General features: G+C 54.4%; 7 protein-coding genes across 21 annotated transcripts; 3 read left to right on the top strand and 4 right to left on the bottom strand.

Moving 5' to 3' along the window:
- The first annotated feature begins 4761 nt into the window (after nt 1-4761).
- Nucleotides 4762-11584, top strand: LOC131740939 (uncharacterized). Of its 5 annotated transcripts, none has more exons than XM_059037365.2 (6): nt 4762-4977; nt 5225-5260; nt 6072-6215; nt 6468-6623; nt 10819-11210; nt 11500-11582. In XM_059037365.2, the coding sequence occupies exons 2-5, from the start codon at nt 5255-5257 to the stop codon at nt 10930-10932; spliced, it is 420 nt and encodes a 139-aa protein (XP_058893348.1). In that variant the 5' UTR covers nt 4762-4977; nt 5225-5254; the 3' UTR covers nt 10933-11210; nt 11500-11582. The 5 variants fall into 5 exon arrangements, with proteins under 5 accessions (XP_058893348.1, XP_066868167.1, XP_058893350.1 ...); XM_067012066.1 differs by having other exon boundaries at nt 4856-4977; nt 10819-11176; XM_059037367.2 differs by having other exon boundaries at nt 4880-4977; nt 10819-11180.
- A 41-nt stretch (nt 11585-11625) lies between these two features.
- Nucleotides 11626-17017, top strand: ALDOA (aldolase, fructose-bisphosphate A). Of its 2 annotated transcripts, none has more exons than XM_059037363.2 (9): nt 11626-11873; nt 14330-14456; nt 14542-14753; nt 15217-15271; nt 15398-15558; nt 15903-15986; nt 16087-16261; nt 16426-16625; nt 16714-17017. In XM_059037363.2, exons 2-9 carry the CDS (start codon nt 14345-14347, stop codon nt 16807-16809), a joined length of 1095 nt encoding a protein of 364 aa, XP_058893346.1. In that variant the 5' UTR covers nt 11626-11873; nt 14330-14344; the 3' UTR covers nt 16810-17017. The 2 variants fall into 2 exon arrangements, with proteins under 2 accessions (XP_058893346.1, XP_058893345.1); XM_059037362.2 differs by having other exon boundaries at nt 11825-12992.
- Nucleotides 17018-19270: 2253 nt separating this feature from the next.
- PPP4C (protein phosphatase 4 catalytic subunit) lies at nt 19271-26826 on the top strand. 4 transcript variants are annotated; one of them, XM_067012061.1, is made up of 10 exons: nt 19390-19506; nt 19738-19899; nt 22623-22832; nt 23395-23446; nt 23973-24023; nt 24246-24347; nt 24944-25117; nt 25210-25336; nt 26128-26317; nt 26400-26826. In XM_067012061.1, the coding sequence occupies exons 3-10, from the start codon at nt 22816-22818 to the stop codon at nt 26527-26529; spliced, it is 843 nt and encodes a 280-aa protein (XP_066868162.1). In that variant the 5' UTR covers nt 19390-19506; nt 19738-19899; nt 22623-22815; the 3' UTR covers nt 26530-26826. The 4 variants fall into 4 exon arrangements, with proteins under 4 accessions (XP_058893168.1, XP_066868162.1, XP_066868163.1 ...); XM_067012062.1 differs by having other exon boundaries at nt 23395-23651; XM_059037185.2 differs by lacking the exon at nt 22623-22832 and having other exon boundaries at nt 19271-19506.
- On the bottom strand, nt 26765-31514 carry TBX6 (T-box transcription factor 6). 3 transcript variants are annotated; one of them, XM_059037178.2, is made up of 8 exons: nt 31319-31514; nt 31002-31236; nt 29839-30106; nt 29611-29757; nt 29464-29534; nt 28223-28296; nt 27957-28140; nt 26765-27874 (listed from the first exon to the last, which is right to left on the bottom strand). In XM_059037178.2, exons 1-8 carry the CDS (start codon nt 31434-31436, stop codon nt 27661-27663), a joined length of 1311 nt encoding a protein of 436 aa, XP_058893161.1. In that variant the 5' UTR covers nt 31437-31514; the 3' UTR covers nt 26765-27660. The 3 variants fall into 3 exon arrangements, with proteins under 3 accessions (XP_058893161.1, XP_066868154.1, XP_058893160.1); XM_067012053.1 differs by having other exon boundaries at nt 29611-29733; XM_059037177.2 differs by having other exon boundaries at nt 29611-30106.
- Nucleotides 31515-32587: 1073 nt separating this feature from the next.
- Nucleotides 32588-36307, bottom strand: YPEL3 (yippee like 3). The gene is made up of 5 exons (XM_059037180.2): nt 36127-36307; nt 35292-35474; nt 35143-35186; nt 34823-34931; nt 32588-33084 (listed from the first exon to the last, which is right to left on the bottom strand). Exons 2-5 carry the CDS (start codon nt 35406-35408, stop codon nt 32995-32997), a joined length of 360 nt encoding a protein of 119 aa, XP_058893163.1. The 5' UTR covers nt 35409-35474; nt 36127-36307; the 3' UTR covers nt 32588-32994.
- A 1250-nt stretch (nt 36308-37557) lies between these two features.
- GDPD3 (glycerophosphodiester phosphodiesterase domain containing 3) lies at nt 37558-44026 on the bottom strand. Of its 4 annotated transcripts, none has more exons than XR_010836280.1 (10): nt 43207-44026; nt 42915-42957; nt 42544-42679; nt 42406-42451; nt 42124-42242; nt 41955-42044; nt 41520-41653; nt 39616-39680; nt 39469-39520; nt 37558-37752 (listed from the first exon to the last, which is right to left on the bottom strand). XR_010836280.1 is itself a non-coding variant. In XM_059037935.2 (10 exons), the coding sequence occupies exons 1-10, from the start codon at nt 43343-43345 to the stop codon at nt 37615-37617; spliced, it is 957 nt and encodes a 318-aa protein (XP_058893918.1). In that variant the 5' UTR covers nt 43346-44026; the 3' UTR covers nt 37558-37614. The 4 variants fall into 4 exon arrangements, 3 of the variants coding, with proteins under 3 accessions (XP_058893918.1, XP_066867868.1, XP_066867867.1); XM_059037935.2 differs by having other exon boundaries at nt 39621-39680; XM_067011767.1 differs by lacking the exon at nt 43207-44026 and having other exon boundaries at nt 39621-39680; nt 42885-42959.
- MAPK3 (mitogen-activated protein kinase 3) lies at nt 44022-50658 on the bottom strand. Of its 2 annotated transcripts, XM_059038642.2 has the most exons (9): nt 50458-50658; nt 49218-49400; nt 47197-47386; nt 46889-47005; nt 46475-46589; nt 45957-46088; nt 45687-45796; nt 45436-45590; nt 44022-44615 (listed from the first exon to the last, which is right to left on the bottom strand). In XM_059038642.2, exons 1-8 carry the CDS (start codon nt 50631-50633, stop codon nt 45468-45470), a joined length of 1146 nt encoding a protein of 381 aa, XP_058894625.2. In that variant the 5' UTR covers nt 50634-50658; the 3' UTR covers nt 44022-44615; nt 45436-45467. The 2 variants fall into 2 exon arrangements, with proteins under 2 accessions (XP_058894625.2, XP_066867866.1); XM_067011765.1 differs by having other exon boundaries at nt 45436-45796.
- Between the last annotated feature and the right edge of the window lie 3387 nt (nt 50659-54045).

Below are 54045 nucleotides of genomic sequence, written 5' to 3'. Positions count from 1 at the left end.
AGCAGACCTGGTGCCCTGTCCACCCTCCTGCATAATGTATGCACCCGTGGCAGGAACAGAATACCACCCGTGGTGAGTCTGGCCACTGCAGGCCCTGGACGTGTCCAGAGGTCTTGCCAAGGCTGATGTCTCTCTGTTGGCAGGAGCTGAAGAGAGGGAGGGGCCATGTGTCATTTGAAGCCTTTCCTGGGGCTGAGGTGGGAACTGGTTTCATCTTGGGTCTCAGGATTCTGTGAAGATAGGGGCAGACAACAGGACAGCCCTAAGCAGGCAGTCTGACCCAGACTTAGACTCCACAGAGGTGTCACTGGGGACAGCTAGACTCCTGTTTTCTGGGCTTGAAGCCCCCTCTGAGAGGGCTGGGGTGGCAGAGAAAGTGGCTGGGACCCTCTCAGTGTGGCTGAAGGGGAGAGGAGAGATCTGGGAACCAGGAACAGAGACCGTGGCAATTTCTGTGGCTGCCTCATGGTGCAGAAAATCCCTGGGGCAGCAGCTGTGGCGAGGTACATCGGGGTGGAGAATGTGGACAGAAGCAGGTGTACAGTGCTGCTTTCAGGGGAACATGCCAGAATGCAGAAATCATGGATGAAGTCTGAGGCCTCTGTGGGGGAGGTGTGCTTACCTGAGTGTGCGTGTGCGCAGTCGTGTGTACAAGCGTGGGTGTGGAGAACCAAACAGGCCAGGAATGAAAGTGGGAGGTCGGAGTGCCTTAAGAGCCAAGGGAACCAGGGCATCTGGTAACATTACTTCATTGGTTGGATTCTATTCATTCATAGAATCGGTAAGTACTCAGTGAGGGCCCCCTCAAGGCCAGGCTAACTGCTAGGGCTTGGGATATGGAGACGATTTAGACCCAGGCACTTGTGGTCTAACTGAGGAGCCAGGCAATGAAATGGAGAATTTAACTACCTTGTGAGAAGTGCTAGAACAGCTGTATGTATATGGTGCCCAAAGCAGTCACCTCTGCCTAAGGCAGGCAGGAATACCACCCTGAGGCAAAACTGAGCAGTGGCTCAAACGATGAAGAAGGTGTTAGTTGGGGTGGAGGCGGTGGGGAGAGATAGGGGAAGGGTGTTCTACTCAGAGGAAACAGCAGCTGTGAAACCCTATGCACTGGTTCAGGAACTTTGAACAGATCCTACGGTGGAAACTTGAATGAGCTGATGGGGCACAAAACGATCTTATCTGTATACATATTTTCTGATCCTCTTCCCCCAGTGGAATATAAGCAACATGAGGGCAGGAAATTTGTCTGCCTTAGTCTCTGCTAGAGTCCCAGAGCTTAGAGCAGTGCTTGACACTCTGTGGGATACATTGTGAATGAATAAACCGAAGATAGGCCCAGGGTGGATGGTGTGGACAGTCAACTAAAGCATTTGGGCTTTATCCTGGAGTCAGTGGGGAGCCCTTTGGGCGGGGGGGTGAAAAATTGAAAGGGCACAAAATCTGGGCTTCTCTGGTGGCGCACTAGTTAAGAATCCGCCTGCCCAACCTTCTCAAACTCCTCCAAAAAATTGCAGAGGAAGGAACACTCCCAAACTCATTCTATGAGGCCACCATCACCCTGATACCAAAACCAGACAAAGATACTGCCAAAAAAGAAAATTACAGACCAATATCACTGATGAATATAGATGCAAAAATCCTCAACAAAATACTAGCAAACAGAATCCAACAACACATTAAAAGGATCATACACCATGATCAAGTGGGATTTATCCCAGGGATGCAAGGATTCTTCAATATACGCAGATCAATCAATGTGATACACATTATTAACAAACTGAAGAATAAAAACCATATGATCATCTCAATAGATGCAGAAAAAACTTTTGACAAAATTCAACACCCATTTATGATAAAAACTCTCCAGAAAGTGGGCATAGAGGGAACCTACCTCAACATAATAAGGGCCATATACGACAAACCCACAGCAAACATTCTCAATGGTGAAAAACTGAAAGCATTTCCTCTAAGATCGGGAACAAGACAAGGATGTCCACTCTCACCACTGTTATTCAACATAGTTTTGGAAGTCCTAGCCAAGGCAGTCAGAGAAGAAAAGAAATAAAAGGAATACAAATTGGAAAAGAAGAAGTAAAACTGTCACTGTTTGCAGATGACATGATACTATACATAGAGAATCCTAAAAATGCCACCAGAAAACGACTAGAGCTAATCAATGTATTTGGTAAAGTTGCAGGATACAAAATTAATGCACAGAAATCTCTTGCATTCCTATACACTAACAACAAAAGATCGGAAAGAGAAATAAAGGAAACACTCCCTTTACCATTGCAACAAAAAGAATAAAATACCTGGGAATAAACCTACCTAGGGAGACAAAAGAACTGTATGCAGAAAACTGTAAGACACTGATGAAAGAAATTAAAGATGATACCAACAGATGGAGAGATATACCATGTTCTTGGATTGGAAGAATTAATATTGTGAAAATGACTATACTCCCCAAAGCAATCTACAGGTTCAATGCAATCCCTGTCAAATTACCAATGGCATTCTTTTATGGAACTAGAACAAAAAATCTTAAAATTTGTATGGAGACACAAAAGACCCCGAATAGCCAAAGCAGTCTTGAGGGGAAAAAAATAGAGCTGGAGGAATCAGACTCCCTGACTTCAGACTATGCTACAAAGCTACAGTAATCAAGACAATATGGTACTGGCACAAAAACAGAAACATAGATCAATGGGACAAGATAGAAAGCGCAGAGATAAACCCACACACCTATGGTCAACTAATCTATGACAAAGGAGGCAAGGATATACAATGGAGAAAAGACAGTCTCTTCAATAAGTGGTGCTGGGAAAACTGGACAGCTACATGTAAAAGAATGAAATTAGAACACTCCCTAACACCATACACAAAAATAAACTCAAAATGGATTCAAGACCTAAATGTAAGACTGGACACTATAAAACTTTTAGAGGAAAACATAGGAAGAACACTCTTTGACATAAATCACAGCAAGATCTTTTTGATCCACCTCCTAGAGTAATGGAAATAAAAACAAAAATAAACAAATGGGACCTAATGAAACTTAAAAGCTTTTGCACAGCAAAGGAAACCATAAACAAGATGAAAAGACAACCCTCAGAATGGGAGAAAATATTTGCAAATGAATCAATGGACAAAGGATTAGTCTCCAAAATATATAAACAGCTCATGCAGCTCGATAGTAAAGAAAGAAACAACCCAATCCAAAAATGGGCAGAAGACCTAAATAGACATTTCTCCAAAGAAGACATACAGATGGGCAAGAAGCACATGAAAAGCTGCTCAACATCACTAATTATTAGAGAAATGCAAATCAAAACTACAAGGAGGTATCACCTCACACCAGTTAGAATGGGCATCATCAGAAAATCTACAAACAACAAATTCTGGAGAGGGTGTGGAGAAAAGGGAATCCTCTTGTACTGTTGGTGGGAATGTAAATTGATACAGCCACTATGGAGAAAAGTATGGAGGTTCCTTAAAAAACTAAAAATAGAATTACCATATGATCCAGCAATGCCACTACTTGGCATATAACCAGAGAAAACCATAATTCAAAAAGACACAGGCACCCCAATGTTCATTGCAGCACTATTTACAATAGCCAGGTCATGGAAGCAACCTAAGTGCCCATCGACAGACGAATGGATAAAGAAGATGTGGTACATGTATACAATGGAATATTACTCAGCCATAAAAAGGAACGAAATTGAGTCATTTGTTGAGACGTGGATGGATCTAGAGAATGTCATACAGAGTGAAGTAAGTCAGAAAGAGAAAAACAAATATCGTATATTAACGCATGTGTGTGGAACCTTGAAAAATGGTACAGATGAACCGGTTTGCAGGGCAGAAGTTGAGACACAGATGTAGAGAACAAACGTATGGACACCAAGGGGGGAAAGCCGCGGGGGTGGGGTGGGGATGGTGGTATGCTGAATTGGGAGATTGGGATTGACATGTATACACTGATGTGTATAAAATTGATGACTGATAAGGACCTGCTGTATAAAAAATAAATAAAATAAAATTCAAAAAAAAAAAAAAAAAGAATGCACCTGCCAATGCAGGGGACACGGGTTCAAGTCCTGGTGCGGGAAGAACCCACATGCCGCGGAGCAACTAAGCCCGTGCACCACAACTACTGAAGCCTGCATGCCTAGAGCCCGTGCTCCGCAACAAGAGAAGCGACCGCAATGAGAAGCCCGCGCACCGCAACGAAGAGTAACCCCCGCTCACTGCAACCAGAGGAAACCCACGCGCAGCAACGAAGACCCAATGCAGCCAAAAATAAATAAATAAAATAAATAAATTTATTTTTTTAAAAAAGAAAAGAAAAGGCACAAGATCTGACGTGGGTGGGAGGAAATCACTTTGATAATGATGTGAAGGTTGAAGAGACCAGATGATGGTTCTTAAATTTCGGCACTGTCAATAAAAATGAGTGGGGGGTCAGGTTGAAAAATTACTGAGGATAATTCTATGCAATTAAGAAGTGGCTCTGAGTTTTACAATATCCCTGGGAGGCAGGCGTTTCCCCGTTTCACAGAGGGGAAAATGGACTCAGTGAGGCGCAGTGACTTGGCGGAAGTCACACAGCCATTTGGCGGTGTAGCCCGGAGGTTCAGTCTTGCTTTTGCAGCGCCGCAGGACCCAGCACACGATGAGGATCCGAACCAGGCGGGTACCGGCAGGAACTCTTGCCATTTCTATTTGGTTACTGCCGGAAGGCCCAGCGGACAGCGACTAAAAAGAAGAGCGGGCGTCCACAGACTGGAAAAGGGAAGCGAGGCGCGTAGAAGGAGTTTTGGGTCTGAGCGGCCGCCGTAGTAGCGGCGCTCTGATCCCCATGACAACAGCGAGAAGCAGCGGGAGGCTTGTGGGCGGTGCAGTAGCTGTGGCCGATTGGAGCAAACAAGGCGCGGAATCCGTGAACTGCCCGCGGCCCCGAGGGCGCAGGTGATGGGGATAGGTCGATGGAGGGAACCCGGGGTTTGGGGACAACGGTAGGGTGTGGCCAGGGTCGGGCTGGGGCCTTCGAAGGAGGCGCTGCCCCGAATCCCCAAACCCCCATCCTCGCTGTCCGGACCAGGGACCGTCGTTGGGCCTCAGTTTCCCCAAACGGGAAATGGGAGGAGGAGAATGGGCATCCCAGCCCAATGGCCCCTCTCAGTGTCTGAGGCCGAGGACTTTCTCTCCTCTGCAGCTCCTGGACTGACCGGCGCTGTCCTGCCCAATGGACGTGAGTCCTGCCCCTCTCTGGAGCGGCCCCCTCAGCGCCCTCCACTCACCCTAACTTTGCCTGCCTTGGATCCTGGACTGGAGAGGGGCTCTTTACCCAACATAGACCTTTCCAGCTCAGGACAAGAGCTGTGAGACAGAGAGTTGCAGGGACGGCCTTCCCATGGAAGGGCACATCCCACTCTGGCAAGATGAGTAGCTAGCCAAGCAACAGAGAAGAAAAGGCATCCCAGGCAGAAGGAACAGCATGGTCAGAGACGTGGGTGTGAGAGAGAGGCCAGGGCATTTGGGGAACTGCTAGGACTTCAGTATGGCTGGAGTGTAATGGGGGAGAGGGAGAGGTAGGCAGGGCTAGATTGAGGCCTTTGTCACTGAGATAAGAAGTTTGGGCTGAGTCAGTGGGAGCCATTGATGGACCGCAAGGGAGGGAGGGATACGCAGGACAGCTGGTGTGGAAAGGGGCACAACTGCAGGTTGCAAGACAGTGGCCAGTACTGTGGGCTGAGGGATGGTAAAGTAGTGCAGTGGAAGCAGAGACAGTAGATCTGTTTGGAGATGCATTCTGCAAGGAAAAGCAATAAATCTTGGAAAAGTCTAGAATGCCCAACAGGTCCTCGATGGTGCTGAAATGGGGATGACAAGAGAAAAGGCAGGTTTGGGGACAAGACAGTGTAGTCCTATTTACTCTCTCCCGACCACGTGGTGGCTGTTCCTCCCCTTTTCCCAGCCACCTCCCGTGTCCCTCCTGGTATTTCTGTGTCCCTGCAGCCCCTCCGCATCTCCTCATCACCCTTTCCTCCTGTGCTGTCCAGGCGTCCTCTAGTCCGTGGAATCCACCCCTGGCTCCCGTCAGCAGCCCCTCCCTGCTGCTCCCCATCCCTGCCATTGTCGTCCTCGCTGTGGGCATCTATTTGTTGCTGCTGGGCCTAGTGCTGCTGACTAGGCACTGCCTGCTGGTGAGGGGCCTGGTGGGGGCTGAAGGGTGGGCCTGGGGGAGGAGGAACCTGGTCACTTTTTCCCCTCATTCGTAGGACCTTACCCTGAGACACCTTTGCCATTTAGTCCCCACATCTGTCCCTTCGTGGGACCAGGAGATCCCCTTCTCGTCCTCAGCTGAACTTTCTCCTGCCTCTCTCCCCAAAACTGAGTCTTGGCTGTCCCTCCCTACCTGCCGCCTGGCCCAGATCTTGAGCCCTGCCTTCTTGTAGGCCCAGGGCTGCTGCACAGACTGCAGCTCCCCCTGCAGGAAGCAAGGCGCCTCCAGGCCCCAAGACTGTTGCTGGACCTGCGCAGAAGCTTGTGACTTCCCTCTGCCCAGCCCAGCCCACTACCTGGATGCCTGCTGCCCCCAGCCCACCGAATCTGTGAGTTCTCGTCCTGGCCCCTGGCCCCTGAGTCCTGATCTTGGTACTCTCTGTGCATTCATTTTTTGGTTCCACAAAATTTATTACTGAGTACCTATTCTAGGCCAGGCACAGTTCCGGGTACTGGGTCAGGTGGAGACAGCCAAAAACAACATATCACATATTTTCTGGTAATGAAAGCTACTTGGAGAAAGGAAAATAGGGCAGCAGCTGGAGAAATGTAATGTGTGTAACATGTAGGGCACATTTCTACTTCTGAAAATGGTAGTTAAAAGAAAAGACAGCCCCTCACAGAGCTCCTTCTGTTTGCAGAGTTAATATGATGTTCTAGGTACTGTGCTACTTTATTAACAACCCCGAGAGCTGGATATTTTTAAAAAACCTATCTATATGTATTTTTTTAATTACAAAGTGTGCATGTAGAAATACATAGAAAGTACAAGTCACTTTATAAACTAGCTCTCTAACCAAGGCTGCTACATTTGGTGTATGTCCCTCATATACTAATACACATACAGTACTATCACTGTTGTATTTTACTATTGGTAAAAATGTAGTCATATCACATATACCACACAGACTATTTCCTCACATCTGCCACTTGCGCTTTTTAACATGACATCACACCTTGGCTACCTATCCATGTTTTTATCCCCCTTTTGAAGGGGAATCAATTGGCTCAGGGAAATTTAGTCACTTTTCCAGCATTCCACAGTAGAGTCTTGCATAGCAAATTGCTCCATCATGTGTTGAAACAGAGCCCTCAGGGAGAAGCCTGGCTCACAGAGGACAGGCCATTTTTGCATTTGTGGCTTTAAAGATGTTAAGTGTAATTGACCACCTTCCTAGGCTCTGATTATTTTGGGCTCAGAGATGTAGACAGCAAAGCTCCTGCCCTTGAAGTGGGGACCTTCCCTAGGGAGGGAAGAGTGAGGGGAAAAGACCGGGCAGACTGCAGTTGCAAATCCCTGCAAGATGTTTTGAGTTTCAAAATAAATTATGGGGCAAAGAGTTCTCCTCTTAGCCCGGAGACGGGACCCAGGGCTGGGGCTAGGGGGACAAAGGGGAAAAAGGAGAAGACCCTGGGTCCTCAAACCTCCTATTCTATAAGAAATGCTCAATTGCACAACGATTTCTGGCACCCTGTCCTGGGGACACCGCTCCCTCCGCCTTCTGTCCATGGGGTGGGAAGGGTCAGAGGCCTCTCTTCCTCCTTGAAAGTGAGGTGCGCTGTCAGGAGGGACTGGCTCCTCCCACTGCCCCCTCCAGGGCTGCAGGGCGTCCAAGCTGGAGACCTCAGGTCCTGATCCTACCCGGCTTCTGCCAGAGCCAGGAAGGATTCTAGAATGAGGAATGGTCATTCTGTCCATGAGCTATCTTTCCACAAAGCACAGTAAGGCCTCTGTGTTCTTCGGTTTCCTTATAATAACAGTAGCCACCACAAATATTCCAAAGCTCTTGGCTCCTTCACAGCTGTAGAAACTGAGGCTTACAGAGGCCTAAAGCCTGGGTGGAGACACAAAGCCAGGTTTCTCTTTCTCTCAGGGAGAAAGCTGCCTATGTTACTTCTTTCACAGGTATGTCATGAGGACCTAATTCATTCATTCATTTATTTATTCACTTACGGAAGATTTATGGAGTCACTGTTGAGGCACTGTGCTGAGCCCTGGGGGTGCAGTGGAAACAAGGTAGACACGGCCATGGGGCTTACATTCCCGCGAAGGACAGAGAGAAATAAGTAGGCAATGTGAGATTCGGAATCGAGGGTGAGAAATGATGCAATCAAGGGCAGTGGTTGGTTCTCAACCCCTTGTGTGATCAGAAGCTGGAAGGAGGCTTAAATGGAAAGCCAGGCATCCAGGCCCCATGCCCAGTAGATCTGGAATGGGATTGGAATTTGCGAATCTTTAACAAGTTCTTACACGACTGACACGTACCACCAGGGTTAACAGCTATTGCTGAGGGAAAAGCGCTGTGACAGAAGAGCTCCCTTTTGCCGAGAGCTCCCTCCCTACCAGGCACTGTGCTTCGTACCTTCCACTGATTCCCCACAGTGACCCTGTGAAGTAGGTGTTGCATTTAAAATATATTTCAGAGATGAGGAAACTGAGGCACAAGTCATGAATTAGCCACACCTGGGCCTGAACTAGATTCAAACCCTGAGCTCCAAAGAGTAACGATGGCTGGCCTTCTCAGCCTCAAAGTGAAAGAAATCAGAGTGAAAAACTACAGGCCTAGAGAAACACGGGGGTTAACAGTCATGTGGAGCCCTTGTTTAATGTACTTAAAAAGCAGATTCCTTCCGGAAGCCACAAGCCTGCCTTTGAGAGTCAAGATATCCATTAGCTAGTTATTAACGACTAGAGCCAAACCCTTCCACGGGGCAGAGCCAAGAAATGCTTTTAATACCCTCTTCTCTGAAGCGAGAGCAGTGGGACCTCTCTCAGCCCCCAATTCTGCGCACAGAATGACGGTGCAGTCCTCCAAAAACCCACAGAGTTGACTTCAGCCCAGGCTGGGACTCCCCAGAGACACCCCAAACCATACCCCCATCAAACACAAGGAAGCCACCTCGCTCTCTCCCCTCCACCATGATATACTTCTACCTCTTTCTAGAGAGACAATTCTTTTAGCAGGAGCAGATGCCCTCCCCTCACCGGAGCCCCTGGTGATATCTGATCTCACCAGTCATCGGACACCGCACCCCGAAACCTCAGCTCTTGTAAAGGTCATTCCCCTATTCCTGGCTTGGCCCCGTGTCTGATTGAGCTGTGCAACTGTGACTGTCACTAACTCTGCCTCAGGCCTCAAGGAGCTAACCTTGTCACACATCCTGGGTGGGTCCTATTCCAGCCACTTGGCCTGACTCCAGTCCCTGCCTGCAGCGGTGACAGATCATCCGTGTCCCAGGGCAGAAGAGGAGTGGGTCGGAGTGGACCGGTTCTCCCTTCCTAAGGACTTGCTGTTCCTATTCCCCAAGAGGCAGACCTTCTGTCTCCCCTGGGAGCTGAGAAGCCCTCTTCTTTCTTCTCTGCCTAAAGAGGGAAAAATGATATGCTTTGACTGATTCATTCATTCAACATTTATCTGTATCTCAGACACCTGCTGAGCCTGAGTCCCCTGGTAGCTCAGTGGAGACAGGAGATGAACTGTCCCTGCCTTAGCAGACCCTGAAAGAAGCTGCTATTCATGCCCCTGGGAAGCAGCTGGTCAAGGGGGATCTCAGGACTGGAAGCAGGCAGGCCCAGCCCCAGCCCAGCCCCATTCCTTCGTTGTATTCCTTTGCACGATCACTCCCCTCTCTGAACCTCCGTTTCCTCTTTTGTAAAGAGGCCCTCTATTCAAGGTTCTGATAAATAAAAGAGATGTAACGGGCTTCCCTGGTGGCGCAGTGGTTGAGCGTCCCCCTGCCGATGCAGGGGATACGGGTTCGTGCCCCGGTCCGGGAAGATCCCACATGCCGTGGAGCGGCTGGGCCTGTAAGCCATGGCCGCTGAGCCTGCGCGTCCGGAGCCTGTGCTCCGCAATGGGAGAGGCCACAACAGTGAGAGGCCCACGTACCGCAAAAAAAAAAAAAAAAAAAAAGATGTAACTCCTTTTAAACATTAAAAAATTAAATCTGCAAATTACCATTTTAAAGGAATACTAGATTTTAAAAATCATTCATGAACATAGTCTGTGCCTGGCACAGAGTAGGTGCTCAGAAATAGAGGATGAATGAGATCCAGCTTGGTCTCAGGCCAAGAAAGAAATCCACAAAACCAACAAGTTGTTTTCGTCATAGACAGTGTGTGTGTGCTTTCCCAGTCTAACGACTTTCAATTGCGTGATATAGGAGAACCATCTCTGAGCTGAACATGGTGACCTAAGTGTGGGTCCAGGGCCAGTTGACCTCTGGTCCTCAGTCTCCTCATCCATAACATGGGAAGAAAGAAGGGACCCCACCCCCACCCCACCGAATGATTTCTTCCAGCTCCTGAACCCAGTTGTGAGGAACATCACCTCCTTGCTGATTTCTCAACAGCACAAAGAATAGATTTGTTCCCAAGAATGGTGGATGGTACCCTCTGATCCACTGGGCAAATGGGACTTTCCAGGCCACTCTGTTCCCTTCTCCCCTGAGAAGGAAACAGCTTCAGGCTCTGGTCCCCCTTCCTCCTGCCCAACTCCCTCACCCCGTTCTCCTCTCCCTCAGGATTGGGCCCCTCACCGCCCTCGCTGCTGCCCGCTCTGTGACTGTGCCTGTGCGTGCCAGCTTCCTGACTGCCAGAGCCTCAACTGTCTCTGCTTTGAGATCAAGCTCCGATGACAAGACCCAGGGTCCCTGCCCTTTGGGGAGCGGCCATCTCCCAGGGCCCACATGCCCTGTTCCCTGAGGGGCCTCAGGACACCTTTCTCCAGGCTATTGGAACCACAAATGGCCTACCCACCTCACCAGCCTGGGAACCAGCAGTGGAGAGCCTGGCTCCCTGCAGAGTGGGACTCAAGGAGCCCTCCGCCAGCTGGATGGCAGCCCCTTTGGAGGGCCAGAAGAGAGAGTGGCTGGTGCTCTGGCAGGTGCCCCTGCCCTCCTGTCCCCCTCCCCAAGTAAATGATCATATTTGAAGGTGAGGGTGGGGGACACTGCTCACCACAGTGAGCATTATGGGACACACTTGGGCCTTGAGTGTCAGGGTGTAGGGGTACCCCAGGCACACCCTGTCCACGGACTCTTAGTTATTCTGAGGTGAGTGTAGTGCCTGCATCTGCCCTCCCTCTGAAGAAACGGGCTCCAGAGAATCACAGCAGCCATCGAGAGGCCCGGAGTCAGGGGAGCAGAGGAGGAGGCAGGGAAGGCCACAGATCTGAGTTCCCTACCCTCCTTCCCTCCCCACAGATCCCTGTCCAAAGATTTCTCCTGACAACCTTTTGAGGGCCTCAGTCTGGATTTCCAAGGAAGAAACCTCCTCTGAAGTACTGGTGAGTGGGCAGGGGACCCTCCCTCCACCCCCCAAAGAGGCAGGCCCACAGCTTCCTCCCCATCCTTCACTTTAGGCCCACAGCTGGCATGAATGTCAGGAGCTTCAGGTTTCCCTAAATATAGATCCCCTGCCAGGGGATCTGTGGCGAGGAAAGGGCAAGGGTCACCGGAGAAGGTCGGGGACATTGGTTGGGGGTAGGGCAGGAGCTGCCTTATAACCTGCCCGGGCGTGGCCTGACTCAGTCGCTGTTGACCAGGCTCTGCCCGCTCCTTCAGCCTCCTCCTTGCAGGTGGGCGCCAGCAGGACTGAGCGGGGGTGGGGCTGGGCTGAAGGCGTCGGAATTAAGAGGGGAGTCCTGGCGGGTAGGATGGGGAAGCTAGAAAAATATCTGGGAGGCTGACAGCTGGGGGACGGATTTTATTTTGGAGAAGGAAGTCAGTGCCAGGGAGAAGTTTCACAGGGACTCTGGCCCCGCATCCCCAGACTTGCTTGGGCAGAGCGGTAGCCGGCGGGTTTCCGCTGGGTCTGGCTTTCGAGAGGTGGCCCGGGCGGCGGGCGCATACGCTCTCCCGGTCCCGGGAGCCAGACCCGCCGGAATGGGGCGCAGATGCGGCGGAGGCACTCTCCCCGCGGGACACCCGGAACCGCTGCCGCCTCGCCTCCGCCCCTTGCCAGCCCCTGCCGTCTCCTCGCGGCCCTCGCCGCCCTCTCTTCCACCGGGGCTCGCAGTCGTTTGACCTCTGGATTCGGTTACAACGCGACGCACGCTGCCTCAGCGCAGCCGGAAGCTGGGGCTGCCCCGGGCCGCTGGACTGGGCCCGTGGCGGGGGAAGCTGAGCCTCAGTCTTCTCGGGCTCTGCCACCCGCTTTTCCCCCGAACCGACCCCACCCCATCCCCATCTCTGCCGGTGCCCCAAATCGGCTGAGTCACAGCGCCCCAAAGCACGCCAAGCGGGGGGGGTGGGGGGAGGAGAAGGCAGAGGGAGGGGAGGGCCCCCGCGACCCGCGGGATGTGGCCCGAGTCACGTCCGAGGGGGATGGGGTGGGGGAAGGGATCGTGTTCTCGCCGCACTGTCCTCGCGCAAGCGCCGCCTCCGGGCTTCGCCTTTCAGGGGGCGGACTCTCGCACAGTCCCTCGCCTGCAATTGGACGCCGGGGCGCCTCCGGCCCCCTGCAAAGGGAAAAACCCCGCGGAGGGTGGCGCGGTGCCTTTATAAGGCGCGGCACCACGTCCTGCCCGCCCACCCCCGCGCACCCCCCTCGGGAGTTGAGTAGGCTGCGTTCCCCTTGGAACGCGCCGTAGAACCAGAGTCCCGGTGCCGACTGCCGCGTTCGCTCCCTCATTCCACTCGCCGGACCACGGCCCTCCACCACTGCACCCCGCCAATCCGCCCCTCTCCTGTGCCAGGTGAGCGCCCCTCGCCACGTGCGAAGGTCAGGGAGAGGGTCGTGGAGAAGGATCCGGGGTGTAATGGCGGGTCGGGCGTCCGCGCGGAGCCCCCCACCCGGGCCCAGCATCTCCCCTCTCCACCATCACCCACAACTGTGCTCCTAGCCCAGACTCCCCAACTCTTCCATCTTGAGCTCCCGCGGTTTGTTGCGCAGTCCAAGGGCCGCTCCGTGCTGAGTCACAGCAGGGAGGAAGGAAGCAGGGCGAGATAAAGTACCATTTCCCCCTCCCCTTTTCTTGTTAGGACTCTTGGTGCAAGTATTACGGCCACTTTGCCTCTGCAGGGATCCTAGGAGGCCTCGAGGGGTGGGGGCCAGCTCATATACTGCCTCAGGGTTCCCGAAAGCATGTGGTTGGTCCCTGTCGGGAGACGGGTGCCCCCGCCGAGGAGGGGAAACCCCCTCGGCAGCTTCTGATGCCGCGTGAACACTCCCTATTTTTCCTTATCGGTGACCTTGATTCTGAGCCTGGAACAGCTGCAGCCGCAGAGCAGACATGAGCATTTTTCAGGGGGGGGTGGGTGGGCACTTGCCTCTCCTCCACGTTCTCGCACCCTGTATGAGCAGTGAGAACGACAAACCTCACCCCTTTCCTCCACCTTGGGCTAGGCTTCCTCTGCGGCCCTTTTCTGGGCTTCTGATGACCCTCCTGCCTTTTTCCTAACACCCTTTTTCTAACAACCTCCCCCGACCGTGGGGGGAGAAGCCTGACCTTGGGGGTGTCCTTGAGGCCATGGAGCCTGAGCCAGCCCTGGGATCTCGAGTGGACTGCGAGGAACACTCCTGTAACAGAAGATCTGGGTTCTACTCTCACATCTGGCTCTAGGGTTGCTGTGTGGCTTGAAACACAGACCTCTTCCCTTCTCTGTCTGCTTTCAGATGAGGAGGTTGGGCCTTCTGCACAATCTCTAATTCTAAAATACCGTGGTTCGGTTTTGCTTCCAGGCAAGGTGACCCCATGGCAGAGCGCAAGCCAGGAGGGTCCGGCTTCCACGTGACTTGCCTGTCCGTGCCTCTGGCCTTTTCCCTTTACCCCAGATGCCAGTATACAGCCCCACCCTCAGCTGGGCAACACCCAGCAACAAACAGAGTTAGGAAAGGTACAGGAGGCAGGCCTAGTATAGGGAAGTCGGGTGTAGGGGAGAGCTGGGGACAGGAAGTGCCCCGAGACCTGCCAGTTGTGGGGCAGGAGAGGTAGGGAACCTTTGCCCTGACCTCCAGGCAAGGGGCCTTGCTCATTGGGAGACCACGGGAAGTCCCTGCTAACTAGCCCTCCCTGGTCTGTCTCCTACCCAGGAACTGACAGGCACCATGCCCCACCAATACCCAGCGCTGACCCCGGAGCAGAAGAAGGAGCTCTCTGACATTGCTCACCGGATCGTGGCTCCGGGCAAGGGCATCCTGGCTGCAGATGAGTCCACCGGTGCGGGCAGGACACAGTGGGAGGAGGGCCCCAGGTTGGGGGTGATAGGCTGATCCCCTGATTCCCATGTGATGCTCCCCTCCAGGGAGCATTGCCAAGCGACTGCAGTCCATTGGCACTGAGAACACCGAGGAGAATCGGCGCTTCTACCGCCAACTGCTGCTGACTGCCGACGACCGCGTGAATCCCTGCATTGGGGGCGTCATCCTCTTTCATGAGACGCTCTACCAGAAGGCAGATGATGGGCGTCCCTTCCCCCAAGTTATCAAAGCCAAGGGTGGTGTTGTGGGCATCAAGGTGAGGGGGCTAGGCCTCAGGGTGTGAGATGTACGATGGATCTGGGGGAAAGAAATCCAGAGTAGCAGGCTGGGGGATGAACTTCGGGTCGGGATCCTGGAGACTTGGGTGGAGTCTGCCCCAGATCACCTCCCAATCGTGTGTAAAAAAGCTAGAAACATATAGGACCTGCTTGGCATTTTTAATCCTTGCAATTGTGAGAGGCAGGTGTTATGCTTATTATACAATTGAAAAACCAGACGCTCAAGGCCATGAAGTGTTTTACTTATAGGGTTAGTAAGTGGTAGGAGCCCCAGCTCTGGGTGTGTGTCCTGCTCTATAGGATCAGATAACGTGACTACGTGAAATATTTGCAAACCAGGAAAGATACTTGAGAGATGAAGTAAAGCCGGGACAGGGTGGGGCTACAGAGGAGACAAGGGCACGAGAGCTCACTTCCCTGTCCTGTGTTGTTGCGCAACAGGTAGACAAGGGTGTGGTACCCCTGGCAGGAACAAACGGCGAGACAACCACCCAAGGTGAGAACCGTTTAGCTCCCGGCCCTACCCACCAGCCCACCCAGCTCGGTACCCCTCTGGGTGCCCAGGGTGTGTGGGAGCCACGTGCCCCCTCCTCTGCCATGCTTTGATTCCTCCCCTCTACAGGGCTGGATGGGCTGTCGGAGCGCTGTGCCCAGTACAAGAAGGACGGAGCTGACTTTGCCAAGTGGCGTTGTGTGCTGAAGATAGGGGAACACACCCCGTCCACTCTTGCCATCAAGGAAAACGCCAACGTTCTGGCCCGTTATGCCAGCATCTGCCAGCAGGTGGGCCTGTAGGTCCCCAAGAGGCCACCTCCCACCTCCTTTCATTCCAGCATGTCAGCTAGCCTGCCACCCATCTGCCAGGCTACCTACCTTCCCCAAGGCAGCTGCTCCAGATCCTCACCAAGCACCAGGCTTGGGCCCGTGGAGGGCTCTGCAAGCAGAAGAGCAGAATAGGGGTTGTGCAGGTGGATCTGGGGAGATGGCTGATCTGCAATCTGCCAAAGGCTGTGAAGCCAGGGGTCTCTGTCGTCATGGAGATAAGATCTTGGTCAGTGGCTGTGGAGAGCCATAGGTGGGGCTCTGGGTTAGGAGGCCTCACGGCTGCCCTGTCCCTCACCCCACAGAATGGCATTGTGCCCATCGTGGAGCCTGAGATCCTCCCTGATGGGGACCACGACTTGAAACGCTGTCAATATGTAACCGAGAAGGTAGGTTGCCTGCCTAGAGAGCTGGGCTGGGGGCCATGGGGCTGACCCCCGTCCCCCTCTCTGCTCCACCCCACCCCACTTTGGTCCCGCCCTGCTGTAGGTGCTGGCTGCTGTCTACAAGGCTCTGAGTGACCACCACGTCTACCTGGAAGGCACCTTGCTGAAGCCCAATATGGTAACCCCAGGCCACGCCTGCACCCATAAATATTCTCACGAGGAGATTGCCATGGCAACGGTCACAGCGCTGCGTCGCACAGTGCCCCCCGCTGTCCCTGGTGAGACCCACACCCTCATCTTGACCTCTGGGAGGTAGACGAACTGTACCCATAAACCTTGTGCCCATGTGCTCTAATTTCCAGGTCAGCTTCTAGGGCCTCCTACCAGTCCCCCGGGTCCCTGACTACAAGCCCTCCTCCCATTTCACCCCCTTCTTTTACAGGGATCACCTTCCTATCTGGAGGCCAGAGTGAGGAGGAGGCATCTATCAACCTTAGCGCCATCAACAAATGCCACCTGCTGAAGCCGTGGGCCCTGACCTTCTCTTATGGCCGAGCCCTGCAGGCCTCTGCCCTGAAGGCCTGGGGTGGAAAGAAGGAGAACCTGAAGGCTGCCCAGGAAGAATACATCAAGCGAGCCCTGGTAAGGATGGGGCAGGAGGTGGGCAGGGTGCTGGGGCGGAAGGGATCTGAGAAGGAACCTTCTCACTCTGGCTCCTCTCCCCTTTTAGGCCAACAGCCTTGCCTGCCAAGGAAAGTACACCCCAAGTAGTAAGGCGGGGGCTGCAGCCAGTGAGTCCCTCTTCATCTCTAACCATGCCTACTAAGCGGAGGTGTTCTAAGGCTGCCCCCTCAACACTCCAGGCCCTGCCCCCTCCCACCCTCACTCTTGAAGAGAGGGGGCCTCAACCGGGCCTCCAGGCTGCTCTTTCCCGTCATTCTTGCCTCCCTCGTGACATTGATGCCTGGTGTTGTCTGTGTACGCTAACTCCGCCATTTCCAGCCTACTGCCAATAAACAACTATTTAAGGGGGAGTCTGTTGTCCATGTGTGTGGTGTCTAGGGCAGGGGAGGGCTGGGGGAGGTGGCAGAGCCCAGAGAAGAAAGGGCCCTTGCATTATGTTCTTCCTTCTTGAGCAGAAAAATAGGTGAAGGAGATGGACTAGTTTAATACTTTGTTTAATACTTGCCCAGGGCTTCAAGAGAAGAGCTTGTGAATTTTTTTCCAACCACCAAATGCTCTGTTCCTTCTACCAGCAGCATCTGATAAGGCTTACAGTGGGGGAGCGCATGTGTAACTGCTGGTCTTAGGAGGCTGCAGCCTCAGCCTCAGTTTTAGGCCCAGAACTCACAGGTGTAGAAGGCCCCTGTCAGAACAGCCACTGACAGAAACTAGGATTTCCTGAATCTATAAACCGTACAACATGATAAGTATTCTACAGGAGTAGGTACTATTATTCCCAATTTGTCCTTAAGGCGATCTTGCCTCACTGTTTCTTGGTTGAAACAAGATTATTAATGCATGTCTTCTTAATCTGCACTGTTGAGCTTGTTTGTTTTCCCATCTTAAAAGGAGATGGGGTTAGAACTGACTTCTTAGACTCTGGGCTGTGGAACCCCTTGAAGAACCTGGAATCCTCTCTGACATCCACTTCAACAACACAGACACACACACACAGAACTGTGGAGCTCAGGTTCTGGGTTAAGAACTGAGCCTCTGTGGCTTCTGCATTCCATGAAGCCAGAATGAGGGCCCTGCACTTCCCCTATACCGTGCTTTGAACCCTTCTCCGTTCACCCAGGCTGGGGTGTAATAGTAACTATATCAGATCTTTTTGGGTATTAAAGATCTTAGTCATAACCAATGACATAGTCCTGCCACTTCCCAAACTTCATGATGTGGACCATTTCCTGTCTGAGTTCTCCTCTAGAGGGGGAAAAAAAAAAATCTTCACCTTTCTGATCTCTGGACCTACTGAATCCCTGTAGTTACCTGCATAGAAACTTAGTACCTTCTAGGAATTTAAGAACTTAGTCCTTTATCATTCTCTGCACATTTGCATCTGTTGCCTACATCCAAAACAGAACTGGTGTCTAGTGCCCCTTCAAACTGTGGCCTCACTTCTGTGCCTAGCCTCACTCAGCTCCCTCTGAAACAAAGTCTGAAGTAAAGCAGCTAGAAATTGAGGGTCCATAGAAGATAGCAAAAAGGACATTCCAAAAGGGCTCTGACACCAAGAAGTTTGTTTAAAGACCAATCACTTCCTCTGTGTGCAGCAAGAGACTAGGGAAGCAGAGAACTTCAAATGTCAGTTTGGGATGTTTTATAAAGTTTCTAATGACAAAGCGCCAGAAAGAGTAAGTGACATTAGACGAAACTAGAACTGAGGACACAGCTTTCCTGTGTTCAGATTTCAGCTTTGGGGACTTCCCTGGTGGTGCAGTGGTTAAGAATCCGCCTGCCAATGCAGGGGACACGGGTTTGAGCCCTGGTCCGGGAAGATCTCACATGCCACGGAGCAACTAAGTCCGTGCACCACAACTCCTGAGGCTGCGTGCACCCTACAGCCCGTGAGCCACAACTACTGAAGCCGGCGTGCTGTGCTCCACAAGAGAAGCCAGTGCAATGAGAAGCCCGCGCACTGCAATGAAGAGTAGCCCCTGCTCGCTGCAACTAGAGAAAGCCTGCGGGCAGCAACGAAGACCCAACGCAGCCAAACAAACAAAAACTTCAACTTCGATTCAAACCCAAAGTTCTTAGCTATGCAACCATGAACAAGTTACTTAACCTTTTAAAGCCAGTTTCCTCCTCTAAAAAAAGAGTAAAACTGCAGACAACAAGTAGCTGAGGGGTTTCAAAGGGACCATTCTGGAATCGGGGAGGTCATGTTAACTGAGGTATAGACTTGGTGTGGGGAAGGTGGACTCTTTTCCACTTCTAATTTCGGAGGTCCTCCACAAGCAGAGATTTCTCTGGGGCCCTGGAAAGAGATCCGGACTGGAATTCCTTCACAATTGAACGAATACTTCTGTATGCCAACTGTTCCAGGCCTTGTTCAAAGTAAGCACTGGGGCTGCAAGTGTAAACAGGGCAAAGTTCCATCCCTCAGGGATTGTAACGGGGGAGGCCTGCTAAAACAGGTAAACAAAAACGTGTAACTTAAAGTTACAGGGTGGAGCCCCGGCTCAGCGTCAGTTTCCCCTCACTGAGATAGGGGGACTGGACTGAGGTGCCCAACATCCCTCATAGCGCCAATCGGCTTAGCCCACAATCACTTCCGTCCGCTTGTTGCCGACATCCGGTTCCTTGGGTTCATTTCCACTCTCAGGCTTGAAGGGATGGGGTAAAGGCGCGGCGTGGGAGGGGGAGTGTGTGTATGACGCCACGTCCGGCGCGCGGCGGAACTAGTCTTCCTCTGCTTCCGCGGCGGGGCCGGAAGTAGAAGTGGTGGTGGCGGCGGCCCAAAGCGGAGGGCAGGAGGAAGACAGGGACCCCGGGACCCGGAACCGGAGTCGCAGCGGCGGTAATAGTCTGAGACCCCTCTAGGCCACCGTCCCCAGCGCGGGCCCGCTGGGCTCAACGGGAGTTAGCGGGGGTGCTGCTCGGCCTGTGGGACGCTGGGGGCCCGGGAGCCGGTGTGAGGGGAGGCGGGAGTGGGGAGGCCGGGCCACCTCCAGAATCGAGTTGCCCACGACCCCGACCCGGCGTCCCCTAGGGGCACTCTGATCCGCGGGCTTGTCTTCGCCTTTCCCAGGAGACCCCTGTGCGGTGCGGAGGGGGCGGCGGCCCCGGCTCTGACCCGCGCCGGGGGGTGGGCCATGGCGGAGATCAGCGACCTGGACCGGCAGATCGAGCAGCTGCGGCGCTGCGAGCTCATCAAGGAGAGCGAAGTCAAGGCCCTGTGCGCTAAGGCTAGGTGAGCCGAGCTCTGTGGCTCCGGGGAAGAGAGGCTTGGGGTTCCGGCTTGGGGCAAACCCAGCTGAGAACTTTGGGCCTGGCTCATCCTGGAAGCTTTCCTGGAGAGGAGCGGAATAGGGCCTCTTCCCTCGAGGAGCAGCCAGCCTGTTGGGGGAAGACAGACCTGGATGAAGACACTTGAAGTGTTAGATGATGTGTTTTCAGTGGAATTAGTTACAGAAAGTACTTAGGAAGCTCAGGGAAACAACCCTATCTGTCTGGGGGGAACAGAGAACGTTTCTTGGAGGAACTTCGGGGTACACCTCGAAGAATAAGATGATAAAAGGGAGTGTCAGCAAGAACAGGAGTTCAAGGCAGAAGAGCTAAAGACTCTGTGGTTTACAGTGTTCTTTTAATTCCCATAACAACCCTAAAAGGTGGATGGAATTGATCCCATCTTACAGGTGAGGACTCTCATATTCAACAATTAAGGGATGGATCGTGAATCCAGTTCTCCATGTCCTGTCCCTTTTCAGGCCATAATGCAAGAAAGTGGAGTTGGATCACTTTCATATTCATTGTGGGAGCCTAGGAAATAGTAGCCAGTAAGCCAGAGTAGAATTAAGCAAGGTGTGGAGGGAGGCCCAACTCAGTTCTGTGCGAAGTAGGATGATGTAGTGATTAAGAACCAGGTTTTGGAATACGATGGCACTAGGTTGGAATCAGCTCTGCCAACTTCCTCGCTGTGTTGGTGAGGTCCCTGAGGTCCCTGAGACTCCGTTTCTTCATGTGGGGATAATAGTACGTAATAAGATGGTTGGTGCTGGGGATGTGCTTAGCATAGGCTTTGGTAAAATGTAAGTGCCGGACAAACGTTGGGTGTTACTGAAATTATTTTGTAGGAAGAGGGCAGTGCTGATATGGACAGAAGTTATTAGAGAAGGATTGTAAGACAAGGTGGCCTTCAAAGATGAAAATAATTTGGATAGCTGATGGGGGCAGGCCCAGTGAGGAAGGGCATTCCTAGCAGGATGAGAATAGGAGTGGAGCCCTAAGATGTGTGGGCAGCGGTGAGGAGACCAGTTACCTGCCTCCTGAGGAACTTTCCATGGCTCCCACCATGCTGGAGAATTGTGGGGAAAATGCCAGCAGAATTACCCCACATTGATGGAACAACAGGCCCACTGTTCGCCTGGCCTTGTACTTGCAAAGAACTTGTATCCATTTCCTTCCCACAGCCATCCTGTGAGGTGGAATTATTAGCCCCATTTTACAGAACAGGAAGCTGTGACTCCTTGAAGCCTAGTGATTTGACCAAGGCCACCCAGAGAGAAAGTGACCGTCGGGCTCTTTGCTTGGCTTTGCCCCACACAAACCTGTAACAGCCAGACAGGTCCTGCATGGATTTGGTGAACAGGCAGGGCCTGCTTTTAAATGCTCATCTGTGGCTCTTCATGTATTCAGTCTTCATTGCTCTTTGCAGCCCTGTGGAATAGGCACGGCATGGGGTGAGTATTTCACAAAGAGGACACTGAGCCTCAGAGAAGATAATGTCTTGCCCCTGCTCTCACAGCTGATCGGAGGGGAGCCTGGTTTTGGATCCAGGTCTTGGACCATGCTCCATGCTCACTGACAGCCAGGCGGACAGACATTTAGACTCTGTGAGAGGCAGCAGGGGGCTACTGAGGGGTGGAAGGGTCCTGCCCAGCTCCTAAGATGGAGCTTGGAGGTACTAGGCTCAGGCGGGAGGTGGCCATTGTTATCCCAGGCCCAATCTGGAGGAGGACCAACTCTAGCACCTGGCCGTGGCCTCCTGAGGACCCACCAGGGGCCCAGGCTGAGGCTGGTCGTGTCAAGAGCTTTTGCTTGCTCAGAGGGTACCGAGGCTCAAAACCTGGGAGCTACAGAGGCCTGGGAGCTGAATTTGCTCTTGTGAAAAACATCAGCACATTAGAACGGCTGAAGGTTTTGAATCGGGTGGTCTTCAGTGTGGAGTATAGCTTTGTCACCTATAAACAGTGTGACCCTGGTCAAGTCACTCTACATCTCCAAGTCTTTGAAATCCTTACGGAGCCTGCCTGGGATTCTTCATATCCAGGGACAGGGTCTGGTGCTTTGGTCAGCAGTGTTCGTTGTGGAAGTGAAGGTGAGCAGGTGTGAGCCCTGAGAGGGCTGGTGATGTGCTGCAGGTGACGGAGCTGGGGCCTGGTTCCCATGCTGTGCTGAGGCCTTGCTGGGCACTGAGGTAGGTTGCGACCCAGAGTCTGTGGAAGGGGCTGGTATAAAGTCTCAGGAAATTGGGCCCCCCGAGTTTCCAATTCAGCCACTCTCCAGCTTTGTGACCTCGATTCTGCCCCCTTTTTTGTAAAGCGTCACTTTCTTTGTCAGATGAGGATGGAAAGAACCTCCCAAATCAGTTGGAAAGGTCAGTATACGCAGTCATGTGGCGGATGTTTGGCACAAGATGCAGTACAGGTGGGAGAGCCTGGCTGCTCTTTGGCCCCTTGGGCCACCGCCAGCGCCTCCTACCATTCCTGGAAACCGAGGCACACCTCCCTGGAGCCACCTTAGTCGTACAGAGTGCCCTAAGCCCAGGGAACTCCCGGTCTTGTGGGAGGGGACTGGCAGAGAGGGCTGAGCAAGTGCCTCCCACGTCAGACCAGCTTGGTAAGGGCCACACTCTGGAGCAGGCTGCCTTGGTTCAGTTTCTGCCTGTGTGACCGGCCGCTTTCTTCATCTCAGCCATAGGAATCAGCACAGTGCCTGCCTTCGAGGGTGGTGGTTTGATTGCCTGCGTCATCCATGCAGAGCTCTTACTACCGTCCTGGCACGTGGTGTGAACTGAAGTGTTCACGGCTGCTGTGATCATCAAGGCCAAAATCTAGAAACACGGCACTACTTACGATTGGGCGTCTGTAATGGACAAAGCAATTTCATGTCAAGCTCACTCAGGTAGAAGTAGACTGCACTGCAAGGAGAAAGGGAGGACAAAGTCCTCACTTCCTCTAAATAAGTAATAGAAAAGTGTCAACAGCATATCACTTTGAAGGTGCCTCCGACGGCCGGCCTGCCCAGGGCACCACTCCTATGACTTGGGACAGTCCGGGAGGAGGCCCCTATGGTGGGGAGAGAGGGGCTGTAAGAGCTCGGCCAAGGGCACAGTCTCTGAGCAGAGGGCTCTGTGGAGAGGAGGAGGAGGACATCTGTTTTCTGGCAGTAAGTGCTGGCTGTATGAAAGGGAGCAGCATGGAGGGTCAAGGCCGGGAAAGTCCCAGACTCCTTGCAAAGGCTGAACAAGTGCTTGGGCTTTGGCCTGTTGGCAGCAGGGAGCCACACACAGAAGGGTCTCGAGCAGTGGGGCTGTGGTCAGGCTATCCTGGGGAAATTGCACACCTCCGACCTGCCCCCTAGAGGTTCAAGGACAGCCCCATATCCTCCCCTTCCCCGCAGAAAAGGTCAGGAATAGGGTTGGGCTGGCTCGGCTTTGGTGACCCTGGTCTTCTCCTGTCTCCAGAGAGATCTTGGTGGAGGAGAGCAACGTGCAGAGGGTGGATTCGCCTGTCACAGTGAGTACCCGCTGTCCCTCCACAGCCTGGCTTGGTCTTCTAGGCACGTGGTCATTCCCCTTAATCTTGTGGGCTCCAAGGTCTACCCCTCATCCCTGAGAGCCCCATCTTCAAGGGAGCTTTGCTAGAAGAATTGGCTGTTATGGGCAGGGTCTTTGGAGTCATTGGAGGGATGCTCTTGACCAGGGCAGAAGAACTCAGTTCGGTGAGTGATGACTCCACGTGTTCCTGTGTGTTATTAGTGACTTTATTCTGGGTGCCTGGTGGGGAGTAGGGAGAGGAGGGGGCCAGGTCCTCTGCAGGTCTAGCTGGAAAGAATTGGCTCTAGCTCTTGCCCCCAGAATAGTTGGCACTCAGTGTGGGATGGGGGGATTGGGGGGTGGGGAGAGTAGATTTTTGGCCCTGAGAAGCAGAGGCTTAGCCGAGAGAGATAAGGATCTTCTCAAGCAGTGGGTGTTTTGAAGGACAGCCCCTGGTAGCAGAGGCTTTCGGACTGTTGAGTTCCGACCTGCTTTCTCACTTCCAGGTATGCGGTGACATCCATGGACAATTCTATGACCTCAAGGAGCTGTTCAGAGTGAGTGTGGGGAAACAATGGGAAAGGTGACCTGGGGGTGACTGGAAGACCCCTTTAACTGAGAGTGGAAACTTTTGAGTTTGGTGAGTGGAGTGGAGACCAGAGGCCCCTAGTCAGGTGGGCCCATTGTGAAAGAAGGGCCTCAACTTGACTGGAAATGGGCCAGCACAGTGGGTCGGGGACAGTTTAGGGCCAAGCAGAACCTTCTTCCTCCCTTCCCAGGTGGGAGGCGATGTCCCTGAGACTAACTACCTCTTCATGGGGGACTTTGTGGATCGTGGTTTCTACAGCGTTGAAACGTTCCTCCTGCTGCTGGCACTTAAGGTGGGACCGGACCCCCTGGCTTTTGGACCCCAGACCTGGGCCACCTCAGGCCTGACCTGTCTGCATCCCTTCCGCCCTCATCTCCTGCTCCATCCACCCCCAACTCTTGAGCTATGCTGCTGGTGACGGACAGATTCTGCTTGGGTTGTCAGAGAAGCTTTCCTTGACTTGGGGACATCTGATTGGGCCCCTGGAGGATGAGGTCAGAGGGACGGCATTGTAGGGGAGGAAATAGAGGCTCATCCAGTTCAGAAGGTGGCAAGGAGCTGAGTTCAGCTGGGTACATTACATTATCCATTGGGAGAGCGGCTGTAAGGGACCAGATGACAAAGTGCTCCAAGTGTCTCGCTAAGGGCTTGGTCTGTACCTGGTGGATGAAGGAGGGGCCATTAGGTTTGTAGTTGATGTGAGGGGGGCAGGAGGTGGGAGAGGATTCAGCTTTGCATCCTCTGGAGGAGGGACTGGGAGTGTGTGAGGTGGATGTAACACAGTTCAGGCAGTAGTGATGAGGATGGAGCGGGGCTGGCAGATGTGAGGACATCTAGGAGCACGAGACAGAGCCTCGACCCCAGGCCTGGCGTGGTGCCTACCTCCAGGTTCGCTATCCTGACCGCATCACCCTGATCCGGGGCAACCACGAAAGCCGGCAGATCACCCAGGTCTACGGCTTTTATGACGAGTGTCTGCGCAAGTACGGCTCCGTGACCGTGTGGCGCTACTGCACTGAGATCTTTGACTACCTCAGCCTGTCGGCCATCATCGATGGCAAGGTAGGCCCACCGCACAGCTCCCGGGCGTGGGAGAGATGGAAGAGGCGCTGGGCCTCAGTCTCCCTTCCCACCTGTCTCGCTCTCCCCTGTAGATCTTCTGTGTGCACGGGGGCCTTTCCCCCTCCATCCAGACACTGGACCAGATCCGGACAATTGACCGAAAGCAAGAGGTGCCTCATGACGGGCCCATGTGTGACCTGCTCTGGTCCGACCCCGAAGGTGAGGGCAGGAGCTCTATTCTTAGTTTAGTGAGTGACTGAGGGGGTCCTGTGGTTAAAGCAGGTGCCTTAAAGGGACAGCCCGAGCCGGTGAGTTTGGGACAGAGCAGAGTGGGGCTGGTCCTCACTGGCGTCCGTGCTTGACTGCCAACTGGCTGGCACCCTTGATGAGGAGAACATGGGGAGTTGGGTGCTTTGAGCTGGGGGATTGGTGGGGATGTATGTCACTGCTCAGGGGCTTGCTGAGGACAAGATCATCGGCTCCCTGAATGTGAAGGGGCTTCTGCAGAGCTCAGACTCCCAGAATGGTAGCCCCCTGAGGACCCCTCATTTTGTGGGCCTCCTCAGCTAGTATGGAGCAGAGCCGAGATGAAAGCCAAGCCTCCTGATCCCCGTCTAGGGCTCTTGTGCTGTAACAGCGGCCTCCACTCCCTCTCTGCCCTGTTACTACTTCCCTGCCGGCTGGGCAGCCCAGGGTCACAGGTGCTCTCCTGGCGTGGTTACTGTCAGCACCTCCTTTCGCTCTTGTGTGTACCTGTTTGGACAGTAAATACATGGTCACCCTGATGGTGAGGTGGCTCAACTATCAGGAAATTCTTTCTTCTTTGGAGCTTGTCTGCTTCAGCGTTTGCTGTCCTGCCCCCAGGCTCCCTCAGAATGCATTCGGGCCCTGTGCTCTTGCTGCACAGGCCTAACTGGGGGAGGGGCAGGGTACTCTCCTGCAAAGGGCCGAGGATAACCACTGATGCCCTGAAGACATCCCCTCGGCATCCCTACCCTCATCTGCCTCAGACACAACAGGCTGGGGCGTGAGCCCCCGTGGGGCTGGCTACCTATTTGGCAGTGACGTGGTGGCCCAGTTCAATGCAGCCAATGACATTGACATGATCTGCCGCGCCCACCAACTGGTGATGGAAGGTTACAAGTGGCACTTCAACGAGACTGTACTCACTGTGTGGTCGGCACCCAACTACTGCTACCGGTGAGCCGCCTGGGCTGGGAGGTCGAGGTGGGGATCTAGGCTGACCTGCTCCTTTAACACGCTGCTGCCCTCCGACTTCCAGCTGTGGGAATGTGGCAGCCATCTTGGAGCTGGATGAGCATCTCCAGAAAGATTTCATCATCTTTGAGGCCGCTCCCCAAGAGACACGGGGTATCCCCTCCAAAAAGCCCGTGGCTGACTACTTCCTGTGACCCCTTTGTCCCCTGCCCCCTCTGGCCCCTGGACCACTGTGACTGCCCTCTTCAGACGAAGGCTGGGGGGCTGTCCCCAGCTATGCTGTCCCCCCAAAAGAGGGCACTTCGTGGGTGAGGACTTTTCTGGAGAGGCTTGGAGCCTTGGCTCCACGCTCCTCCTCCCGTCTCCCCACTTGAACCACGAAGTTTCCAATAATTTTTTCTTTTTTTTCCTTTTTTTTGGTTTGTTTTTAGATAAAAATTTTGAGAAGAAAAAAAAAAAGAAAAAAAATCTAATAAAAGAAGAAAAATGGTCTTTGGGTTTGTGTCAGAATTGATTGGGGATGAGCAGTGGTGCCAGCGCAGCCTGGTAGACGTCAGGACATGGACTGCCCTGGAACCGCAGTCCTGCCAGCAAGGTGCGGCTCAGGCCAGTCAACTTGCCCAGAGCCTCCTGGTCCCCATCCAGTGACAATGACCGCTCCTGAGGGCTTCCTGCGTGCTAGGTAGAGGGGCGGGTTCTCAGGCAGCCCTATTTAATTCTCAGAACACTGTCAAGACACTGATTTCCCCATTTTCCTGAAGAGGAAACAAGCCCAGAGTGTTGATTTACATGCACAAGGTCAAGCAGCTGGAAATGACAAGTCTAGATTGGGGCCTGGGTCTCCTCACAGAACCTGTGCTCACACAGCCCCACTCTGGGCCGAACACCATCAGCCCAATGTTTCCAGAACACTGATGTCTTCCGAGTTTTATTAACAAAAGATACTCTAGTCCTGAGAAGAGACCGGCTGGCTTGCACTGGGGCGAGGGGGTAGAACTTGCTGGGCCCAAGGGTGAGGCTGGGAGGAGGGAGTGCCCGTCCCAGGTCCCATTTGGCCAGGCAGAGCCTCCCTCCATTCACACTGAGGTGAGAGCCGGGAAGGGGAAGCTGGCCCCAGCTGGGCTCCCAGCGGCTTAGCCAGAGCTTTGAAGCCAGAGGGGGGTGGGAGTGAAATCAAAGTGTGAAGTGGGGTGGGGGAGGCCCGAGGCAGCCATTTGGCATGGGGGATGGGACCACTGGAAGTGAGGGGGCAACAGGCCTGGGGGAGGGGAACTGGAGGTTTGTGATGGAAGACGGGGAGGGAGGCAGAGGGGCTCAGCAAAGGCTCAGTACATTGGTTTGGAGCCCACATCCAGGTAAGCCCCAGGCCCAGGGTAGGGCAGAGGGAAGGGGCCCCCTTGGAGGAAGTGCGAGGCAAAGGATGCTGCGGGTGCCGCTGCTGGGTATCCTGAGCCTGCTGGCCCGGGCTGCAGCTCTAGGAAGGCAGCTGAGTAGGGGGCTGGGCGCCCAGAGTCTGGAGCCTCGGGGAAGCTGGGGTTCCTGAAGTGCAGAGAGGTATCAGAACAGGGGAGAGGGATCCCCAGCCTGGAACAGCCCAGCCCTGTGCCCTTGTCCCACTCACCTGGTCGGAAGGTGACCAGGGGCCCCATGGAAAGCTGCAGGGTGCAGAAGGTAGGCCTCAGCACTGGGGCCACCACAGGGAGGAGCTGCGGCCGGGGCAGCTTCCCCGGGCGCTGGGGCCTGCTCTGGATCTGACTCACGAACGTCCCCACCCAGTGTGGAATCACAGGGACCACCTGGTGCATCTGGGGAGACAGAAGGGACAGTGTGGGCTAAGGAGGATCAGCATCTCAGGCCTGGCCCCATCACCACTGGGACTACACTCACCTCCACTCCCATAGGTCGCTGTGGCTACTGGCTCTGGGCCCCGCAGTTTCCTCTTCACACGGGCGTCTCGCTCCCTGGGGAATAGTGATGATGATGATGATGATGATGATGATGATGATGATGATGATGATGATAATGGTGATGGTGATGATGGTAATAAGAGCACTTACCAGGTGCCAGGCATTTGACCCAGGGACCCTATCAGGTAGGTGCCGTTATTATACCCATTTTACAGAAGAAGAAATGGAAGGCCAGAGAATGAAATGACTAGGAAATAGCAGAGCTGGGATTTATTCCCCACTTACAACTTTCCAGTGGTTTCCTATTGCATATAGAATCCATGGAAACTCCTTCCCGAGCAACAAGGCCAGGGCGTGGTCAGACCCCAGCTCACCTTGTTCACGCTGCCCATCTCCACTAGCTGCCTTTCAGCCACACTCCGGAATCCCCGTCTTCCCCTCTTCACCTGCTTTACTCCTCATTCTTGTCTCAGTTCAAGCATAACTTCCTCAAAGGAGTCCTCCCGACTTGCCACAGCACCACACGCCCTCCCTGATAAACTCTGTCAAGAGTGATACTGTTACATTTGTTACGGTGATCCTTGAATTAATATCTACCTCTTCTGCCTGACTCTAAGTGTCTTGAGGGCAAGGGCCAGCTCTGAAGGGGTTAGTTAGAAGCCAGTGTCCTAACGAATGAAACCTTTACAGCCCACCATAACCTGGCTACCCATCACCTCTCTCACTCCACACCCGCCATACCGCAGGCATGCTCCCACCTCAGGGCCCTGGCATGTTCCCAGATATCCACCTGGCTCCCTCCCATCTTCCTCCGAGTCTTTTCTCAAGTGTCGTCTTAGTGAGGCATTTCCAGGCCTCTTATCTAATAAATACCTCTCTGCAGTCCTTCTGATCCTCCTTGCTTGCTTTCTTTTCTCTTTAGAACTTATCCCTAACATATTATATAATATTTATTTCTCTTGCCTACTTGTCTACTCCACCCACTAGAGTATCATCAGTTCCATGAGGGCAGGGGCTTTGGTTTGTTCACTGTTGCATCCTCACTGCCTAGGACTGTGCCTGGCACATAAGCTGGTGCTAAATAAGTATTTGTCAAATCAGTGAGTGAATATGTGTTTTTACTTACATTGTATTCCTGGCATCCAGCACAGTGCCTTGCACACAGTGGACGATTAATAAACATTTGATGAATGAATGAGTGAATGAATGAATGATGCCCACCTCTTACAGTTTCTGCCATTCTCCCGGAAGCCCTTGGCAAAGGGGTTGGCTGCGATCTTCAGTTGTGTGATCTGCGGGTGCACATCCAGAGTCAAAACTCCCACAGCCTGGGCAGGGCACGCCACCCCCTCAAGCAGGGTCACTCACCCGTGGGTTCTGGTAGGCTGTCACGGAGATGAACATGGTCTCGGGGAAGCGGAAGGAGGCAACGCCCCCCCAGTGTTGGCTGCAAAGCTGGGCGGCCCGCACCAGGTGTATGCGGGGCTGATACTTATGCATGGAGTGCAAGATCAGCTGGGAGGGAAGAAACAGGAGTGACCCCCTACCCTGGTCCCACCCCCAACCCTTATCCGGGGGTCCCAGCCTGGGCCTCACGTGGCCATGGGGGTCCAGCGTGCTGTTGGTGAGCTTGACTCGATGGAAAGACACAGGCTGCCGCATCCAGTGGGCACCGGTGGCAGGGGAGTCAGGATGAATGTAAACTCGGTCAGGCAGGCGGGGCTCTGCCTTGCCGCTGGGCTCCCAGCGCCGGCCCTGCCAGCGGTAGCGAGCCCCATCCACCGGCACCACATCCAGAAGAAACAGGTAGCGGGCTTCGGGGTCCAGGCCAGTGACTGATACTCGGCAAGCAGGGAACATGCGCCTGGACAGGGGAAGGGACGGGAGAGGCCTGGAGCTACCCAGTGGCCAGGGCTGGGCACAGCACCCGCAAGGGGGCATAGCCACCGGCTCACGCAGTTGTCACAGAAAATCGAGGGATGCGGAATCAGAACTCAGAGGGCAGGATCTTAGAGCTATAAGCTTGTCTCATCCCATTTTACAGATGAGAAACAGGATCGACCTGGTCACGTGATCTGACCAGAGTCACGCAGCAGATTAGGAGCAGAGTCTGGACTCCTGACCCCGGCCCCTCAAACTCCATTTGCAGAAGCAGGAGTGACACACTTTTCCTCTGGAAATCTTGCCAGGAGCTTTCTGCTCCCCACCCTGGTGGTCTCCTCGCTTGATCTCCAGCACCAGAATCTACAGCTGCTGGACAAACTTGCTTCAGAGAAAATAAAAAGGGGACTCACCGCGCTACTGCCTGAGCTCCTGGCCTAGATAAAGACCACACACTGACCGTATCCTTGCCTCCAAGGTGACCCCTGATCCTGGTCAGACTTCCCTGATGCTGGTCAGTGGCTGGCCCTTGACCCCAGTCATAGTCTGAATGCTGATCTAGGCCACGTACTAACTTATAACGCAGCCCGACTTTCTGCCCCCGGCCCAGACTGACCTGGGACCCTTGCCATAGGTTAGTCCCTAAACCAGCCACAGACTCCACAGACTGACCCTTGACACTTGCCACAGAGTGACCCCTGGTCCAGCCATAGAAGAACCCCTGACCCAGGCCACAGTCACACTCTGAACTCAGGCAGAGCTCCAGCCCCCCTAGGAATCCCCACACCTAGCCCCATCACCAGGGACTCTGCCTTTCCCAAGAGACCCCCACCAGGAACACACTGGGTCTTCTTCGGACCCTGGCCCAGCCCCCTCACCTCCCAGCTTTGGTGATGATCATCTCTGTTCCCACGCAGTTGAACTCTTTCCACAACTCCCGGTTCTCCAGGCTCAGGCTGACTCCAGGGAGTGGATGAAGGCCCTCTGGGGCTGGAGGGGGCGGCTCAGTGCCCAGGGTTGGAGGCAGCGGGGGTAGAGGTGGGGGAGCGGCCAGAGTTCGGGGAGCAGCCTCAATCCCGGAGAGGAAGCAATCCAGTTTGGGAGTGTCCAGATCTGGAGATGGGAGGAGAATGAGCCAGCCGAGGGCCACAGCCTCCACCCCCGTTCCTACCCAGGAGCTGCTCCCACTGCTCACCGGGGTAGCGGTAGCCCTCTGCCAGGGCAGGCGGGAAGCTGGAATCTGCTCCGGGCTGGGGGGCCCCTAGGCGGTAGCCGGTCCCCAGGGAGGGGTACAACTCTCGTGGATGGTACATGGAGTAGTCCTGTCTGGCCTCAGGTCACGCTGCCTGGAGTGCCCCAGTGCTACGAGATGCCCCCTTTATAGCTCACAGCTCAGCCCCTTCCAGACCCAGGATCACAGCCCCTCCCCTCTTTGGGGCCCTGGAGTTAGGCTGGGGTGGAGACCCCTGGGGCCTGGAAGGGGTCCGAGAGGGGGCCGGATACCTGGGTACCCTCCCCTCCTCCCCTCCCCCCCCCCGGCTTCATTAGCCCCGACCCCCTGCCCCCTCATTACATAATTAACTCCTCGGCCTGATTGATCCCCGGGGCTCAACAGGGACGCAGTTTGGCGCTTCCGGCCAGCTGGTCCCCGTTCCCACGGAGGGAGCCCCGGCTAGGGATAAGCTACTGAGGGGCGGGGCCTGGACCCTGGGATGGAGCCTGGAGTCCTGGGGCAGACCTTGGCGCCCCAGACTTTTCTGGCAGGTGACACACACACCCCCCCCTTCACTTGGAGGATGAGACTTGGAGGGACGAAGCATGACTGGAGGGAAGGAGCAGGGCTGGAGGGACGCGACCAGAGCTTATTGTTAATGCGGGGCACCGGGAACCTCGAGGAGTCCGCAGATGAGGCCTGAACTCTGGAGTCCTTCCCGGTTCCCATTCTGAAAAACCTCCAGCCTCGGCCAAATCTCAAAAGTTTAGAGACGCCGACAGCTCGACGGTCTCTGACCGCAGACGCCCGGGTTTCCCAGAAGGTCCCGCGTTGGGGAACCCTCGGAACTACACTTCCCAGCAGGCCCAGGGCCGAGGTTTGGCGCGAAGACGACAGGCAGGTGCCGCTGGGGCCGCTGGAAGTTGTAGTTGGGACGAAGGGGGGCGGTGAAACCCGCGGCGCAGATGCCTCTCAGGAGAGCTGCCCCTAGGCGGCGTCAAAACGTTTAGGCTGAGAAGATGCAGATCAGCTGAGGTCAAGGCCTAGCGAGCTAGAGTGGGCGCGGGAATCTCCACCTGCAGTGAGATCCGCCCCCGGTGCTAGAGAAGGTAGCTGAGCCCCAGGAGCGAAGGCTACCAGCTTTGACCGCCGTGCCTACCCCACGTCTCCAGGACTCTGAAGGGAACAGGTCTATAGCGGCATGAATCTGCATGAGTCCCCCGCTTCCCGGATTTCACGTGAGCCTGGGGCTGTCTCCACTCCATGGTTTTATTATGTACAAACGCTACAGAACAAGGGGAGCAGACACGTGTGGGGTAAGAGGTGCCCGGTGGGAGGAGAATTTCACAGGGCAGATGGTGCACTGGGGCCAAGAGAGAAGCACACAGGCCATATCTATAGGGCAGGTGGGGCAGGAAGGGGTTAAAAATGAGATCCAAGCCAGCCAGATCGCAGGGAGGTGCGGGGGTGTCGTCCACCTTGTCCACCTTCTGATCTCCCCCCAAGGTCACAGTGCATGCAATAAAATATATGTACAGGAGCTGGATCCTTCCTCTGCAGAGGCCCTGATGGTCCAGAGCTCCGTTCGGGTGAAGGGAAGCCAGTGGCGCCCCCTGGCGGCCAGGCCGGGCTGGAGCCACCTGCATCAGGAGCAGGGGTCAGTCCCAGCCATTGTCTTTGATCATGTGGTTGAGTTCAATGATGTACTTCCCCTCTTTGTACTTCTGGCTGCTCTCGAAGGCCTGTTCCTGAAAGGAGGGGAGAGGCTGTCATCCCTGGAGCTAGGGCCTTACCAAAAGGAATAGGGGCTGGGGAGTGGATACGATGGGCCTCATTTTACATATGAAGAAACTGTCAACCAGAGAAACCAAGCCACCTGCCCACAGACACAGAGCTGGTAAATGGCAGGGCCAGGTTTCTCACTAATAGGGGATTGACAGAACTCTCTGAATCATAGGTACTTTTTAAGTACTAATGTTGGCTCCAACAGAGAGGATATGGAAGGTTCTAAAAGATCCAGGGATGGACTTCCCTGGTGGCACAGTGGTTAAGAATCCACCTGCCAACACAGGGGACACGGGTTCGAGCCCTGGTCTGGGAAGATCCCACATGCCGCGGAGCAACTAAGCCCGTGTGCCACAACTACTGAGCCTGTGCTCTAGAGCCCGCGAGCCTAGAGCCCTTGCTCCGCAACAAGTGAAGCCACCGCAATGAGAAGCCCACGCACTGCAACAAAGATTAGCCCCCCTCGCCGCAACTAGAGAAAAGCCCGTGTGCAGCAATGAAGACCCAATGCAGCCAAAAATTAATGAATTAATTTTAAAAATAATAATAAAAAAATAAAAGATCTAGGGATTACAAACTGGTAGCCTGAGGGCCAATTTTAGCCTATACATGTGTTTTGTTTGGCCAACAGAGAGTTTAATAAAAATAACTTTCAAACAGTTAAATACGGGGCAGGCCGTGCTCATTCCAGTTTGCCAGACTGACCCCCTCTCCAGATCTCTGTTGCCCCTTTTTGCAGATCCACAACATCTGCTTGGCCCTGCAAGCACTTGAGTTTTTGATCTCTGGATCAGGCTACTTCTTTATTTTACAGAGGTCCAGAGAGACCAAACCACCTATCCAGGGACACAAAGGAAATCTGTGGCAGGGCCAGGGCTGAACTCAGGTCAGGGTTCTGTCTCTGCCTGGGGCATCCACCTCACAGAGGCACCACAGCTCCAAGAGATGCCTGAGGATTCCTGTCACTTGCAGTTTCCCAAGAGCATCTTCTTTTGCTGCATCTAATCTGATCCCCATAACAATTTTGGGTGCCAGGTGGTGGCTTTATCCTCCACTGCCAGATAAGGAAATGATGCTCAGGGTGGTGAAATCAGACCCTGAACAACAGCAGTGGCAATGAGGGCAGTGGAAAAGGAGGCTCATGGACCCAAGCTCCATGTTGCTGTGGGGTCTTGGGCAACTTCTCTGATCCTCTGAATGGCAACAGAAGCTGGGGGTCAAGGGTTTGGAGTTAAAAAAAAAAGACAAAACGAGGATTCTGGTCCCTATTCTGTTACTTACCAGCTGTGTGACCTTGGGGAAGTTACCTAACATCTCTGGGCCTTCCTTTCTTCTTCTGTAAAGTGGAGATAATAACAGACTACCTACAGGATTGCTGTAATGAGTGAATGAGATAAGATATGCCAAGCATATAACAGTGCCTGGCACATAAGCATTCAATAAATGGTAATTTTCATTAGATATCCTCATCTCTAAAATGGGAATGTTTGTGCCTGTGAGGAGAAGGATGAGTTAAGAGAAAAATTCTAAAAGCCCTTGCAGGATGTGAGCGAAGAGAACATGGTCAGGGGATGAAAAGACAGTTTGACTTGGGTGAACTGGGCCTGTACACCCTGAAAGATTACCAGATGACTGCTGTGAGGAGGAGGTGATATGAGGTCAGGTCAAAGGCTAGCCTGGGGTCAGAGGTCACTGACTCACATATTTCCAGCCCAAAGTGGTCTTGCAGTTTTCGCAGTGGATGTCAGCAACAGCATGGAGGCCTGTCAGCAGCACCCGCTCCTCCGCTGGCCCGCAGCCCACGTTCACCCTGTGGGGACATGGGGGCAGTCCCAGGGAGGGTCCCCACCATCACAAAGCCCGCCTCTAGCTTGCATCCTACTGTGTCTGTCCTTAGCATCCAAAAGAAAGGCGATCAAAACTTCCTGCCCAAACCAGGGGATTCTGAGAGTCTCAGTATGATGCCAGGGGTCACAAGTCACAACAGAGGTCAGGGAAAGAAAGGGAGATTGAATACTCACACAGAGTTGAAGAGGTAGGCACGCCCCTGACTACCCTGGAAGGACTAAAGGGTAGGAGGGAAAAAGGAGGGGATGTCAGGGCTGTTGGTGGGGAGCTGCCAGGCAGCCCCTCTAGCCTCCCCGTCCAGCTCCAGCTGTGACCTGGTTACCTTGGAGATGAGGTCGTCGTGGTTGGCCAGGTGAGCACGGCAGTGGGCACAGCTATACCTCCGGTGACAGTCATCCAAGTAGGCCTGAAACGTCTTGGGCTTTGAAATCCGCACCATGGCGGGGGCCGGGGGCAGTGGCCCCACGCGGGGAGCGGCCCAGGGGGAGCAGAGGGAGCCCAGTGCCTGCATCGGAGGGAGTGGGCTGTCAGGACCCAGGCCACACACATGCAGGCATGCCCTGGACCACGGGGACTCTCTCTGTCACACTTGGCTGCTGTCTCCTCTCCCCAGAGGCCAGAGCTATCTGAGTTTTGACTCACTGAGGAGTCCTCAAGTTGCATCAATGGGGAAACTGAGGCTAGGAGGAGCCCAAGATGAGTCACCCACCTGCTTTCAGCCTCACTCCCGCTGACCTGGCAACTGAAGCTGGAGGAAGGGGCTCTAGAGTGGATGAGCTGTCAGTTCTCCGTTTAGGGGGAACATGGAGGGGGGTTAGGAATTCTATGGTCCTTAGGACCTCAGCTGAACTGCCGGAGGTGGGGACGACTTCACTTGAGGCACGGGGAGCTCATCTGGGGAGAGGATGCCTCACCCTCCTGGAGAAGACAGGAGGCCTCAGTGAAGGCGGAGGGTCACCTAGGAGGGGACGGGCTCTTACCTGGGGGCGCTGAGGCCTTGTCTATGCCGAGGGGATCTTACCTGCATCGCGGAGCCTTACCTGAGACCCTGGGGCTCACCTGGGGCGCGGGTACGAGGGCCGGGCGCCGGGGGAAAGGGGGCAGTGCTCGCCGCGGGGGCGCGGGGCGACGCGCAACCCTGACTTTGCGGGCCTCACCTCGCCTGGGCGCGCGGGGGTCCAGTCCGCCGGGGTGGCCTGGCCTGCGAGTGGGGGGCGCTCCTGGTGGGCGCCGTCCCCCCCCCCCACCCGCCGCCGGCCCGGGTTCGCAGCCTCCGCGACTTGTTTACACCGAGACCAGCTGCTGCCGCCGCTGCGGCGGGAGGGGGAGGGGGACAGCCTCTGGTCCCGGCGGCCGCTGTGGCCAATCGGCGTGCAGTATGCAAATGAGGGGGCGCGTCACACCGCGGCCAGAGCAGGCCTGGGCTGCCCTTCCCCCCTGCTCAGGCCGGCCCGGAAATGCGGCTGCGGCCCGAAACCCAGGCGGCCGGCCCCACGGCCGGGGCCTGGTAGCCCCCTTCTCCTCCCGCGGTCCTCGAAGGGACGAGGATCTGAGGAACCTGACGTGACGTAGGGTTAGGAAGGAGATGGTGTCTGGACGCACGCCCCCGGGAAATAATAGTCATAATTATCTGCGTTTACACACCGCCCGTGCCCCACTCCCTTAATCCCCACAGCAGTCCTAGGAGGCAGCTTCTGCTGTTGTTCCCATTTTACCGGGAAACTGAGGTACACAGAGGTCTAGCAGCTCTCCAAAGCTTATCCAGCTGATAAGAGGTAAAGCTGAGATTCTCACTTTGGCCCGATTCCACGGTTCTTGCCACAGCATCAGGGCCAGGTTCTTGGATGGGAAGAGCTAAAGGTATCCATCCGTGTTAGAACCCTGGGAGCCAGAGCCTCAGAACAAGGCGATTCCTACTGTCGTGCATCACCTCCTCTCGGCAGTCTCCTCTGATGTCCTGCCCATCCAGGCTGGGTTAGGTATCTTTCCCTCTCACCTCTGGACTGGGTTGAAAATGACAATGTCCATTTAAACATGTGCCTGCCACGCTAGGCTTGTCTTGTTCCTTGCACTGGCTCCAATACCCAGCCTGGCCTATAGTTAATAACTTCTTTGTGAAATATGTGATTCATTAAATGAATAAGGTAGTAGGGCTAACGAGGGTTGAGGAATTCGAGAAGCTTCTGGAGTGGGAGACCTGGTAATGGAAGGCTGGAATGGCTGAGGTAGCAGATGGGTCAGCCATGCCCATCCTCTGAAGCCAGGTGATGTGGCTGGCTCACAGGGGCAAGGCAAGTCTCTTGCTGTGTGCTTGGGGCTCTTAATGTCCTCAGGAGAATGGAACCATTGTGGCTCTGATGGGGCAGGGGGCCTTGCAAGGGACATTCCCGAGGAGAGTGGAGGCCAGGTTGGCACAGGGTGTGGCATTACTCTGGGTCTGGAATGTTGTAGAACCAGTGGGTCAGGGTGGTTAGGGCCTCGGACTCTGGCCCTCAGCTGGCCTCTTCTGCCACAAGCTGCCATCTTTGTAGTCTTCTAGGATATAACCCCTCACACCTTCCCCCACTCCCCAAGCACAAAGACGTGACTGAGAAGAATACGTTTATTGGGGAAGAGAAATAGAGGAGAGGGTGAGCACCTCTGGGTTAGGAGGCCAGGGCAGGTGGTCCATGGTTGTCCAGGTAGCGCCTCAGGGCTGTCGGGTAATCAGTTATGACGCCAGTGGCCCCCAGGCGGAAGGCCACTTCAAAATCTGACTCTTCGTTAAGGCACCAAAATACCACCTAGTGGGGAGGGAGGGGCTTGTAGTTTCCCAACAACTTTACCTAGCGCTTCCCCTTGTATCCAGATGCTGGGAGCTCTCCTCCTCTGTGGAGACCACCCAGCAGTGCTATGCTGGAGCTGACTGTCACATTTTCAGGAATTTTGCAAACTGGTTATTAAATACAGCCATTATTAAGTATTACATTATATAAACATACAATTCAATAAATTATATTAAAAACAAAGGTAATAAATACAACTCATCACTTCCTAATTATTTTACCACATTTTACTGTTACCCATGTTCTGGAGGTTATCTATATGTATCAAATGTATAAGATGGAAATAGTATATAATGGTGTGCACATCTCTTCCCAACTCTGTTCTGTGAATCCATGTTGGTGCCTGAAATTGGCCAAGGTGGGAGTATATACAGCAGGGAAATTACCTAATGTTCAAATCAAGGGGTTTCTTCCCCCCTGGGACAGCTGAGAGTGGAATGTTTACCAGCCTGCCTCCAGCCTGCCCACATCCTGCTGCTCTACATCTTCCCTGCCTTCTGAGTCCTCTCCTGTGGGCACTGAAGTAGGTGGAGCTGGTATTTGCACCCCGGGCTAAGTCACTGGATGGACCTCTCAGTTTCTTAATTTCACAAATGAGAGTGATGGTCTAACCTCTCAGTGTTATGGTGAAGACCGTGGAGCAGGAGGCCTGACCTGAAAGAGCTATGTCATCCCCATGCCTTGCTCACCCCAACATCCAATCAGTGGCCGAGTCTGGCCTGTCTGTGACTTAACCCTTCCATCCATCCCCGCTGCTGCCGCCTAAGCCTCAGTCCTGTCAGTGGCAGCATGAGGCGCCTAGTGAGACTCTGCTTCCACACTGGCCCCCCACGATCCCTTCTCCACGTGGTGGCCAGAGTGACCCTCACTCGACAAGCCTTAATTGAATCAGGTCTCTCCCCTGCTGAAGGCCCTCAAAAGCTTCCCTCTCCTTTGGGCTGAAGTCCAGGTTCCTTACTGAGGTTCACAGGCTGCCTGCCGCAGCCTCTCCTGCCTTCTCCAGCTCCCCTGGTGCCACTTCCTCCAGACTGCAGCCTGGTGGGACCCCTCTCAGTTCCTCTGCTAGCCTCTTGCTTCTCCTGACCTTCCCACATGCTGAGCCTCCTGCTGAGATGCTCTCCCTTTCCCCTCCCTGCCAGCCGGCTCCTCACTGCTTCTAGAAGGGGTTCTCTGACCCCACAGACCACGGCACTCTTCTTCCTTTCTGTCCACTGGCTGCCCCTGCGATGCCTGCTTTTCCTCCTCCTCTGCCCCTGATGGTAAAGCTCCCTGCTCCTTCCCCGGGACCACAGCGCCTGGAACTGTGTTCTCAACAGAGTCAGTTCCCAACAAAGGTTTGCTAATTAAATGACCTGGTCAGAGCTGATGCTCCGCAGGTTGGAGGAGGGGGTGGCCTGGGCTGGTCTTCCCCTTCTCTGGTCTCTTCCCAACCCCCCACATCAGGGATCAGGACAGTTCAATACATCATCATTATCGGAACGGCTAGCCTTTATCAAGCCCTTACTAAGTATCGGCTACATATCCAGAAGAGTTAAATATATCATTATCCCCATTTTACAGATGAAGAAACTGAGACTCAGAAGGTGATCTGCCCAAGTGACCCAGCCAGTTAATAAAAGAGCTGTGACTGGAACGCCGTGCTGGGCCCACACTGTGAACAACCCAATTGCTCACCTGCACCCCTCGCTGCTCTAGGTGTTGGATCAGACTTTTCCTCATGATGAGCCTGGTGGGGGGCGGGGTAGCAAAGGCTGTGATGAGAGGGGACTAAGGAGAAGGGCGGGTCTCTGTGGGATCCCTCCACCCAGCCTTCTCACCCGCCTCACCATTTGGAAACCACAGCCGCCAGCTGATTCAGCCCAGAGCAGGAAAATGGGAAGTAGGTCCTGAGGAGAGGTGGTGTCGTGGTCAGCCCCTTGGGTCTCTCTCTGTCACAGGGGTGGGGTGGGGGTGGTGGTGACCGCCCCCCAACCTGTATAACCCCAATCCCTCTAGAAGAACCTCTGCGGCTGCCCAGAGCAACAGGTCACCCATTGCTCAGTGACTTGCTACTCCGGTATCCTTGACTCCATGCTTTGAGGGTTTGCCCCTCCCCCCACCGTTTTACAGAAGAAGAAACTGAGTCTTGGAGAACTAAAGTGACTTGCCCGAGGTCACAAAGCAAATCCATGGTAGGGCCAGGGCCACGAGCCGGACCCAGCTTGATTCCCAAACTGGATACGCAGCTGGAGGTCCTCCTGGTTAGGCCTGACCAACTTCCTGAGACCAGACAGCATTTTAATCGGTCGGCTACTTGTCCCTAATTGTTCCACTCCAGAGTGACTTTAGTTTTTTTAAATGATGAATTTGTTGTTGTTGTTGTTATTGTCGTTTTTTGTTTTGTTTCGTTTTGTTTGGCTGAGCTGTGAGGCATGCGGCACCTTAGTTCCCCGACCAGGGACTGAACCCGTGCCCCCTGAGGTGGAAGCGCGGAGTCCTAACCACTGGGCCTCCAGGGAAGTCCCGGGGTGACCTTAGAGGCTTTCACAGTGTCCCAGGGCAGGCTCCGCTGTGTGACCTTGGGCAAATTACAGAACATCTCTGAGCCTCAGATTCTCCATGGGGGTCATGATTCCTGTTATCTCCTGAGGGTGCTGCAAGGTAAGGCTCAAATAAACTAAAGGATGTGAAAACTTTACCTTGCAAACCCTGTATAAAAAGTTAGGTAGGGCTTCCCTGGTGGCGCAGTGGTTGAGAGTCCGCCTGCCGATGCAGGGGACACGGGTTCGTGCCCCAGTCTGGGAAGATCCCACGTGCCGCAGAGCGGCTGGGCCCGTGAGCCATGGCCGCTGAGCCTGCACGTCCGGAGCCTGTGCTCCGCAACGGGAGAGGCCACAGCAGTGAGAGGCCCGCGTGCCGTGTGCGCGCGCACACACACACACACACACACAAAATTTAAAAAAAAAAGTTAGGTACACCAAGTTTGTAGTGTAATGATCTCTTTGTGGCAAGGGATGATGGCGGTTGGCTGGGAGCTTCCCTCAGGACGACAGAGGGGAGCAGAAAGCACTGGGGCCACCACAGAGGAGGTCTCAGAGGGCAAAGGGAGGGTCCCGGCCTGAGAGCTGGTGAAGTATCCAAATTCCTGATACTTTGCCCAGCTGTTACTTTGTTAATCCTTGTCCCCAAGCAGGAAAATGCTTGCCTTTCTGTTTGAGAATCAGAGTGATGCTGTAATTAATAAATATTTGTCTTCCCACCCAGACTGTAAGCTCATGAAGGGCCTCTCCCCACCCACATTGGTCTTATTTACTAGTGTAAGTGCACCTGAAACAGAGTAGGCATTCAATAACTCTTTGTTGGATGACTAGATGAACAATGAACCTTTGTCCTAAAACTCCATCCACATCAATGCACATCTGCATAGGATTTCAGGGGGTCCGTGTCCCCCTTAGTATTCATGAATGCTTGGTGAGACCACTGTCTTCAAAGGACCCCGGATGGGAGATTATCCTTGAGGGTAGCCAGGGAGCTGGGGACACTGGATCTCCTGCTCCACACGGGACCCTGCACAATGGGGTCTGAAGTGGGGGGGGGGGGTGTTTTTAAAAAAAAACTCTTACTTTTATATTGCAACATAATTGATTAACAATGTTGTGTGAGTTTCCGGTATAGGGTGGAGGGGGGTTTTGGGGGACAGAAGCCTGGGGGAGAATGAGGGAGGGAGACGGGGACCCTGTAGGTACCTGTTGATGATGGTGGGCAGGAAAGAGATGAGGAACCGCTCAGGGATCGAGATGAAGGGCAGCAGCCCCAGGTAATACAGCAGCAGCACCCAGAATCCTCGGCTTATTGTGAAGGCGGTAGGCATCTCGGGGTTCTGGAAGCCAAGGGGAAGCGAGAAAGGGGATCAGTTGGGCTGCACGCTTGGGCTGCAGTTTTCAACATTCAGGAAACCCTAGTGCCTGCAGGATCAAAGCCACATCTTGGACCAGCGTTCCAAGCCTAGAGCCCACTCCCTGTCCCTCTGGCATGCCTTTGCTCACACACCTTCCCCACCTCACCTGCTCTCCAAAACCCAACCCTGGAGACCCTGCTCAGGGCTCCTGCGGAACCCCCACTCCTATGGCCTAAGCCCGTTTGGGAGGGGCAGTGGGCGCAGAGGGGGATAAGGGACTCACAGCGGCCTTGCACTTCTTCATGACTGAGCTCTTCTCCGAGGCCCAGATGGTGATTTCATCGCGTTCATAGTGCCTCACCAGGCCTGCTATCTGGGAGGAGGAGGAGGTGATGGGGAGTCAGGCCTCCATCCAGCCCTGGGCCCTCGCCCACCCCTGCCCGCAGCACCACCTTGCGAATGAGCTCTTCATTTTGCTCTTTGACTTCCACGCTCATGGGCGTCCGCGGGAACCTCCGGAACACGTCCTCCAGACGCACCATGTGCCTGTCTGACCCGTGTGCCAAGTGGCCTGAGGGGTTGTGGGAAGAAGGATCAGAGAAGGACTGCTGGGGGGCGGGGGGTGCAAGCCCGGGGGGAGGGCGTGGGTCCCAAAGGGGAAAAGAGGGCAGGAGGTTGAGGCCACGATCCCACTCCAGCTGGCTCAGCCCGGCGCTGACAGCCCACACGCTCACCCGGCGAGAAGTAAACCTCCAGCTCTTCCTTGTAGAGGGGCAGCTCCTGTAGGGAGAGCAGGGAGCATGTCACCAGGAGTCCCGCGTGGAGGCACGGTGGTTCTCTGGGCACGGTTGGGGTGCTGGGGCGAGGCCCACCTCAAAGTCCAGACTGCCCACATCCCTATTCACGCCTGACTGGCGGGACAGGTTCTTGTCGTGTGACACCACCACCACGCCATCCCGAGTCAGCTGGCAGTCGAGCTCCAGGAGGTCGGCTCTCTGGGCCATGGCGCTATGGGAGCGAAGGTCAGTGAGCGGCCGAGGGATGGGGGATGCGCCAGACAGCAGGGCGGTGGGGACGTTTAGGGGAACATGGGGCAGTTCTGGCCGGATGTGCAGGCTGTGCACTGCATGACTCCAGGGGGCTCCAGTCACCTGGAGCAGGAAGTGAACGGCACCCCTTAGCGTCATGCCTTGTACAGCCGGCACAACCTTACCCGGCAGCTTGGCCAGGCTGGTGGACTCACTTCTCCATGGCCTCCATGGTGTTCTCCAGGCGCTCTCCAGATCCTGTGTGGGGCACCAAGGGTGGGTTCCTGTGGCCTGGCCCCGCCCCTGTAGGCCACGTTGATCACCCTCTTCTTCCCTGTTCCACATCCTGCCCTGCCACCTGGCTCTCTGCCCACCTCGAACTCTGCCCTCCTTTAACATCCTGCCCTTTGGACCTACCCCTCTCTGCTGTCCACCCTGGCACCTGCCTTGCTATCCTCACTCCGTCCTCAGGAGCCCCCACCCCCTGTCTACCCCAGCCCAGCTCACCTCCCCGGTGGGCCCCCAGGCGGGGACAGAAGGCTGAAACCCATGGCGTATGCAGCAGGCGAGGCCGGCGCAGGAAGAAGATGGAGAGCATGACATAGCTGCTCAGGGCAGGCAGGGCGTAGTACAGCAGAGGACTCATGGCCGTGCTGCTTCTTCAGGCTCTGGCTGCCGCAAGCTGAACCATTCCCGATGGACTGTGCTGCCTCGCTGACTGCCTGGCTGATGTAGGCTGGCTCCACCACCGGCTGCCACCACACCCCTTGGGACCTGCTGAGCCTGCTTCTGGCCTGAGGCCAGACTGCAGGGCTCAGCTAGGGTTGGGGTAGAGGCAGAGGTAGAGGCCAGGCAGCTCTGGCCCACGTATCCCAAGCCCTTCACACACCCCAGAATCCCTCTCTCTGTGGCCACACTGGGGAATCAAGTCCCCCCCCCGTCCCCCACCAGCTCTGCTACAACACTCCCCCTTCCCACTGGTTGTGTGCGCCCAGGGTATATAACATGCCACCTCTTGCCATTTCCCGAGAAGCTGGGGGTGTATAGTGTGTCCCTGAGTCACTCCAGAATCACCCCCAGCCAGTTAAGACAGGAAGCCATTAGAGCGGGGACAGGACAGTGACTAAGGGGGAAATTGACCCCACTCTGCCTAGGAGTCCAGAACTCCTTACACTCCCATCCTCAACCCTGGCCAGCGAGGGACCAAAGGCCACCACTCCAGGTAAAGCCACAGGTGGGAAGCAGCGGGGCTGGAGACTCAGTCCTCAAAGCAGCAAGGGTTACGGTCAGGGCATCGGCGAACACAGACAGAGCCAGGGCCATCCATAGACACACCTCTATATTTATATATTAGATACAGGCACGGGGTGGGCAGGGGCACTGGGCTCTCCACGTGCCCCCGCCTCCACTTCTGTTCACCCACACACAGAAGCAGCGGGGACGTTAGATGTGGCAGCTTTGTGGGGGAGGGTTTAGGTCTGCTCCTCAGGGACACTAGTCCTTGAGCCTTAGGAATGTTCCTTCAGGGAAAATGGGGTGGGGTTTTAATGAGCTGAGTGGGGCAGGGCTGGCCCTGAGTCCCCACTCAGTGTCCTCTGTGTCCCTCCCCCACTGCCCCTCAGTAGGTCCTGGGGCAGCCTGAGCCCTTGAATTCCAGAACTACCAGAGACTGGGAGAGCCGGGCAGACGGTGGCAGAGCAGCAGAGGGGCATTTGCTTTGGGGCCACCTGAGCCCCTCAGGTCCTCAGGTGAGGGGGGAGGGCGCGTTGGCCTGCCTGAAGCAGGATGCCTGAGCAAAGCAAAGGGAGGTGGCCAGGCCCGCCCTCTGCCTCGACCTGGGCTGTCGGGGGTCTGGGCTGGGCACAGAGTCCATTTTCTAACAGTCCGGCAGGGGAGGGGCAGGCAGGAGGCAGGGCCTAAACAAAAAGGCAGGCAGGAAAGGAACCATTAGCACCCTTGAGCGGACCTGCCAGAGCCCCGACCTCCACTTCCCTCACTTCGTCCTCACAGCTGAGTGGGATGCAGCTGGGTTTCCTTATCTGTGAATGCGGACAACATTAGTACCCATTTCAAGGTACTGCTATAAGGACTAAGGGAGTTAATACATGCAAATCTCTTACAACAATGCTTGGTGCTTGGGAGGCGTTTGCTCTCATTATCAGAACTGTGTCCAGGAAACTGAGCTGCAGAAAGGTGAGGTGTCTTGCACAATATCACACGGCCCTTATTGAGTATCAGAGCCGGGCTTTGAACCCAGGTGTGTCTGCCTTGCTGCTATCAGGCCACAGCTGGCCAGAGACAGAGAAGAAACTAGAGGAGGGACGGAGAGCAGTGTGGGTGGCGGTAGCCCCAGCCGGGTCCCCCAAAGGTATGGGAACTGCTGAGCTGGACACCAGGTGTGAAAAAGCCTGGCATGTGGGTCAGGCCGGGTGCTGCCGGCTCCTCCCAAAGCAATTACTGACCCACCTCCCTCTCTGCCTATCCTGGGGGAGCCAAAGCCTGGCTCCGTTCCTCAGATGGGTGAGAGGGGGCCCTCAGTGACCTGGGGCTGGAGTGTGCAGGTGGGAGACATGTGGGGCTGGGCGACCACAGGTCTGAGGCTGAGGCAGGCTCTGGCCCTTCTGCTGCCACCGTACACGTGGCTCACGGACGTGAGCCAGCTTGTGACTGCGTGGCGGCGTGCTGGGCACCCTGGTCTCAGGGTGGATCTGTGCATGGCTGGTGGGGAGCACTCACCAGGCCCCAGGGAGCAGAGGCATCTGTCCAGGTTAGGGGGCCTCCAGCACCCCAGGCTGGAAACGGGCTGTCTCCTGGAAGATGAGCTCCTTCAGCCGCTCCTTGGGTAGATCATCCAGCTCCATGTCGAAGGTGAAAGGCTCCTCGGCCACTGGCTGGGGTGGCAAAGAAGTGGGGAGGCTCAGGACAGGGACTGAGGGATGCCCACCCATCCACCTACCTGCCAGCCCTGCTGCTGGTGGCTGGCCCACCTCATCTGTTGGGTCATAGTACTGCTCCAGGTAGGGGTGAGCCAGTGCTTCTTCCACTGTGATCCGTTTGTTGGGGTTAAAGGTCAACATCCGGTCCAGCAGGTCAAGAGCTAGGGAAGCGCAGGTGTCGGGGGTCAAAGGGAAGGTCAGAGGAGCTCCCAGAAGCACTGCTTTTCTTCTCTGTGTCCAGAGGCCCAGGTAGCTACTGGGCTCATGTACCTTCTTCTACACCCGGTTTTTATCATATACCAGCCCCCAAGTCTCTCTCACCTTTGGGGTCCGACTTGGGAAAAAGCTTGGCCCAGGCCACCTTGGTCTTGGAGGGTAGAGACTGTAGGTAGTTTCGGGCCTTCATGTTGATGATACAATTCAGGTCCTCCTGGGAGGGGGAGCCCAGGATACCTGTAGGTAAAGCAAGTGACTTGGCGAGCAATCTCTCCCTTCTGGGAACAGAAGGTGCCAGGAACAAGAGCCTCCACCAACCTGCTCCAGGCCACCAGCCAGTACTATGGTGGTGAAGAGCAAGGGGTCTGGTTTTGGGCAGCCCTAGGTTCAAATCCCAGCCCTAGCACTTCCTAAGCATGGGGTGTATGTAGCCTTACTGTTCCCGTCTATCAAATGGGGACAGTATCTATACCTCAGTGAACTACTGTGAAATGCTGTAGGGGCCCCACACATGGTCGTCCCCCTGACCTGACTCCCACAGACTCAGTGACCCTGACCCTAAAGAAATCTCACCTCCAATAAGTGAAATCTCCCTCCCACTCAGCTGGCCAGTCCCCCCTCACCCAGAATGTGATTGAGCTGGTCCAGGTAGTGCTTGCCCGGGAAGATGGGCCGGTTGGAAAGCATCTCAGCCAGAATGCAGCCCACAGACCAGATGTCGATGGACTTGGTGTAGCCCTGGGGAGGAGGAGAAAGTGGTGGGCTCCTGGGCCAGCCTCAACCTGTTGTTGAGCCAACCCTGATGTTTGGGCCTACCCACGACCCCTGACCTAGGCTCAACACCAGCCAGGGAGGCAGAGGGCAGAGGCCCAGAGGAGCTAATCCACAGTTTCTTTCCAGAGCCCTAGGACCAGGAAAATGTGACGAGGCCTGGGGGTAGACTTCCTGCATCATGGGGATCAGTGCCTGACTTAGAGATGGCTCCAGGGCTTTCTGGGACACAGCCCCTTCCCTTCAGGGGTGGGTGGCCCCCCTACCTTGGAGTTAAGCATGATCTCTGGGGCCCGGTACCAGCGTGTGGCCACGTATTCCGTCAGAAAGCCAGTGTGGTCGTGCTCAGGATCGGCAATCCGGGCAAGACCAAAATCACAGATCTAGAATGCAACCCAGGCTACTGAGCTCGGTGCTCAAGGCCTCCTGGGCCCAAGTGATCGTATCAGCGTGTCTCTGCCCATGCTGTTCCCTTTGCTTGCGATACTCTCCTACCTATGGGGGGGGTGCGTGCTGGGCACCTGCAAGCCTGAGACCCCAGGGGTAGGAGGAGACCGGCCCTCAACCCTCTGACCTTAAGGTCGCAGGTGGTGTTGATGAGCAGGTTGGAGGGCTTTAAATCACGGTGGAGCACGTTGGCGGAGTGGATATACTTGAGGCCCCGCAGGATTTGGTAGAGGAAATAGCAGATGTGGTCGTTGCTCAGCTGCTGGCTTTTAAGCAACTTGTACAGGTCTGTCTCCATCAGGTCTTGCACAATGTAGCTGAGGTTGGTGCCAGAGACCCCCCAGATTGGGGCAGCGAGAGGCACTTGGTTAAGAAGAAGAGCCTTTGGTGAACAGGCTTCATATCCTTCCAGCTGATGCCCCTGGGACTCAACAGATGTGCCAACTCATATCATGAGCTGGGCAAGGCCCATACTTAGCAGTTGGGCTCGAGGCCTCTGCCGGATCTCACCCAGAGACCCTGACCAGAGCACTTCAGTTCTGTGGCCTCGGTTTCCCTACTGGGAGAACAGGGCTAATAAACTGTGGGAAGCAGGAGAATGTCCCATTTAAGAGCAGTAACTCTGGAGTTCACCTGCCAGTGTGTGAATCCCCACTGCCCTGCTCATTGGCTTTATGGCCTCAACCTGTCTGCACCTCTATTTCCTCATTTGCAAAGTAAGGGAAAAAAATTGTTCTTTAGAAAGTGGTTGTGAACATTAGCTGAGAGATGACACATGTAGAGCGGCCAGCCCAGTGCCTGGCATGTTGTAAGTGCTCGGCAAACATGAACTAGTACTGCTGTTATAAAAGCCTGAGCCGCATGAGTCTTGAGAAGGTTAAATGAGATAATGTATGAACACCATCTGGCATGCAATAAATGTTTGCTTAAAAATAAATGCCTGCGTTATGGCAATGGTTTGTGCAAGACGATGAGGAGAAACTCCCCACTGCACGCTCCTACTCAGGGTGCGTGGCCATACATCCAAAGACAGAGGAGTAAATGTCCTTTTATATTCTAAGATAAAAAGACTACACATAAATAAACAAATAAATATCATGTGGTTTGTTTCTGGAAGACTAAATTAGGGCTGTCTTTCAGAATCAGCCTCCAAAGGGCCTTCTGAGGACACCTGGACCAACCCTGCTGTTTTAAAGATGAGGAGGCCCAGCACGATGCAGTGACCTGGTTAAGGTCACACGGCAAGCTGGGGGTGAATGTGGAGATTTCCTGCCCACGGTTTGTGGTGGAAGCTGCAGACGGGTGCAATACTAATCCTCACTTTTGGGTGGAGGACTGGGACTGGCTGGGGTGGGTGGGGCAGGGGAGAGGTGATGGGTGTTATAAGCTGCTCGCAGAGCCAGGCAGGAAGTGGACAACAAACTAGGAAAGCAATGTGGGGGGAGGGCAACAAAGGCAAGGCTGTCCCTCCAGGGGCAAGGTGCAAGTCCACAGGGGATTGGGGTGGGGCTCTGAGCGGGAAGTCCCAGAGAGAGAACAGGTTCTCATTTGGGGGAGAGGAGGAGGTAGCAACAGAAGCACTTGATTTTATTGAGGCTTTCTGAGTCTCAGTTGCCTCATCTTTGAAATGGAGCTGATGAGACCCATCTCATAGGGCAGTTGGGAGTTAGAATAAGAAATGTCAAAGCACTCGGCTTGCACTGCACCAGACTCATAGTAGCCCCTCCAAAAAGGGCAGTTTTCTTCCTTCCTGCCTTCCTTCCAGTCTGAGGACCCAGAGGAGAAAGAATCACCGTCTGTTAAACAAAAAAAACTGACTGTGGGCAGAGGCTGGATCTCATCACAGAATTGCAGATGTCAGAAGACAAAGCTCCCATAGAGATCATCTTGCCCAGCCCCCTACTGAGGCAGAACTCGGAGAAGAGACTTGCCCAGGGCCATACTGCCTGGCTGCAGCAGGCTAGGATTCACCTGAGGCCTCCCCATCGTCCTCTTACACTCTGTGGCCTCTTTACTGCTGGAAAGTTTCTTTTACTGGGTTTGTTTTGGAGGGTGGTAGGGAAGAAGGAAACAGAAAACAAGCCAACATTCTCCCAGCCCAGCTCTGAGGCTGTGCCTGGCCAGCCATCTGGCCAAGGTGAAGGATACACATCCCTCATGGCTTCCAGGGTGGGTGCCCGCAGAATGTCTCGGATGCCGATGACGTTCTCATGGCGGAAGCGCAGCAAGATCTGGATCTCTCGCAATGTACGCTGGCAGTAGGTCTGATGCTCAAAGGGGCTGATTTTCTTGATGGCCACTCGAGTCTTGCGCACGTGGTCGTAAGCTGAGCTGAGAGGGCCAGAGAAGTTGTTGGCGTGGCCTTACAAAAGGGGGAGTCCAGGCCCAGTGGCCCCACCCAGGTCTTGGCAGGGAGGGGAGGGAGCAGGAGAGACTCTGGCCAGTCATAAACAATGCTGGTTCCTTCCTGCTGCGAAGGCCTGGGATCTCCAGGGAGAAAGCTGGGGACCAGCCAGGCAGCCCTTCAGTGACTTCACAAACAGAGGAAGAGACTGACCGATCACTGACTTCCCCTCTCCTCAACCCTTTCCATTCTAGTTGCCCTGACCCCTCATCCTCCCCTTCCCAGGATGGGCTCCCTCAACCCAAGGCAGGTCCAGGGGGTGGGAGGTGTGGAGGACGTACAGCGAGGCAAATACAGTGAGAAGGAGGGAATCATAGGAGGGACTGGAGAGAAGGGATAGGCAGGGCAGGGGTGGGTGTCAGGGGGAGGTTCCTGGGCAGCAGAGTTATTCCCAGATGAACAAAGGCCCAGAGCACCCAGTGGGGCTGGGAGAACTCACAGACCCCCTCCTAAAAGTTGCAGGAAGGCATTCCTGGACCCCTCATTGCTCACTGGGTCCCTGGCCCCAGGCCCAAAGCCCCACCCCACCCTGCCTAGCCCTGAGCTCTGATCTTTTCTCTCAAACTCCTTGGCAAGCCTCACTGAGGGGCGGGTTCCAAGGCATCCTCTCCCCAGTGAAGGGTCCTTCACTCCTTCACTAAGGATATTACCTCCCCCACAAGACTTATTCTCTTCTCCTCACCCCGTGTCTATAGTATCCCCAAGGTCCCCACAGCTCCCCCACATATACTCAGATGCCCCTCCCTTTATAGAATGGTGGGTTCAAAGCTCCCAAGCCCCCTCTCCTTAGATTTTACGCAGCGCCCCCTCCCCCAGAAAGCACTCAAAGGCCCTCTCCCTGGGACGCTCCCCAGCCTCCTGAAGCCTCAGCTTCTTCAGGATGCTCAGAGTCTCCAAGGTCCAGAGAGCTCTCAGCAACCCTCCCTGCCCCCTCCCTCGGAGCCTCGTCCCCAAAGACGCCCCCTCCCCCAGAACGCCCCTCACCTGACCATGCCATACGCGCCCTCGCCGATGTACTGCAGCTGCGTGTAGCGCGGGCCCACGTCGAACGGCTGCCCCTTTACTATCTCTACTTCCCCCGGGACCCCCGGGCCGACCCCATCAGTTCCCCGAGGCTCCCCGCCCCCGCCCCCCTGAGCCGCCGCCGCCGCCGCCGCCATCTCCACTCCTCCCCTCCCGCCCGCCCGCCTCCCCCCGGCGGCCCCGCCCGAGGCCCCGCCCCTTCCCGCCCGCCCTGTCACCCGCGGAGCCTGGCGCGCCAGGCCCCGCCCCCGCCCGCCCCCGTCACGTGACCTCCACCCCGCGCCCAGCTTAAGGAGCCTGGTCCTTGGCACCTGTCGGCTCCGTCTACTCCAGTCAACCTAGAAGCTCCCCAGGACCATCTTGAGACTGTCCAGACCCTCCCCACGAATGCAGACCAGTAGGGCCGCCCGGTGACCTCACCCAGAGCCACCCAGCAAATGAGTGCTGGACCAGGGACCAAGACCGGGCCACGTGGCCCCGCTGCCCCCACCAGCCCCACTCAGCCGGAGGAGTGGCCCGGGCCTCGAGATGGAACCTTAAGGGAACCCTCACCAGCCCTCTGGAGTTTGGCCTCCCGGAGCCAGGCCCGATGCTAAGTGATCCAATGAGTATTTCACAGTGGCGGTGGGAGATGGATGCCTCACAGATGTGGCGTGCTTTTCACAGATGAGGAAACTGAAACCTGAGCTGGACAGGGTGACTTGAGAGCTGGAAAACCCAGGCTTCCAGACTCCCAGCGTAATGGCTTTCAGAAGGAGGCCTATCTGAGTGGGCTAGGGACCTGGCCTCAGCAACCAGGCTGTGCCTGTGTCCTGAGGACAGATACTCCCAGCCTATCCTTACATGGAGAGCAGGGGAGAGGTGAGAGAGCTGCGTTGACTGAGTTTGGTGAAAATATACTATTAGGCTTTACTCAAAAACAGCAAGATAGCTAACGTTTTTGTTGTAGTTGGGTTTGGCAGTCCTGTCAAGATCATCACCTTTTGATTCTGTACTAGACTTTATAGTTTACACAATACTTGGTCCACTTCAGTTTCTTCATTAGGACAACCCCACGATGCAGATGTCATCTGCTTTTCTCAGCTGGTTGAGCAGGAGTCATGTCTGTCTTGTTCATCACTGTATACCCCACCCCTCACCCCTACACTCAAATTCAGACCCTCAGAAATTTTTGAATGGCTGAATCGACTCTTACAGAATGGGAAACCTGAGAGTTGGGGAGCTGAGACTCAACATGGTATCTTCTGACACATAAGTAGAGGCTCTTTTTAATTTCATTCTGTCTCCTGGAATCATAGTCTGTTAAAACTGAAGAGAGGGCCCTCAGAGACCATCCAGTCCATCTCCCTCACTTCACAGTGAAAATGTGAGCTAGGACATTCACAGAAACACACCTCCTAGGCTTAAGTAATGTTGTTTTTGTCTTCCTTAGAAGCTGGGAGTAGGTCCTTGTATGCATTAAAGATCAAGAGACATAATGGAACTGTAATTATGATTCTGAAATTGCTCATAATTAGATCCATGGTGAGGCTCTAATTCAGATTGAGACCAAGTTGCTGGTTCCCAATAACCCACAAGTCAGTGAAGGTTCAAGAGGTGCTAATTAGGACTTCCCTGGTGGCGCAGTGGTTAGGAATCCTCCTGCCAATTCAGGGGACACTGGTTCGAGCCCTGGTCTGGGAAGATCCCACATGCCACGGAGCAACTAAGTCCATGTGCCACAGCTACTGAAGTCTGTGCACCACAGCTACTGAAGCCTGCACGCCTAGAGCACATGATCCGCAACAAGAGAACCACCGCAATGAGACGCCCGCGCACCGCAACGAAGAGTAGGCCCCGCTGGCCGCGCGGAGAGAAAGCCTGCGCGCAGCAACAAAGACCCAACACAGCCCAAAATAAATAATTAATTAATTTAAAAAACAAGAGGTGCTAATTAGATCCTTTTTTTTTAAGTTATTCATTTGATAAGCTATTGAATGGTACTGTGTGCAAAGCTCTGAGCTAGGCACTAGGGCTGATAAAAGATTACTGTATAGTGTGAATTAGTGGTTAAGAGCAAGAGCTCTCTGGTGTCAGATTGCCTGGATTAGAATCCCATTTTTGCCACTTGCTATGTTATCCTGGACAGATTACACACTGGCCTCTCTACTCATCGAGTTTCTAATCTTAAAAAGAAATGATAGGACTTCCCTAGTGGCACAGTGGTTAAGAATCCGCCTGCCAAAAGCAATTATACTCCAATAAAGATGTTAAGAAAAAAAAGAAAAGAATCCGCCTGCCAATGCAGGGGACATGGGTTCGAGCCCTGGTCCTCCAGGAAGATCCCACATGCCATGGAGCAACTAAGCCCATGCGCCAAAACTACTGAGCCTGCGCTCTAGGGCCCTCGAGCAGCAACTATGAGCCTGCGTGCCACAACTACTGAAGCCAGCACGCCTAGAGCCCATGCTCCGCAACAAGAGAAGCCACCGCAATGAGAAGCCCGCGCACCGCAACGAAGAGGAGCCCCGTGGCAACTAGAGAAAACCCATGCGCAGCAACAAAGACCCAACGCAGCCAATAAATAAATAAATAAAATTAATTAATTAAAAAAAGAGAAAAGATGCGCATACAGAAATCAATTTAATACAGGATAGATGGATGTAATATATGTAATATACAGATGTGAGATCACTCTAGAGAAGTGAGGAGGGAATAATGGAGGAGGTAGCATCTGCATCCCTGAAAAAGAAGTAGGGTTTCAGAAGGACAGTATGGAGAAAAGGCATCAAGAAGAAGGAGTGACATGAACTACCGCATAGAGGCAGGAGCATGATTTGTCCCGTGTGGCTGCAGTATAAAGGGTTAAGGGGAGTTTAAGGCTGGAGAGGTCGGTTGGGGCCAGGTTGAGGAAGGCCTCCGATTCCCCGAGTTTGGATGTTACTCAGTAAGCAGTAAAAGCCTTTCAGGGACTTTTGCCAGATCATTTTGCAACTATGGGAGAATATAGTGACTCAGAGAAAACACCATGGAGTTGATCGTGGAGCCAGGTTTCCTGAGTAGGAGTGAGTTTCCCAGCATGGGAAAGGCTGGTGTATCCGGAGGGGTGCCTGCCACCTCAGCTGTATCTGAGCCTCATTTAAAGGCGTGTGACTGAGAGTCCCCTCTAGTGGCTGGGGTTGGTACTTCCTTCTTCCTTGGAGATTGGATTGGGATTTCTTAGTCTATTTCATAAATTCATATTCAACGAATAGAGATTGAACATTTATTCTGTGCCAGACACTTATTTTTTTAATAGTTGGAGACTTCAGTACTCCACTTTTTTTTTCTTTTTTTGTTTTTATTTTTTGGCTTGCTGCACGGCTTGCAGGATCTTAGTTCCCCAACCATGGATCAAACCCGGGTTCCTGGCAGTGACAGCACCAAGTCCTACCCGCTGAATGGCCAGGGAATTCCCTGAGCCAGGCACTTTTATGTACTTTATCTCCTGTCATCCTCATAGCAGCCATATGAAGTAGATACTATAAACATTTAACAGAAAAAAAAAAATAAGCAGCAGCTCACTGAACT

Source organism: Kogia breviceps, chromosome 14, assembly GCF_026419965.1.
Source record: "Kogia breviceps isolate mKogBre1 chromosome 14, mKogBre1 haplotype 1, whole genome shotgun sequence".
Lineage (NCBI taxonomy): Eukaryota > Metazoa > Chordata > Mammalia > Artiodactyla > Physeteridae > Kogia > Kogia breviceps.
Note: the sequence above shows the minus strand (reverse complement) of the source record. Positions and strands in the feature narration are given on the sequence as shown.

What these genes read in the sequence shown, in the direction of transcription:
- PPP4C (XM_059037185.2), top strand. Translation starts at nt 19,802, where the DNA reads ATGGCGGAGATCAGCGACCTGGACCGGCAGATCGAGCAGCTGCGGCGC. An exon ending in GCTCTGGTCCGACCCCGAAG is followed by an intron (nt 25,337 to 26,127) that starts GTGAGGGCAGGA and finishes CATCTGCCTCAG; the next exon opens with ACACAACAGGCTGGGGCGTG. An exon ending in GCACCCAACTACTGCTACCG is followed by an intron (nt 26,318 to 26,399) that starts GTGAGCCGCCTG and finishes TCCGACTTCCAG; the next exon opens with CTGTGGGAATGTGGCAGCCA.
- MAPK3 (XM_067011765.1), bottom strand. Translation starts at nt 50,633, where the DNA reads ATGGCGGCGGCGGCGGCGGCGGCTCAGGGGGGCGGGGGCGGGGAGCCT. An exon ending in CTGGAAGCCATGAGGGATGT is followed by an intron (nt 47,387 to 49,217) that starts GTATCCTTCACC and finishes CACCAACCTCAG; the next exon opens with CTACATTGTGCAAGACCTGA. An exon ending in AGATCATGCTTAACTCCAAG is followed by an intron (nt 46,590 to 46,888) that starts GTAGGGGGGCCA and finishes CCTCCTCCCCAG; the next exon opens with GGCTACACCAAGTCCATCGA.
- TBX6 (XM_059037177.2), bottom strand. Translation starts at nt 31,436, where the DNA reads ATGTACCATCCACGAGAGTTGTACCCCTCCCTGGGGACCGGCTACCGC. An exon ending in CAGCCTACCAGAACCCACGG is followed by an intron (nt 29,535 to 29,610) that starts GTGAGTGACCCT and finishes GTGCACCCGCAG; the next exon opens with ATCACACAACTGAAGATCGC. An exon ending in CCTGGTCACCTTCCGACCAG is followed by an intron (nt 27,875 to 27,956) that starts GTGAGTGGGACA and finishes TCTGCACTTCAG; the next exon opens with GAACCCCAGCTTCCCCGAGG.
- ALDOA (XM_059037363.2), top strand. Translation starts at nt 14,345, where the DNA reads ATGCCCCACCAATACCCAGCGCTGACCCCGGAGCAGAAGAAGGAGCTC. An exon ending in GGCTGCAGATGAGTCCACCG is followed by an intron (nt 14,457 to 14,541) that starts GTGCGGGCAGGA and finishes GCTCCCCTCCAG; the next exon opens with GGAGCATTGCCAAGCGACTG. An exon ending in CGGCGAGACAACCACCCAAG is followed by an intron (nt 15,272 to 15,397) that starts GTGAGAACCGTT and finishes TCCCCTCTACAG; the next exon opens with GGCTGGATGGGCTGTCGGAG.
- GDPD3 (XM_059037935.2), bottom strand. Translation starts at nt 43,345, where the DNA reads ATGAGTCCTCTGCTGTACTACGCCCTGCCTGCCCTGAGCAGCTATGTC. An exon ending in CTGCCCACCATCATCAACAG is followed by an intron (nt 39,681 to 41,519) that starts GTACCTACAGGG and finishes ACCTCTCCTCAG; the next exon opens with GACCTACTTCCCATTTTCCT. An exon ending in TAGAGCAGCGAGGGGTGCAG is followed by an intron (nt 37,753 to 39,468) that starts GTGAGCAATTGG and finishes CCTCCCCACTAG; the next exon opens with GTGGTATTTTGGTGCCTTAA.
- YPEL3 (XM_059037180.2), bottom strand. Translation starts at nt 35,408, where the DNA reads ATGGTGCGGATTTCAAAGCCCAAGACGTTTCAGGCCTACTTGGATGAC. An exon ending in ACGACGACCTCATCTCCAAG is followed by an intron (nt 35,187 to 35,291) that starts GTAACCAGGTCA and finishes CCTACCCTTTAG; the next exon opens with TCCTTCCAGGGTAGTCAGGG. An exon ending in GCCTACCTCTTCAACTCTGT is followed by an intron (nt 34,932 to 35,142) that starts GTGAGTATTCAA and finishes ATGTCCCCACAG; the next exon opens with GGTGAACGTGGGCTGCGGGC.
- LOC131740939 (XM_059037365.2), top strand. An exon ending in TGACTAGGCACTGCCTGCTG is followed by an intron (nt 6,216 to 6,467) that starts GTGAGGGGCCTG and finishes GCCTTCTTGTAG; the next exon opens with GCCCAGGGCTGCTGCACAGA. An exon ending in GCCCCCAGCCCACCGAATCT is followed by an intron (nt 6,624 to 10,818) that starts GTGAGTTCTCGT and finishes CCTCTCCCTCAG; the next exon opens with GATTGGGCCCCTCACCGCCC.